The sequence below is a fragment of the Oncorhynchus mykiss genome, chromosome 25 (assembly GCF_057628025.1).
Source record: "Oncorhynchus mykiss isolate SJ-2025 chromosome 25, ASM5762802v1, whole genome shotgun sequence".
Classification (NCBI taxonomy): domain Eukaryota; kingdom Metazoa; phylum Chordata; class Actinopteri; order Salmoniformes; family Salmonidae; genus Oncorhynchus; species Oncorhynchus mykiss.
In genome coordinates this window covers 35,571,808-35,643,896 of record NC_143046.1, presented here as the reverse complement: position 1 = coordinate 35,643,896, position 72,089 = coordinate 35,571,808, and the positions used below count along the sequence as shown (strand labels likewise).

At 41.4% G+C, this 72,089-nt stretch overlaps 2 protein-coding genes and 1 long non-coding RNA gene across 5 annotated transcripts; 1 reads left to right on the top strand and 2 right to left on the bottom strand.

Moving 5' to 3' along the window:
- Nucleotides 1–24,969: 24,969 nt before the first annotated feature.
- LOC149971802 (uncharacterized) lies at nucleotides 24,970–26,202 on the bottom strand. The gene is made up of 2 exons (XR_016491679.1): nucleotides 26,003–26,202; nucleotides 24,970–25,570 (listed from the first exon to the last, which is right to left on the bottom strand). It is a non-coding gene; the product is annotated as an uncharacterized LOC149971802 (long non-coding RNA).
- A 4,949-nt stretch (nucleotides 26,203–31,151) lies between these two features.
- On the top strand, nucleotides 31,152–33,748 carry LOC110505095 (transcription factor LBX2). The gene is made up of 2 exons (XM_021584063.3): nucleotides 31,152–31,967; nucleotides 32,659–33,748. The coding sequence occupies exons 1-2, from the start codon at nucleotides 31,643–31,645 to the stop codon at nucleotides 33,099–33,101; spliced, it is 768 nt and encodes a 255-aa protein (XP_021439738.1). The 5' UTR covers nucleotides 31,152–31,642; the 3' UTR covers nucleotides 33,102–33,748.
- Nucleotides 33,749–40,123: 6,375 nt separating this feature from the next.
- Nucleotides 40,124–45,405, bottom strand: LOC110505094 (polycomb group RING finger protein 1). 3 transcript variants are annotated; one of them, XM_090219746.1, is made up of 9 exons: nucleotides 45,255–45,405; nucleotides 44,212–44,317; nucleotides 43,168–43,320; nucleotides 42,847–42,918; nucleotides 42,624–42,729; nucleotides 41,587–41,632; nucleotides 41,205–41,288; nucleotides 40,868–40,948; nucleotides 40,124–40,318 (listed from the first exon to the last, which is right to left on the bottom strand). In XM_090219746.1, the coding sequence occupies exons 1-9, from the start codon at nucleotides 45,339–45,341 to the stop codon at nucleotides 40,268–40,270; spliced, it is 786 nt and encodes a 261-aa protein (XP_090075872.1). In that variant the 5' UTR covers nucleotides 45,342–45,405; the 3' UTR covers nucleotides 40,124–40,267. The 3 variants fall into 3 exon arrangements, with proteins under 3 accessions (XP_090075872.1, XP_021439736.1, XP_090075873.1); XM_021584061.3 differs by having other exon boundaries at nucleotides 41,205–41,291; nucleotides 45,255–45,401; XM_090219747.1 differs by lacking the exon at nucleotides 45,255–45,405 and adding an exon at nucleotides 44,926–45,072 and having other exon boundaries at nucleotides 41,205–41,291.
- Nucleotides 45,406–72,089: the final 26,684 nt, after the last annotated feature.

Here is a 72,089-nt window from a genome sequence, read left to right as displayed (position 1 = left end):
TAATCATGTCATCCCAGAGAGCAATGCCTTACACGTAGACACACAGTTTGACTGAAGTAGGGCATGACGCCATACCTCAAAATACAGAAATGGATCCCACCCAAAGTAAAACAAAGATCACCTCTCTGCAGTCTCATACACACTGGGGATACACCCCCACATTAACTCAGTTTGGGAATATGTGTTCACAATTACATAGCTACTTTAGTTCGTTCACATAGTGAACAAACAAATGTTTCATATCAGGACTTACATTTTTCTGGACATTTTTGTACACTTTGACAAAGTGCATCTCAGATTATTTACTCCCTCGTACATTTTGACATGCCTTACAGTTAAATGAGTCTTCAGCTTTTGAATAGGAAATACTCGGCTCAGCTCAGCAGCGCCATAACGAGAGAGAGAATTAAGTGGCCTCTGAGTCAAAGCAAATCTATTAGCACAGGAATGATGATGGTGCTGAAAATCCTGACAAAACAATTTGTTAGTTTTACAAATGATAATGATTTTTTGGTCAGTTGGCCCAAGGGCAGGGAAAATATTAGGCCTGGTAAAACGTCTTGTTGTAAGAGTTCATGTGTCTGCAATGCCGTGGTCGGCCAGGGCAGCCGTCCACATTTTTTAGTGCGACGTGAACAATCTCGGGTTACCTTAAAGTCTGAACCCCGGCAAGTCCTAGACCACCCTACGATTAATCTTCCCCTTGTAGCGCCTTATAATTTGCCATTACAAAAGCCATTAAACCTGGGGCCTGATTCTGGGCTCCGGGGACTCCTTGTGAGGAGGGTGCGAGGCTCGGATAGGCCTCCAGTTGGCCCCTTGCACCTCGGACGAGCCCCCAGAAAACGGACAGGTACTTAAAACAGGGTGAAAAGATCACTTTAAAGAAAACAAGGATGATTAATGGGGAAAAATGAGGGCCCTTTAGGTTCCTTTCATCTGGGCCTGATTCAGGTCTTCGGTGGGCCATTAACCCATAGGACAACTGTCCGCTGCATACGGGAGAAATGAAATCCCAGTGCTGGGTTCAGACAAATGTATATGCCTCGGAATGAATGTAGAACGGGAGGGACTTTGGAGAGTTATTTCAACAGAACAATGTCTAGCCGTGATCATTTGGAGCCAAAATTCCACTGATATCTTTAGTAATGCTGTACGTAGTACAAGTTAACAAAGATAAGATTTGAAATCCATCTCGGTGGTAATCATGCAGTGGATGGCTACCGATTAAGTATTTTTCATAAAATTGTTAATGCATGTAAATTACCACAAAATAGTCAAATATATGTTATCAGATGATTAAATACACTTTATTGATCTACAAGGAGGGGAATTGTTTAATTGAAATAGACAGAACATTCAAAGAATATTCCTAGAGATTACATTGATTCAAATCTTGTTTTTTTTTTTATCAACTGGGCGAGATTCCCCAACCATACAATTTGATTTGGAACATCAATCTTCATTGTGTAGTATACGTAGAGTGATGCATCATGGAGAATTCCTGTTGCTGAATGATGTCATTATCATACCTAGGGACCATGACACTGTGTTCCATGCACATCTCCTTTTTAGGTTACATTACATTCATGGGTGAATGTTATGCAAGAACAATTTTACCAGATTGGTTGAATACTTTCATATTCTGACTGGTTAATAACTTGATAGAAATATTTCAGAAAAATCCATATTACTTCAAATGAACACTGAAGTTCCACTTTTATTAGACAATTTATTTTAGGTGGATGTAGGCACGTATTTTCATGGAGCTTGTGTGGAACAGTGTGGTTCAAGTTAGTGACGGAATTTTCACATCCAACGTTTGCATTAAAACTGTTGTGACAAAGAGCCCAGGTATGGGTGTAAATAACCAGCTTTTGGATGGGAAGGACAGAGCACTGGTATGGTTCGTGGCAAGTACAAAGCCCACACCTGGCCAGAAGTGAAATCAAATCTATCCTGAACTCTGCCGCTCTCATTTTGCTCTGGCAGTTTTCCGCAAGCACGGTTCTGGGTCAAAAGGCATGAGAGTGATTTCAGCCCGGGTCACACTCGGAGACAGTTTCACACAATAATGCATTTTAAAGCTGTGGCTTTGCCATGACTAAGCACTATACCAAACATGTTTACATTGTATCTGTGTATTGGAGACTTTCCCTCAATAGTTTTTATTTATATAATATGACTAATAATTGTATTTATGTTCTTTTTTTAGACAGATGTATGGAAAGGTGGATATCAGTGTCAATCTGCCTACATGAAAAATGTATCCCAAGACCTACTGTGATATATTTCAATGGTCACATTAGAATCTTACAGTTTACATAAAGTATTTACTGAGAATTAAACCACATATTAATAATTGAACACATCCTGTAAAGGGCACATCCTGTAATATGTAAGTCAGCGACTGGTAGAGGATCAATAAACCAATTCCTCTTGGTTATGCTCAGTAATCTCCAAAAATAACATTGCTCCTGATTAAATCAAGGCAAATGATCTCCCTAAAATGAGTTACTTTCCCAGGGCTGGCCACGGCAGAGAAGGTGGATCCTGCTGAGATGGAGAAATAATTATTAATTAACCTTTGAACTGGATGGAGAGTAAATTGAGTCACCAGAGTGTGCTTTTTCACTGTCAACCATGCCCAGTGCCAAGTCAAAGCAAATTGACCATTTACACAGACCCACACTTTATTAACCTGCTCTGTGCATTGATGCAGTCATTTGATCATCCAATAAAGCGTGGCCAAGCTAACCTCAAATCTGAATTACATGTGTTATATTAGCTTGTCGGGAATTTTTGAACGCCTGTTTGTCCCGTAGTTTTTAGGGTAATGTGGAGAAAGACAAAAGAGGAAGAAAGAAAGAGTTCACATGAATACATCAATTGTGCTCAACTGATACGGGATGTGACAAGCTCAAAGAAATGGACGAGCACATCATGTCATTGGCCAGTAAAGCATTTTGGGCTTCCCTTTTTAGCCCAAATTGCCAGTGGATCAGGGTGGTGATATTAGTTTAAAGTTTTAATGCTACATGCACAAGTACAGTGAAATGCCTTTCTTGCAAACTCAAAACCATACAATGCAATAACCAATAACAATGTAATACTAGAAGAAGAAAAAAACGAGAAATATGAAGAACACAATAAGTAAGTAAGCATTACTATATACAGGGTCAGTTCCAATACCATATTTACAATGTGCAGGGATACTGGAGTGATGTAGGTAGATATGTATAGGGGTAAGGTGACTAGGAAACAGGATATAAGATAAACAGAGTAGCAGCAGCTTGTATGTGAGTGGGTGAGAAGGTATGTAGAATCAGTATAAATATATATGCATGTTATGTGTGAGTGAGAAGATGATGGTGTGTGTGTGTGTCTAGGGCCCTGTGAGTGTGCATAGAGACACAAATAAAAAGGTCAATGAGGATAAAAGGTTAACCCAGATAGTCTGTGTAGCTATTTTGTTAGCTATTTATCCGTCTTATTGCTTGGGGATAGAAGCTGTCCAAGACCTTGTTGGTGCCCGACTTGATGCTCCGGTAACACTTGCCATGCTGAAGCAGAGAGAATAGTCTATGGCTTGGGTGGTTGGAATCATTAACGATTTTCCGGGCCTTCCTACCACAATGCCTGATATAGAGGTCTTGGATGGCAGGGAGCTCGGCCCCAGTGATGTGCTGAGCTGTCCGCACCAACCTCTGTAGCTCTATGCGCTCAAGGGTGGTTTTATTGCTATACCAGGCAATGATGCAGCGAGTCAAAATGCTCTCAACCGTGCAAAACTTTCAACCTCTTGAGGGGGAAGAGGCGCCGACCCAGAGTCCTAAGCTTGGTGACGAGCTTGGATGGGACAATGGTGTTGAACGCTGGGCTGTAGTCAATGAACAGCATTCTCACATAGGTATTCCTCTTATCTAGGTGGGAGAGGGCAGTGTGGAGAGCAATTGAGATTGGGTCATCTATGGATCTGTCAGGGTGGTATGCAAATTGGCGTGGATCTAGGGTGGCTGGGATGGTGGAGTTAATGTGGGTCATAACCAGCCTCTCAAAGCACTTCATGATTACAGATGTGAGTGCTACAGGGTGGTAGTCATTGTGGCATGAAGCCTTAGAATTCTTGGGGACATGAATGATGGTGGTCATCTTAAAACATGTGGGAATTACAGACTGGGACAAGGAGAGGTTGGAAATGAATATATCTGCCAGCTGTTCAACGCATATATTCCAGGGGGCACTCTGAGAACGCCCCCTGGAATACCGTCAGGCCCAGCAGCCTTGCGGGTGTTGACCTGATTAAAGACCTTTTTCACTTCGGCCTCGGGGAGCGAGATCACCCAATCCTCTGGGTCGGTGACGGCCCTCAAACCCGGCACGATGTTGTTGTTGTCAAAGCGTGCAAAAAATGCATTGAGTTTGTCTAGTATAGAGGCATCGTTGGGCAGATCATGGTTGGGTTTTCCTTAGTAATCCCTAATGGACTGTAGCCCCTGCCACATATGGCGGGCATCGGAACCTGTGTAGTATGTCAACCTCATTCCTATATTGTCCTTTTGCTCATTTGATGACTCTGCGGAGGTCATAGCGGACCTTCTTGTTCTTATTCCTGTCCTCGGCCGTAGCCTCAGGGTTGTCTACTATAGCGCTGTGTGCTGTAGCCCTTTCCTTTAGTTTAGCGCCAACCTTGGTGTTAAGCCAGGGCTTAACCCTCTGTGTGGGGAGAACGTTGCCGATAAATTTTATAATGAAGCCGGTGACAGAGGTGGTTCATTCATCAATGTTATCGGCGGAGTCTCAGAACATATTCCAATCAGTGCTAGAAAAGCAGTCCTGTAGCATAATCTCTGATTCGGGTGACCTTTTCTCAATGAAGCGAGTCACGGGTACTTCCTGTAAACAGGAAGCAAGAGTACGGAGTTATGATCTGATTTGCCTATTGGTGGACGAGGGAGGGCCTTGCTTGTGGGTAGAATAACAGTGTTCCAGGACTTTATCACCCCTGTGGCATTGGAGATGTCCTGATGGAAGTTGGGCATTACATGTCTTAGTGACGCAGAATTAAAATCACCGGAAACCAGAAAAGCAGCCTCTGGATGTAGGTTTTCTTGCTTGTTTATAGCCTTGTACAGTCATTTTAAGTGCCTGGTGGGGAATGTATACAAATGTCACAACAGATGAAAACTCCCTTGGGAGGTAGAAGGTTGAGCATTTGACCATCAGGTATTCCAAGATGGGTGAACAGTGGGTCGACGATTCTACCTTGCTGGAGTTAGCACAACAGTTGGAGTTGATGTAGAGGCAAAATCCCCTCGATATCCCAGACTCCACTGTCCTGTCCATGTCAAGGTTGTGCGCTACTGGTAAGAAGTCAGGTGCAGGAGAGCAGACAGTTGTGATCAGGCGCACTTAATTTGGCAGAAGCACAAAAGACAGACGCAACTGCCTCAAAAACCTCTAGCCAATGGCAAAAGTGAATAAGTGCGAAAACACTCACAATAATGCAAATGTATGACAATAAACATACTACGGGTCAGAACACGATACCCGAGGAAACAACCAGTCTGGCGCGTAACACTAAACACGTAACAAAACAATTCCACACAAAGACATGGGGGGGAACAGAGTAATAAATATATGCAGTGTAATTAAGGAATGTAAACCAGGTGTGCGGGAAACAAGACGAAACAAATGGAACAATGAAGAATGGAGCGGCGATGGCTAGAAGGCCGGCAACGTCGACCACCAAACGCCGCCCGAACAAGGAGGGGAGCCAACTTCGGCGGAATTAGATAGCCATGAGTTAGATAGCCATGGGGGGTCTCTGTGACCAACCGGCTCGATTCGGTCTTCTGTAGCAAAATTGGATATTGTGTTTTTACATTTGATAAAAGTAGAAACTCAAACCTAGAACATGGTATATCATACACTGCAGTTGAGGAACAATGGGAAAGTAATTCTGCTTTGAAAGTTGATAAACTTGTAACCTCACTTTTGATAAAATGGCCTTTGAATGTTTTGGTATACCTACTGGACATCTCTTCTTTGTCTACACCCATTCAGCATCATTCACACCCTCTTCAGATTTAACCCCACCCATCTCTTTAAGGGTTGATATGAGCGTTCTGTCTTAACAACAATAGTCAAGCTAACTGGCTAACGTTAGCTAGCTTGCTAGCTACTTCCAGACACAAATGAGAGAACAGCTCACTCTGACCATTTTACTCGCCCTAGCAGAGCTGGTTAGGCTGTTTTTATGTTAACCAGACTGTTGGTGACTGCAACTGTGCTGCTGGCAACAATTTACACTTTTTTTGCCGATGTTTACTGACACCGGCCATGTTCAACGAGTGTTGGGCGTTCTTAAATTCGTCAGTTATTCTGCGCTCTGGCACATTGACGACAATTGTCGCAGTGACATCATTAACATTCTATTGAAATGGTTACTTGCATAGTGGAGTCTTTTGTTAAGAAATGTAGCTAGCTAGCTAAACAATGAACCATAATCCCAACTCAAGACGTTACTACCCTGCATGAATCTGCAGGTAGCTTACCAACCAGGTTCAATGTTAGCTAGCTATCATTAGGCTATAACTAGCAAAGCACATGGCTCTGAGATACGAATAATATTACTACACAGATCAGACACATAACGTTAGCTAGCTGACCTAACAACAGCAGTCAAGCACCCAAGCTTACTGGCTAAAATTGGGTATCTTACTAGCTACTTCCAGACACAAATGAGAGAACAACTCACTCTGACCTTTTTACTCGCCCTAGCAGAGCTGGATAGGCTGTTATTATGTTATCCAGAACGTTATCCCCACCCCTTGCCTCTGTAATGCCAGCGTATTCTCGTAATTCTGTGATATAACCCGGAAGCCAGCCGCACCAATGTGTCAGAGGAAACACCATACAACTGGCGACCTTAGTCAGCGTGCATGCGCCTGGCCCGCCACAAGGAGTTGCTAGAGTGCGATGGGACAAGAGCATCCCGGCCGGGTCAATTGTGCGTCGCCTCATGGGTCTCCCAGTCCCGTCCCACTGTGACACAGCCTGGGATCGAACCAGGGTCTTTAGTGACACCTCAAGCACTGCAATGCAGTGCCTTAGACTGCTGCACCACTCGGGAGGCCCCAGCGTTTCCTTTTAGGTAGCCCAAAAATTGGGTCGAAATTACTGAAAGAGCACAGGGGAGATGAGTGGAAGGTGAATCTGGAATTTGGGCTAAGTAACTGCTGGTCTTATGTTCAAAAGTTATTGTCGGTTGTAAGAAATAAGTCTAGCATGATGTGATTTATTTTAGATCACAGATAGATTGTGTCAAACACAGATCTTGAAGACTACATACAGCCCTTATAAATACTATATATCTTGTTATATTTCTATGTTCTATACCTTCATATGTCAGAGCTGTAATGACAAAGGGAAAGAAAGGTGTAAAAGATCAAAGTTCCAGCTAGTTGGTCTGAAATCAAAACCAACAACCACAACCCTTGGACATTGATTTTCTTGTCGGTGCTGGCCCGGTGACACCAGACATATTATGGCTGCCGCACAGTAGCTACAAACACGACGACTAGCGGCTCAAAGATCTCTCCCGGTGACACTATTCAGAGCTAAAGTTGTGTGAGGCTCAACATGGTGTGAAAACAAAACAAATGTAATCTCCAGCACCAGAGTGCGTCAATGGCCTCTGCTATAGAGAACAGTGTGCGTAATTAAAGCATTTGGTTTGGTCTGTTAGTACTGGGCTGACCTTTTATACGTTTACAGTTCTCCTGACATTTCTCCTGATGGATAGAAAAAAACAGGACCAAGTTGCTAAAAGAGAAATCAAGACTTCGGCTTTGTTTTCCCAGTTAGAGAATGGCTTTTATTGATCCAAACGGTTTGGGTTTTACAGAGGGTCGATGTTCCATGTTTGTTAACACTAAAATGTGACTGTTTCCATTTCAAAACATGATCCAGCTTTTATTAGTTTTCATGACTGGTGGCATTGCTGTGGGGAATGGACGGAATGGAATATCATGAATTGGACGTTAGGAAACTATCTAGATCGGCTTTTTGCCTTCAAGGACTTTGAATTGTCCTCCTTTACATCAAATGAAGCACATATACATATAATCTTGTTCAAACCTTTTCAAATAAAAAGCTTTTTATGAAAATTGTTAATAAATAACATAAATCTAAGTTATTAATCTCTAATTTTACAGATTGTTTCCCTGTCCGTATCTATATATCGAACAATGCTTTGCATTACGATTACTATGGCTCCAATTCCACCATATTATTGTAAGGCTTTTTCTCTTCCCTCCGATCAGTACTGTGTGAGCAGGAAACCTGTGATCAAAAGATGGGGCGGGGACAGCTGCTTAATAATTCAGAAGAGCGAGATTAAAAAGTGAATTCGGTCGGCACTTTATTAAAAGCCAGGGTAATTGCTTCAGAACTCGATGTCAACGCCTCAATAAGAGAGGCCTAATTCGGTTACAGGCACTTTGCATGTAATTGCTGAAAATGAACAATGCCGTCTCGTAGAGAATCCTATCCACATGGAATCCCCATCCCACACCTGATTCAATAAGGGGCCTTAGAAAATGATGACTGCGATTTGACATAGTCTTTGACACAGTGTTGTCTAGTGAAAAGAGATCATTGTATTACTGAAATGTTAGTTTGTCTACTTCTTAATGTGCAAGTTTTTGTTATGCTTTATCATGCATCATTCTGGTATCTTACTCATTAAAATTATATAAACATTTGCCGTGGTCTGAATAATTACAACACATTGTTACACGGTACATACATATTTGATACTGGTTTGCTATTTCAATTTGTGTAATTACAAACATAGATATTTACATGCATTATATTACACTGTAGTTACACTTAATAGGTTTTAGTGCCACTTTATGTAAAGTGGTACTGGGATGGTCATAATTTCCCTATACATTGAAATTCTTGAAATGTAAGATTGAATGCTCATCAGATATGGTGTAGCATACATACTCATGTGAAACCAATTATTGTGAAACACATTTCTTCTAGTTTTTTTAACACATTTTTCTGGAGGTCCCTGGTGATGTCACTCATGCAGCGTTCCAATCCTTTTCTGATTTAAACGTGAGCTGAAATATGAATCAATGAACCCAGCTGCACGTTTGTGCGACCCATCATGCCATCAGTCGCATATGCATTAGGAACTGGGCTTTTTCCCTCCACAGGCACTACATCACAAAACTGAGGGAGTTGCTACCAGATGGTTAAACAAACACATCGCCCAACTGCCCATAACTCAAATCCACTTAGCACCCCTTGTCAACATATCTTTCACTCGTCTGCTACTTCTCCTATCTTCTGTGCATGGAGGCAGGGAACGAGAAAAAAAAGAATGAAGAATAATAAGAATCTGGAAGAAGTTCTTGCCTGGTGTGTTTAATTTTAATCAGCAAGCCCATCCATCCCCAGTTCTCTCTCTCTCCTCCCCCTCCCCCAGGTGTGTTGAATAATGAGGCCGAGCAGCAAGAACCCAGAGTGACAACGCGTGTGTGGGTCACAGAAACAAAGCTCAAATGGGCCGTCCGACCGGGGCCTTTTTGTTGGAGCCCAGGGAGCTGCCCATGACTCAGGGCAGGGGTTAAGAGTTGGGAGGTCACGGGGTCATCCCATTTTCCTTTCTCTCAGCCTCATCCCCATGCTTAAAGCCTCAACGGCGTACTTGAGAGGGTAATTTATGAACCTGCGTCTTGTTCAGCTTGTGTAAAGGGAATTGCTCTTTCACTTTAAAGGACTTCCAGGCATTTTTAATTGGGTTAAGATGCTTCCTTCAGCTTTCCCATCCTTTAACTATCTGCTTAAGGGAGCAAGCTTATTTAAGACCATTCCAATGAGCTGAGTGAGAGATTGCGGAGGGAACGTTTGATACGGAATCTTTGCCATTCCTCTGCGTCTGTTAGCAGCAGTGCAGTACAGGTGAAAAGTTGAGAGAGAACTATTATCTCAGGCACATAATAGTCAAAGGCATGGATACTTAAAGTGAATGCCAGAATTGCCAACTACTCTATCTATGTTCAAATGTGGACCACTGGTGGCAGTCCAAATTGCATTTGGCTTTTGGAATGTGTAAAAGATGATTTTCAGACAGCAGAACATCAAACCCAGTTTAACCATCACTCCTGTGCATAGGGAGTTGATGGGCACTGGGGAGGATTGAGGGATGACAGGGCAAAAGTAAAACCAGATTTAAAATATCCACTTAAAGGCACAATCTGTAATCTTATCAGCCTGACCATGCAACTTTGTGTGTTTATGAGTGAGCACACCGTTGTGTGGTTATGTGAGTAGGCCAATATCATTGTCTTCAATTCTGAGTATGTGTGAGTACAATAACGTGTGTCTAAGTGTTAGATATGTTGTGTGTTAATATGCTATCATATTCCCCTTCGTGTTTGACTTGACCTTATAAGCTTATAGAGTGGTTAACAACATTGGAGGCACCGCTGGGATTCATTTTCAAGTGAGCACCGACACATCATGCCAGAAAGGCTAGCTGAATGTAGCTATCTTGTCATTGAATGCATTGTCATTGTTTCAACCTGAGTATGACAATGAGTCAACGAAAGAGTTTAACGGACTGAAGTCGTTACTTAGACCATGCATTGTTACTGGTAAAAAATAAACATTTGACACTACCCACTGCCTTATTCCATATATTCTGATTTCATAAAGCTGTCCTCAAACGCATGGGGATGGAGATTGGCCAGAAGAAGTGGATAGAAGCAAAAGGACAAAGGCCGAACCTGTCGGCCTCCGGGGTGATAAAGCAGAGGTTCTCACGGAGTAGCATGTAACTTAAAGAGTGTGTATTTATCTCAAAGCCTGCTTAGATAGTGCTGCCAATGTGCAATGAGGTAATTCCCTTGGCGCGCGGTTGATTGATATATCCTGGCCGCAGCTCTATATGGAGGCCCACTGGACTGGTGGGGATGCGCGGGCTGAAAAATAAAAGTTTCCACAGATAGAGACATCCAAATGTGAGCGGGACCCAGCATGGGCTTCATACCTCGGGCCCATACACCGCATACCTGCGGGCCAAGGCGTGCTGCATGCTCTTAAGTTTCAGACTCCCTACAGTCACTTTTGATGTTTCCAAAACCAGCTTGTGAAGGGTTGATGTGTGCATGTGTCTGTGTATGTGTAGTCAGGGTATGATTATGGATGTCCACTCCATCTTCTGCGATGGTTGTGTAACATATCAGGGGCAAGGGGAAAGCAAGTCCAAACTCTGTGATTGAAAGAGTAAGTGTCTCACAGATGGAGTCAGGGAAGCATGCTGAGATGAGCTCAATGGGGCCCCATCCTTTGTGATGAGTTGGTTCTACTTTCCTTTCATCTTTATCAATGATTAGACACTGTATTAATGTGTTTTTGTATTGGTATGCTTCTCTGAACTGCTCAGCCTCCATTGTAAGCTAATACCTTGTAAGAAATATCTAAATTGGCACAAATTCAATATTGTTTCACTGTACATTAAAACTGGTTAATACGATCTCACATTATTCACATCCATACCGACAGAATCAAGATGAATTTGTCTTTTTTTTCCTACAACATTACTTGAAAGCGAATGCTTACTTACAGGGTAACTATAAAAAAAATGTAAAGCCCATGTGTTGGCCAGACATTGATTATTAACTGTTAAGATTACATTATTCTTCCCAATCGAAACAGTTTGTGCACATATGACGACATTTTGTGACATTTTCGTTCATTCTGGTCTTTCGGCTGTTTTTTTTTCGGGTGTTCGTGCACCCCAAAAAATGTCTTGAGGCAAATCGAAGTTCAGTAGCCGTATTCTAAACCCCTTCGTCAGTGATTGGTCAACATTACTACACCTAGTAGGAGTAGGAACTATGGACGGGATCCTTCAAATAAGTGTTTGTTGTCATTCAACAAGAGACGACTAGTTTTCAAATTGAACTGTAAAAAGACCTCCTCTGTAACAACGGCAAAATGAATTACAGATTTATCTTTGATTCATTCTGACTATTTTGCAGAAGTGTATACTGGCTGTGTTGTTGCTACGGTGTCTCAAGAGGGACAATTGAAGGTATTTTAAGGGAGTATGCGAGCACAGACGTTCACTTCTCTTATGCGGGTTCTGCTACGAGCAAAGCCTTTACAGTTGTGTCCAGTGATGTGCAGTCAGGGTAGGCAGGGGTTAGTTACCCTGTAACAATCTCATTTTTAAAACCTGTTATAAAAAGCAAAATAATGATTCCCTGTGATTCTGGTGGTTTTTGTGATCAAAATCTCTGATTCTCATCAAAGGTGAGTAATTCATTACTTCCTTTCCAACCGTTCAAATCATTGACGCCGCCGCCGTTCCTGATTCCAGTCACTGTCAACAGGTGCTTTGCCTAGCTTGAAGTACAGTTGAAGTCGGAAGTTTACATACACTGAGGTTGGAGTCATTAAAACTTGTTTTTCAACCACTCCACACATTTCTTGTTAACAAACTATAGTTTTGACAAGTCGGTTAGGACATCTACTTTGTGCATGACACAAGTAATTTTTCCAACAATTGTTTACAGACAGATTATTTCACTTTCACATTTCACGATTCCAATGGGTCAGAAGTTTACATACACTAAGTTGACAGTGCCTTTAAACTGCTTAGAAAATTCCAGAAAATTATGTCATGGCTTTAGAAGCTTCTGATAGGCTAATTGACATAATTTGAGTCAATTGGAGGTGTACCTGTGAATGTATTTCAAGGCCTACCTTCAAATTCAGTGCCTCTTTGCTTGACATCATGGGAAAATCAAAAGAAATCATCCAAGACCTCAGAAGAAAAATTGTAGACCTCCACAAGTCTGGTTCATCCTTGGGAGCAATTTCCAAATGCCTGAAGGTATCACGTTCATCTGTACAAATAATAGTACGCAATTATAAACACCATGGGACCACGCATCCGTCATACCGCTCAGGAAGGAGACACGTTCTGTCTCCTAGAGATGAACGTACTTTGGTGGGAAAAGTGCAAATCAATCCCAAAACAACAGCAAAGGACCTTGTGAAGACGCTGGAGGAAATAGATAAAAAAAAGTATCTATATCCACAGTAAAATGAGTCCTAAATCGACACAACCTGAAAGGCCAGGAAGCAAGGAAGAAGCCACTGCTCCAAAACCGCCATAAAAAAGTAAGACTACAGTTTGCAACTGCACATGGGGACAAAGATCGTACTTTTGGAGAAATGACCTCTGGTCTGATGAAACAAAAATAGAACTGTTTGGCCATAATGACCATCGTTATGTTTGGAGGAAAAAAGGGGAGGCTTGCAAGCCGAAGAACACCATCCCAACCGTGAAGAACGGGGTGGCAGCATCATGTTGTGGGGGTGCTTTGCTGCAGGAGGGACTGGTGCACTTCACAAAATAGATGGCATCATGAGGGAGGAAAGTTATGTCGATATATTGAAGCGACATCTCAAGACATCAGTCAGGAAGTTAAAGCTTGGTCGCAAATGGGTCTTCCAAATGGACAATGACCCCAAGCATACTTCCAAAGTTGTGGCAAAATGGCTTAAGGACAACAAAGTCAAGGTATTGGAGTGGCCATCACAAAGCCCTGACCTCAATCCTATAGAAAATTTGTGGGCAGAACTGAAAAAAGTATGTGCGAGCAAGGAGGCTTACATCCTGACTCAGTTACACAGCTCTGTCAGGAGGAATGGGCCAAAAAGCTTGTGGAAGGCTACCCGAAACGTTTGACCCAAGTTAAACATTTTAAAGGCAATGCTAACATATACTGATTGAGTGTATGTAAACTTCTGACCCACTGGGAATGTGGTGAAAGAAATAAAAGCTGAAATAAATCATTCTCTCTACTATTTTTCTGACATTTCACATTCATAAAATAAAGTGGTGATCCTAACTGACCTAAGACATGGAGATCTTTCTAGAATTAAATGTCACGAATTGTGGAAAAACTGAGTTAAATGTATTTGGCTACGGTGTGTGTAAACTTCCGACTTCAACTGTAGCTTCATTTGTTACATTGAGCCGATTTCATATTTTGCACATGCAAAATATTGTGGATATTGCTTCGGGTAAACTGTGCACATTTGGCCACATCTACTTAATTTGGCATTCGCATCCCTTGAACTGAATAAAGCTAGCTAGCTAGCTAAAACAACCTGACAAATGGACACAATTGTGCCAACAACAAAAAAAACTCCAACACCTGAAACACCAAACTAATAGGTGGGGGAGAGTACAAAATAGAATTGCAGGATCGTGACGGATTCGGAAAAGCTTTGTCTAACTTAAGGAGGGTGAAGATGCCTCCCTCCCAGGATTTTGCCGTAGGGACATATACAGTATGAGCGTGTCACAGTCTGACACAACATCAATAAGCTGTCATGTTAAAGCTGAAATAATTTCCAAGTTCCAATATACAAGCTGAAGTATTGAGTAGGCCCTGGGCTTCTGTGATCAATGAGTCATCCTGAGAGACACCTCCACGAATGGGCCCTGATTTCCTGAATCTAGACAAATCTGCAGTTTTTTTACAGTATACTGCAGTTCTGACTTTGTAGTATCCCTTATAAGCAAATCCCCTTTAATTTATGCAATTGTTATGGTGCAGTGCTGATGCAATAGTTTGGCAAATACTAATACATTTCAAACGTGCCTGAATGAAATATTTGGCACTGTCAGGAAGAATGAAGAATAGTGACTAATACCAATTACACCCTGCCTTCATTGGTGTGTCATCAACAGGATAATTTAAGAGCATTTTGGCCGTTTTACATCATCTCTTATGTGTCCAAGGAAGCTTAAATTACAAGTGCTTTCCCAAGTAAGGGGTGAAATTGGTTTGTGCATGCGTGCAAGTGTGCGAGTGTATATATTGGTAACAAGGGAGCAAGTGGACAGGGAGTATGGCCAGGCAGTCCTTTCACTGCTGCCCCGGCTAGTGAGACAGAGCACGAGGGGCGGGAAATTGAGGTGCATTGATCTGTCATATGCCGTTTCTCACCGAGCTCGTAAAATCATTAACCCTGCTGGTATGGACACAGGAAGCAACAACAGAGTATCTTTCAGAGGTTAATTAAAAAATAAAACCACGAGAGGGTAGAGCGGGGACGTCGCACACCAGGGACGAGCACACAGACTTCCAAATGAGCGCCAGCGTTGGCCCATGCAGAGAGTTGCGTGCCTGTGGTTAGCATAGCACTACTCTTACCAAGAGGAGGATGCAACATAGGAGAGATGGAGGTGTCTACCAGATACCTTCATCCTCTGGTCAATTTGGGATGTTAACTAAGCCGTAATACCAAAATGTTAATCCTGTTAATGTCTTCTTCCGCAAATGTGGAAGAAAAGTTAATTGAGTTATTCATACAAAGGTGATTTTCTGCTACTTTTAGGCTTAAAAGTGTATTATTAACTATAGAAGATGAAGATATAGGATTTACAGCACATCTCTCTGTCATTTTATACCCAACCAATGCTTTGGATGTGGTCTATATTACACTATGACATAAACTCAGGAGAGTTTTTTTACGCAGTCAAAACGTCAATGTCAGTCTTTACGATTTAGATTCATGAGCCATCATCTGAATGATACCTAAAAGTCATCAAGCAATAAGAACAATGTAATTTGTTCTGTGATGTAAAGGGGATGAATCAAAGCGAATGGAACCTCCTGTAACCTTATCATTGGAGCTCTTTGCCATACCTCTTTGACACATACATTTTTTATACATCCGTTATTGAAAATGCTGATTACGTCCTCTGAAAGACATTTAAAACCCCAACGTTTCTTAATAAGCAGTAATGTGTGCGACCGAGACATCATTTACGAAGGCACCGATTCGATTGCTTCAACTTACTAGCGTGAGTCATTTTATTAGTTTGCTACTGTTTGTACGGTGTAAACAGGTTACATGTTTGCAGTACTCTGAAAATGTGACATGGCTCTCCTTTATTGTCCTCTATTGAGTAGCTTTATTACTTTCTCTGGTCCTGCGTTACAGGGGAAATTATGCTCCCCTGTCAGCTTTCTGCAGTGCTGCACAGCCCTCAACTAGCAGGCCTCACTGTAATTACCACTAGTCTGCTGACTCAGGCCACCCACACAGATACTCACACGAACGTGCATGCTCTTCCTCACACACAAACACACATCACACACATATGCACACGCAAACCCATACACACACACACACACATATACAGTAGGGTCCAAAATTATTGAAACCCTTGATAAAGATGAGCAAAAATTACTGTATAAAATAAATAATTTAAATAATGAGCTATATGTGACCGACCAGCTCAATTCGGTCTTATATAGCAAAATATGAAAATGTGTTTTTTACATTGGATAAAAGTACAGACTCAGACCTAGAAAATGGTATATCATACATTGCATTTAACTTGTAACCCCACTTTTGAGAATTTTGCCCTTGAATGTTTTGATACACCTACTGGATAGCTCTTCTTCGTCTACACCCATTCAGCATTGTTCACACCCTCGTAAGCCTTACCCCACCCGTTTCTTTAAGGATTCACGTGAGGCCATGTGGTAAACACACGCTATACCAAATAAAATCTAGGTTTATTTGTCACATGCACTGGATACAGAAGGTGTAAACAGTACAGTGAAGTGGTTACAATCTCAAAAACAGAAAGTGTTCAGATAAAAATATTTTGTAAATGTTTTATCATTATTAGATGATGCTTACCCAACACTCTTGTCTAAATTGATGGGTCATGTAAAGGAAATGCAGTAACCACCCTCCAGTCAGATCTAGCTAAGTGGATAGGTCACTATTGTCTGGACATGTACACATATTCATGAAATACAATAGATGGCCGCAATCACCCCCAGACACACCTGGCTAATTTGATGGGTCATGTAATAATCCGGGTGAAGTGGACTCTTATGTAGATATGTAGCTAGCTAGGAGGCTAGCTAGCTAAACAATGAACCGGAATAATCCCAACTCATTCTACTACCAATAGAAACACTTATAACTATCAATGCAAATGTATTTCTGATTCTAATAATATTACTACACAGATCATACACACAAAGTTAGCTAGCGAGCCAGCAAGCTAAAAATGACTTTCTGACTAAATGTTTTAAATTAGACTAAGATTCTAACTTGTAGCTAGACTCTTACCCGTATACATGGATGAACACTTCAAGGCAGACTGGAATCATTTAACTTTGTTTTGTTTATATCTACAACTTGTTTGGCCAGCTTTGTGTCAAGTCACTCCGGTTCACACTGACCGGGGAATGTGCAGGTTTCACTTTTTCCAACTGATCTGTCGATAGCGCCTGTGAAATTCAGGGCATCAATGTTGTTTAAAAAGTAGCAAAACTGTTGTAGTTCTCGATGGCTAATGTTATATCTTTCAAAAACGGCATGGTAAAAAAGACTGGCAACACATACTGAACAGCTCACGTTACAGACAGAAACAAAGTACATGGCAGACCAACCCAAACTCATCTCCTGGCATGTCCAGCCCACCAATTATCTCAGCCAATCATGGCTAGTGGGAAGGTTCCTGGCTTTTTCCGTGGCTAAACCAACTAGGCTCGTAATTAACAATTTTATTCGTATTTATGGATGGAATATAAGTTTGTTATTAAGGCACATGCTCCAGGCACATGTTCACATGCTCCAGGAGGCATTTTTGCCACACCCTGAAAAAAAACAAATTTTGACAAATACAGCTCCTGTGAGTTGTGCGACATATGCCTAGTTTCCTGAAATTAGTCACATATTGTATGTTAAAAAAGAATGGGGGTCGAACATAATTTTATACTAATACAATTGCTCAGAGAAAGATTTTGTTAAGCAAGTAATATTGTTTTTCTCTCTAAAAGGTAAGGGTCAAAGTGATTGACACCCCTGTTTTCAATACCTTTCAATACCTCGCCTTGCGAGGACAACGGCACTGAGTGTAACGGCTGTCGTGGGAAGAAGGTGAGGACCAAAGCGCAGCGTGGTAAGTGTTCATCTTATTTAATGAAAAAACTGAACACTGAATAACAAACAACAAAGAAACAACCGAAACAGTTCTGTCTGGTGCAGACAAACAAAGACTGAAAATAACCACCCACAAAACACAATGGAAAACGGGCTACATAAATATGGTTCTCAATCAGTGACAAGGATTGACAGCTGCCTCTGATTGAGAACCATACCAGGCCAAACACAGAAAACCCACCCAACTCACGCCTTGACCATACTAAAACAAAAGACAAAACAAAGGAACTAATGTCAGAACGTTACAGTAACCCCCCCCCAAAGATGCGGACTCCGGCCGCAAAACCTAAACCTATAGGGGAGGGTCTGGGTGGGTGTCTGTCCTCTGGCGCGGGACGTGGACCCCACTCCATCATAGTCCTTCTCAGCCTCTCTACTCGCCTCCGTGGCCTCTTAAGAGTGGCGACCCTCGCCGCCAACCTCGGATTGGGGACCCTAGCCACAGGTCCCGAATGGACGGGAGACTCCGGCAGCACCGGACGGACAGGAGATTCCGGCAGATTCTGGCATCGCCGGCGTGACTGACGGCTCTGGCAGCTCCTGGCTGACCGGCGGCTCTGGCAGCTCCTGGCTGGCCGGCGGCTCTGGCAGCTCCTGGCTGGCCAGCGGCTCTGGCAGCTCCTGGCTGGCTGGCGGGAAACTCTGGCAGCTCCTGACTGGCTGGCGGGAGACTCTGGCAGCTCCTGACTGGCTGGCGGGAGACTCTGGCAGCTCAGGACAGACGGGAGACTCTGGCAGCTCAGGACAGACGGGAGACTCTGGCAGCTCAGGACAGACGGGAGACTCTGGCAGCTCAGGACAGACGGGAGACTCTGGCAGCTCAGGACAGACGGGAGACTCTGGCAGCTCAGGACAGACGGGAGACTCTAGCAGCGCTGGAGAGGAGGAAGGCTCTGGCAGTGCTGGACAGGCAGGAGCACCTGTAGGAAGGAGACGAGAGACAGCCTGGTGCGGGGGGCTGCCACCGGAGGGCTGGTGAGTGGAGGTGGCACCGGATAGACCGGACCGTGAAGGCGCACTGGAGCTCTTGAGCACCGAGCCAGCCCAACCTTACCTGGTTGAATGCTCCCAGTAGCCAGGCCAGTGTGACGAGGTGGAATAGCCCGCACTGGGCTGTACTGGCGAACCGAGGACACCATGCGTAAGGCTGGTGCCATGTAACCCGGCCCGAGGAGACGCACTGGAGACCAGATGCACAGAGCCTGCTTCATGGCACCTGGCTTGATGCCCACTCTAGCCCGCCGATATGAGGCGCTGCAATGTACCGGGGCTATGCACGCGCACCAGGGACACAAAGACTGAAAATAACCACCCACAAAACACAATGGAAAACAGGCTACCTAAATATGGTTCTCAATCAGGGACAACGATTGACAGCTGCCTCTGATTGAGAACCATACCAGGCCAAACATAGAAATAGAAAATCATAGGCAAACTAACATAGACAACCCACCCAACTCACGCCCTGACCATACTAAAACAAAAGACAAAACAAAGAAACTAAGGTCAGAACGTGACACTGAGACGTTTCTAAATTGTTTTGTGACAAAGGAGATCACATTGGGAAGGATCTTAGATCATTCCTCCATACAGAACCTTTTCAGATCCTTGATATCCTACGTCTGCACTAATGGTGAGCTCTATTTTCATGTGAAATGACCATAGCACCGGTTGTAAGTGCCAATGCCGTTTATGAAACTCCAGGCGGTGCTACGGTCAGATGACATGAAAATAGAGCTCTTTGGCCATGCACACCAGTGGTGGGTTTGGCGTCGAAAAACAGAAGCATATGCAGAAAAGTATTCTATAGCAATAAGAGCAATGTAATTTGTTCTGTTATTTAAAGGGATGAATCAAAGTGAATGAAACTTTCTGGAACCTTATCATTGGGGCTCTTTGCCATACCATTTTTTTTTTATACCTCTGTTACTGAAAATACTGATTACGTCCTCTTAGACATTTAAAACCACAAAGTTGTACCTCGTACCTACTGTGAATATGGTAGTGCATGTTTGATGTTATGGGGATATTTTGCTTCCACTGGTCCTGTGGCCCTTGTTAAGGTTAACAGCATCATGAAATTGACAAAGTACCAGGACATTTTAGCCAAAAACCTGGTTGCCTCTGCCAGGAGGCTGAGACAAAGGCCATAAGTAGATCTTCCAGCAAGACAATAACCCCAAGCACACATTAAAACCTATAAAGAAATAGTTAGTTGACCACAAAATCAACATTTTGCAATGGCCATCTGTCTCCGGACCCCATTGAAAACCTGTGGTTTGAATTGAAGAAGGCAGTCCATAAATTCAGACGAAGGATATCAAGGATCTGGAAAGATTCTGTATGACAGAATGGTCTAAGATCCCTCCCAATGTGTTCTTCAATATCATAAAAGATTTTAGAAAAAGGCTCAGTGTCATTATCCTCGCAAGGATAGGGTGCCGGAGTACTGAAAACAGGGGTGTCAATAATTTTCACCCCATATTTTAAAGATTTTTTTTTCAAACTTGTTCAACTAAATCTCTCTGAGCAATTGTATTAGTATAAAATGTAATATTTTAGCAATTATTTTAGCATGCAATTTATTTATTATTTATTTTTTGCTCATCTTTATCAAGGGTGCCAATAATTCCGCACCCCATTGTATATACACAAATACAACCACACACACAAATCTCTGGTTAAACACTTTGGATAATCTGTCCTCCAATAATTACACAGGAACGGAATAATCCTACTAATTAGTTGTTTTAAGAAATGTAACTCCTGTAATATCCAAAGAATATATAAATCTCATACTGTATTGGTCGGTTAGATACCAGGTCAAATATAAGAGCCAAATGACTACTTTAGTATAAGGTTTCACTCTGATGATCCCCCTAGGCTGAGTGCCTTGAGGAAATTGCCTTGTGCAAAGAGGAAAAACAAATCATTTGAATACATACTCCGCTGCCCTAATGCTCATCTCAGAGTTGTCACTTAGGGCAGGGATAGATGGGGCGCATTGTGGCTCTGACAGGGCTGGCTTTGTAGGTGATGAATGGGACCGTCAGACGCGTTGACAGCTCTGTGTTCAATACATGTGGATACAATACTGGCTGCATCCCTTGACAAGCTGATGGGCTTTTGTCCTGATAATCTACATTGCGTGTATTCTCTCAGCCTCCTTATGGTGAGTGTGGTCACTGACGGGTATATCACAGCCCTTGAGCACAGAGTGTCAAGATTTGGAAGTAAAAACGGGCTGTGCTGTGACAGTTTGTGATTTCTGTCCAGAACTCTAAATACTGTCTGACTTAGAAAAATAGGCACGCTGCTTCAGGACAATACTGCCACAATGTATTCCCCTACCTTTACTTTTACAAGACAAACCGATTGTATATGAATTGTTTGCAATTAAAAGTTGTTCTGCCTGCAGACTTGGATGCTGCTTTGGTTTCATTGGCACCCTGCATAACAAGTAAAAATCGAGTGGAAACAACTAGGCTTGGCTGCAGACCCAATCAAGGATAAGGACCCTTTTACACTGTCATGTTTGTAAAAAATGTGTTTCCTTATTTCAACTCAGGAGAATGAAACATTTAGGAAAAGACATATGCACAACGTATGTTGACTAGTGATGAGTTGGCTGGACGCTCACTAGTAATACTAGTTATGAGTGAGGATGAAAGATAATTTAGTGTGACACAAGCTGGAAGAAACAAGGAGAATCGTATACATGTTTGGCAGAGTAAGGATTCTAAATAAAGATTCCAGAGTTGCAAACTAAATAAACATCCATCTTTACAACATTCAGGTAAAGTAATAATGTCAGTCTTGTGGTAAAAGTGTAGACACTACACTTGTAGGTAGTCTACCTAGTGTACATTGGGGAGAAATCCATGGCTAGTAATATTAATAAATATTCATATATTGTATAAACGCTACAAAAAACGTAAATACACAATAATCACGCTCAAAAGAATCCAATTTCCAAATACCACAATCCAGTCTAGCGGTTCATCGTTAGCCATAGCTTTTACTGTGATCCCAAATATTTGAACAAGTATCCTCCTCATTGTTGATTGCTTAACTGCATGTGAATTTACAACTCGCATGTGCACTGTCGTCTTTTTATATTTATTTTTTCTCTCCTCCAAAATAACTTACAGTGTCCAGGAAATTTGAACAAAACAGCGCAAGGAGAAAATACCACTGGGTTAGGGAGGGCTGTCAGCAAAACTAATTAGAAACCTAGACTTTCCAGAACATATTTCTATGTTTGTTACCTGGAACAGGGCAACGCTTGGACTGAAGGCTATTTTGGGCCCAAGGACCGGTCTCTCGCCCGTGGGAAGACATGCACAGCGTCCTCTGAGGAATCGTTTCTTATGATTTGGACTGAGTGTGAGCTTATTTCTAATATTTATGATCCCCGGCAACAGAGTAAGTTATGAGGAGCTTGGGCCAAGACCTTCCTCAGTATTTTCACTCCCTTATTATTTATGTTGCCCAACATCTTTTTTCCCATCTCTTTCTTTCCTGGTCTTCCTTTCCATTTTAGATGGAGCAGGAGTAGAAGAAAAGACAAACGGGGAGTTTGTTCATGTTCAAAAATCAGAAGCAAACATTGATGTGAAAGCCAGTTAGTCTTGGCTGTGATATACAGTGTAAGTAGGTTTATGCGGTGGCATTGTTAACATAACCTCATACACATGCCTTTTATTTTGAAAACTGGAATTATCAATCGGGCATTTTTACAGAATCCAAAACTATTCTACCTTGTGCTTCTGTTCTGGGGTTAAACCAGTGTTGTTATTAATAGGTCATTTCCAGTAATGAATTTGCACACATGGAGAAAACACCCCCATTGACTTCCCAGTGGCTCATAGCGCATTATCTCTTAGCTTTAAATGGTGTTTAAAGGCTCTAGCAGGTTGTTTTTCACTTATGTTGATGCATCACTCTAGGTGGCATATTAGCCCTCTGGTGTCCTGTGTTACATTATGCCTGGCCAGGTAGGCTGCAGAGTAACCCTTTGTTTTGGATGAAGACACTTAGTAGGGCTCAGTCTCACAAGGTAAAATGAAAGATGTTTCACTGTCCACGGAAGATGACTTCGCGCCATTGAATGTGTTTTTTTGTCATTCTTTCGGAGAGCTAGCCTTAAGCATCTCTCTCCACGGAAGATGACTTACTTCCCGGCTAGCCTAAACCGAAAACCAGGAGGTATTACAGTTTTGCCTCACTGAAATTGCATCGGATGGGATACTTTGAGCAGCTGGACTAATGTCTTACATCGACCTTTGACCTCTTTCAGCATTGTCATCTTTAATGACTGATCTCATATGATCCATATGTTTATCAAGATGAGTTTATTGACATAATTTAAAAGTCACAGTCTTGCTATAACAGGTTATAAATGGCACTGTATGCGTATGTGATTGTAATGCTGGAGGAAGAGTATACTCTGCTTAATATTTCGACCACATCAGTGTGCGTGCACGTTCACATATGTACAAGTCTATGAGTTAAGTCTTGGGAAAGTTCAAGTCTCAACGCTGGATATGTACTTATCCTAAATATTGTTTGACCTTCCCAGCGCCTGGCCATTACTCTCCTGCGAGTCATTCTCGCAGATGGATTTTTCGTTGCATTAATCCCCCAGATCAGGTGGGTTTTGTCAAAGTGTTAAACTTAAATACTTTGGGTCATTTATCTTTACGGCCAAACCCGGGGTCTGTCAGCGGCCAGACGAGCTATTTCCTCATTTGGTTTGGGAGCAAAGTGGCGCAGGAGAAAGCCGGGAGACGGCAGGGGCTGCTCACGGCTTAATGAAATCCTGATGTGAGGAGGGGGGAGAGCTGCTTCAGGTCGTGGCGCCACACCATCTCAAGAAACTCTACCTCTCTGGAGAGGTGGCTTCAGTTATTCATTTTTTTCTCTCTCCCTTTTCGAGAACTACGACACTCTGCTCATAAAACATTGCACCGATGCGCCCTCATTACCTCAAAACGTGCATTGGGACCTGCTAGGTGTCCAAGTGGCCGTGGATAGAATTGCAAGTGATTCATTTGTTGACGACTCCCATGGTACTGTGTAGCCTACTCACGAAAGCATTCATCTTCATTCACAAAGATATGAACTGCGCCACTGATTATGAGTCCTAGTTCAGTCCAAATTCATTCTCATCGAACAAAAATAACAGATGTCACTGAAATGTACACACATTGTTGTTTGGTTTTGTCTAGGTAGTGTGTGTTACTATAGTCATGGAACTACGGAAGATTTTCATGTGAGCTTTCATTCAAATGTTCGTATTGAGTGACTTTCTGGATTATTGTTTTAAGAGTGACTTTCTGGCTGTTTATTTGTATTCATAGTTCCATGGGTCATAAATCTCTAAGTAGTAATACTACACAGCATAAATCATTATCACAACTGGCTTCAACGTTTCCCTGTCCTTCTAGTTTTCGTTGCACATTTTTTAGATATATATATATATATATATATATATATATAGTATGTGATGTTATTCTTGAGGCTGTGTATGTTCAATATTCCTTTGTCATGAATATTTGAGTCAGCCTAACCTTATCCTTTAACAACTTTGGGTTTTGGGCTCATAACCCAAACTTTAATCCTAACCATAAACCTTGAAATTCTTGAAAATGTAGAGTTTTGCCAAAACAGTAAAACCTCAATATGTGGCTTTTTATTTTTTTTTTACCAAACATCATTATGTGACCCTTTGTCCATGAGCTCTGGTAGTCTTTATTTTAGCATGGGGTCAATTGACCAATCTGAACTCTTTGAGTTATGAGTCTGCTCCTGTGCTGAGGTTGTGAGCATTGCTCAGTGTATTCATAAAGCTTTCTAGTGTGAAATAGGCACATAACACACTACACAGTGGCACATCTGCTTCATCTTTAATATGTTTCCATTTTACATTTAAGTCCCTCTTATCCAGAGCAACTGACAATCAGGGCAGTCAACATGGGGTTAATAACATCCAATTTGTGAATGACATTGATGCACAGCTTTAATCGCCAGTGAATATAATAACTAATGATGAACTCCAAAGATCCCTCTGTCATAAGAGTTTTTTCATTGAACCTAGTTCAGTATATCAATGTTTTTATTTATTGGCCAATTGGAAATGATCATTACGGACAACATGCAGAATTAGTTGTGTACATTATCCATACAGCATTTACACCGTTGATATTGCTTTCCAAGAGCAATATTGTACATGAGAAAGCAAAACCTTGAAAATGGAATCAGACTATGGTTGTTCACCCCTCATTTTACCAATAATAAAGGGGCTTTGGCTCAACCGCCCCATATTTTCTCATCAGTCGGCATCCGTTTGTGTGTGTGTGTGTGGGGGGGGGGGGGGGGGGGGGGGGGACAGTGTGGTTCCTCCCTTTGATCTGTCCCACTTCTCTTTGTCTGTATGGGTCTACTGATGCCATGTTCGCAGGCAAACATCCATCGTGTGTGTGTGGCTGTATGTCTGTAATTGAAAAACAAAGTCATCTGTAATTGTGAGGACCATATGTTACAGTGTATAGTGAATAATGAAATGGGGTCAATGTCCATACTCCACTTTAGATTTCAGTGATTCCACGTGTAGTTAATCGATACATTAAAAAAAAGATATACTATTCGCAGGTGTCCGAACACCAGGAAGGAAAGAACAACCATAGTATAAGCTATGGATGTATTAAACATAAAAAAATAAAATAAACAGATGTAATGTATATACAATATAATTGTATAATAATAATAATAATAATAATAATAATAATAATAATAGACTAGGCCTATCCTCAACTACTTACAAAATAATGGTTAATTCATTTAAAAGTGTTAGGGGTTAGTACATTTAACTCACTCTTCTCTATCAGTCGTGTTTGACATTACAGTTCGTTTAAAAGGTGCTTACATTGTTTCTGATAATTACAGGCTAATGAAGCCTATTATTGCCCACGATGCAGAAACATGTGCTAGTGCGCTGTAATCCTCGTTTAGCCCTTCTGACCGGGCGCTTGGCCGCCTCCGTCCCTCTTTATGATCTTAAAATGGACCCCAATGGAGCATTAGATGTCGAACAACACCGCTCCCGGGGGGGTTTCAAGCTCTGACCTGCAAGAGAAAATGAACTGTGCAGAGGTGACAGGGTGCGAAGCCGTTTGGCCCTGCGCGTTTGGGGCTCCGCGGTACCCTGTTGGGAATCTAAACATTTGTCAACCCAGTGGCGGACGGGAGAAAAAAAAACAACAGGTACTAAACACGGTGGAATATTACACTGTCTAATGCAATGCGGGATGTAAAAGCCTTAGCACTTTAAGGCCGACGTGTAGGCTAGGCTACGATTGCTGTTATGTTAGTGATGCTTGCGAGAGGGGCTTGAAACCGGCGTTACTGGTATTCTCTCCATCCTTATATGCGTCAACCCACTCACTCAAACACGCTTACAGAGAGAATAGACGAAGAATGTCTTATCTCCAAGATTGCGCATGCACATAACCTGTCATGTACGCGCGCGCGCACAAGCCCCTTTCTCACTCCCAGTTTTCACAAACACACACCGCAGGGGATTATTTAAGTGCTCACTCACTTTCTCTCCTATTCAGAGGTGATGAAGTATGATTATGATGTGTTGTGTACTAGGCTTACCCTTGATTATTGTTAGAACGCACGAGCAACTCAAGGCTTAGGCTACATTTGCCCAGACGATTGACTGCATTGTTTTCTTGAAAAGGCAGTGGTGCTTGAAATGATCGCTTCGTTCAATAAAGCTTGTGTAACGCATTTCTGGCAGTGGAGAGAAAATAGGGGAAGTCAATAATGATGTTAGATTACATTGCAAAAAAAATAAAAATAAATGTATACTACCATTTTGAGGGAAATCGGCTACAGTTATGCAATTTGCTCTCTTCTCAGGTTTGTCAAGGAATGTCGTAATCGTGATTCCAGTAGTGACCGAACGTTGTGAATGACTGAACTATTAGTAGTAGGCCTACCATTATTTTTCATGTTGATAATAGTACATTCATATTATTTATTTACAGTTTACAATATTGGTAATTTATTGTTATGCCTATAAAATAATGATTGAATGGGGAGATGAAATCCCACAATATCCTGACCATTACAGGCAGTTAACCCACTGTTCCTAGGCCGTCATTGAAAATAAGAATTTGTTCTTAACCGACTTGCCTAGTTAAATAAAGATTTCGTCTTTATTATTGCTTCATTGTTTTCCGATGCCAACTCAGCAAGCCATCTCTCTTTCCCTGTAAGCATGTATCACTCATACGTGTAACCTTCTATATTGCGCCCACGTTAAGTGTGTGTTCCTGTATCATGTTATATTTACGTTGTTAGTACAGCTGTTTTGTTTTGCAACAGGATTCAGTAAAGAACATGGAAAGAGTGACGAATAAATATAATACGCCTAGCTACCTGAATGACATCCAAATTTGTCACTCAACAGTTGTATTGCATTGGGCGACCCAAGTTTCACTATATTGTAAAGCCAAATGATATTGGTGATGAGATATAAATCTCAAATAGTTTTTTTGAAAGCATGGACAGAGACCAGAGAGAAAAATGTAAATGGACAAATCAATGCACCTGCATAATTTATGCTTATTTTACGATTTGATGGAACAAGGCCCGTGTTTCTCCAGTTTAAGTTTATTGAAGTACCAGGTCAGGGTACTTTATTTTCTCGAACATCTGCAAAGCATCACCAAAAAACCCTACAGTGGAGCCTAAAGAATCAGAAAATCAACATTCAAAACCAACTGTTTATGTCCGCAGTTATTCCAAAGACCAGTTGGCGATGATATTTTGATAGTCTGAATACGGCTTTCCAATAGCCAGCCCCAACAAATCTTCACTGTAGGCCCTACAAGGAAAATTGAGTGGCCATGAGCAGCAATATGTGACGTATAGGGGACCGGCTCCGGGGAAGGGGAGTGACGAGATCGAGCTATGCCTAATATAAAACGCAACTCCCCTAAGATTTGATGATTTATGATGTCAGGTGTTCTGTTTCTAATTAACGGTTAAATTAAGTCAAAGAAAACCTTTCGAATTAGCACTGCTCCGGTTAAGACCGTAAAGACCATCGGAAACAAGTTTGGAAAAAAGATATCGGTGGACTTCTCTTTAGAACTATTAATGCTTGCTGCATTTGAGGGAAATATAACACCCCATTCTTTCCGTCCTTCCATGGCTCGTTGGCCCTCCGCTGTGTTCTTGCTGGGCATAGAGTGCAACTATCTCTTTTTGAAAGAAGCATGATATTAACACAGCAACGTTACATTATGTATTTTTCCTGCATAGGCGTACACCCTGAATTGTCTGTTAGTACAAAATTAGCTATTTTAAAATCGAGATGACATAGCCTAATAGTTGACACATCGTTAAGCATGGTTGGGTTGGTTCGTCTCCATTTCCAAGTTATCCTGTAAATGTAAGCATATCTAAGGTTATACTGCAATTGTAAAAAAAAAAAAAAAAATGTAAAAGATTTTCCACTTCGACATAAAATATCATAGCATGTGAAGACGAACTCGTTGTTTGGGAGATATTGCTGCAACCAAATAGAAACGTTTAAAAATGTTAAAAATGGTTGATCAGTGACAAGGTATTGCTTTATAGTTATCAGGCTGTAATTGTTTTGTTATTAAAGCAATTCGATGAGTGACCTAAGCCTAGGTCTATGTAGGCTTACTGAGAATGATTTGAGCTCGGCTATATCCTTCAAATAAGGAGATGAAGCAACACATTGTTAGTGTGATAGGCCTACTGATTATGTGTTTTTGAACGAGGAAAATTAACGAAGGCCTAAATTAACGCAGGTGGGGGGGGGGGGGGGGGGGGGGGGGGGGGGGGGGGGGGTCTGTACCTAGATATTTGCAGCTAAAACCACTCTGCAATTGTATAATGTTGGTTGGATTCAATTGAGCCCTTCAAATGAAGTATCCCTAACACATCCCTAACAATATTGCTGAATGACACGCAAGACGGCGGGTTTCCACCTAAGCTAATAGAATCTCGTGCAGTTGTATAACTCTAATGTTATTTGGCCTGGTTTCGTCCCCACACGAATGTCACCATATGGTGATAGCACGAACAGTACGATGTTTCTGCAAAGGCTCGATTCACTGTTAATGGTTCATGTAAGAAATGAATTTACAATTTCAATCGATGATTTATAAAACTACTAAATAACAGCAACATTGGCCATTATCAATATACTTCGGATTTGAAATAGATAATAATTGATTTTGTTGACACGCGCCGTGAGGGATGTGGGAATAAGTTCAGAATTGCCACCTCTGGTTTGTAAATCTGTCTATCACGCTGCAGAGAGCACGGTGTTAATGTGCTGAATAAAATACCATAATAATAAAAATAATTCTCCAACAGTTTGTAAACATGCCAGTGGAATTTATTTTTATTAGAAAAAAATAAATTGGGAAAAGCATTGTATATTCATATGGGGATATTGTCCTTTCATGCAAAATGTGTCCCTTTTTGGAATTAACAGGCTAAAATGCTACATTTTTGGATAGTCTGTGTGCGCCATAAATAATGAAAGTTTATTTGAAAATATAATACACATTTTCTCAATATATTATATTTTAATAAACGAAAATACAAATAACATTTCACTATAGGCCTACGCATAAAGACACAATTCCTGTTAAACACATTACTTATTTGTAATTGCAATAGGCTATTATTGAAACCATTAGCATACAACATCATACTTCAGATGAATAGTATAGGCTATAGGCTGCATAAAACAATTTTCGAAGATTATCGTTAAACCTATTTGAAAAATAGGTAACGAACTATTAACGCATGCATATTCTAGGTCTGCCATACTTGTTAGTGTAAAATTCTGAAGTCATTCTGCTCAATGGATAAACAACACACAACCTACCTGCTCCTCGTTGCTGTCGAACTTACCCCTTTTCATTCTATGATCTACCCTCTTACATGGTATAGTCCTTGCATCATCAGAATTTCTATTCACATCATTAACGAAGGAGAGAGAATGAGAGCGTGACAACTCTTCTGTGTCGCGTCTCTTTACCTGCGAGCTCAACAGATCAAAGTATTGTCACGCGTCATATTTATCAGCATGCTATTCTATTACATTTTATGGCGCATTATAATGTAATTCGACACTGTCCTAAAATTCACTATTTATCTCCTAATCATCCCCAGGTTGTCTCATTAGACTCCTTCCTATACGGCTAGAATAGATAATAGTATAACTACTTACAAATAATAATCACCGATAACTGATGGGCAAAAAAAGGTTAAAGGTTAAGGTTTTTCTTGAAGCCGTTCCTCTCCCAAAAGATCCAAAACGTATAAAGCCTTTAACCTCTCGACAGGAAGGATAACACGTCTATGCTTTGTGCTTGAAACTTAATGAGCATGCTAACATGGAATGTTAATTATACTGCAGCCTTACTTTTGTACAATTCTAGAAAACAGTTTGTTAATAAGACAATGCACTCAAAACATAATAATAACACATTTGTAGCCTAATAATAATGCACATGTGTCACATCACAAAATGGCATATTACTGTATTTGGGTGTATTTGGGTTAGGTCTACTTACTATAATATATTATATTGCTTGATTTTCTGCGGGGGGGGGGGTCTAAATTAGGCTAATTATGCAGTGAGCAGAGTTTAATGTACCCTGGTCAAACTTGTGGTTACTTGCACTTACATTATACACCTAACCCGTTTGTCTCCGAATCATAAGTGCTTTCAAATCTCGTATCATTTTTTATGATTAAGCTACAAATGGTTGCAATACTTCAGCCTTTTTTAAATGGTCAATTAGACGTGCTGTATACTATAAAAATATACCATTATTCACAAGAATGCTTGTGGCATTGTTTAATGAGCATCAACTCCCTTCCCAGAGAAATACACTGGGAACATGTTGCCTGTGGGAAGGGGAAGGGGAGGGGAGGGGGGGGGGGGGGGGGGGGGGGGGGCAGATGCATAAACATTTCAAGCCATCACCCTCTCCTCAAACATCTTCAACGCTGGGGCGACACTCCTCCTATTCCCGCGTCCAATTAGTTATTTTGGTCTGGCCCTTTAAGACGCAGCAGCGGGTCAGCAAGTAGTGTAGTGTTTCTCTAATTGAACTTCGCCCAATCAACAATAACTAGTTAGCAGTTGCTTGCTTTTTCTTGTTCCTTGAGACAGCTTATTCCTCACAGGAATCGCCCCCAGCCACTACCCGTTATACTTTCTAAAGATCTTCATGGAACTTCGCAGAGGAACTGTCTCTCTCTGGAAGGGAATACAATTCGGTTGCCTGTGAAACTGCAGCCTACGCCCGAAGCATGGTTATTTTGGAGAAAACATTTCAGACAAGTGAAGTTGCAAGATTCGACTGAAAGTGATCAAAAAAAAAAAAAAAGTGGGTTGTGAAGAAGACGCGAATCGAAGGAAACACTCGTGGACGTTTAAACTAGCATTTGAATGAAATAACCAGCCTTTGTCAGCAGTAATTCCATTGGACTGCCGATGACCTCCAGTAAAGACATGAAGGCAGGCTCCGTGTTGCAGTCCAGCAGCGAGGAGAGGAGACGGGGTCCTTTGGACCAGCTTCCACCCCCGGCCAACTCCAACAAGCCACTGACGCCGTTCAGTATCGAGGATATTCTAAACAAACCCTCGGTGAAGAAATCAGTTGCTAATCTCTGTCCACCGAGAGTTATTGAAAAAGTGTCCGGCTCAAACGCAGCAAGGAACGGTATTACCACTCCTTCTTCGCCGTTATGCGCTCTGGAGGAACTAGCCAGCAAAACATTTAAAGGTCTGGAAGTCAGCGTTATACAAGCAGCTGAAGGTAAGGATTTCAATAGACATGACGTTTTAATATTTACATGTACAGATTAAGTTAGTGATTTTATTATCCAAATATGCATAATCTCCAATAGCTATTGTTGATATCCTATTGGTTGTGTGAACTGTTGTCAAACTTGTGTTTTTTAAAGGCATTGCAATAGGCTATGTCTCAAGCCATTGCTAAGACTACATTCCCCAAACAATCATGCCTGTGCGATGTAATCTATCCTTGGCTATTATTTCACCATTTTAGTTTATTTGTTAGATACTAAACACCAGTATAAGGAAACCTGCGATGTATTTGGGTGGCAAAGCAGGCCTCTAAACCGACATTTGCTATTGTGCTTCCTGGTGTATCATTAAGTTGCAACATTTTATAGGCTGTTTGATTTAGTATAATTATTTTTTATTTAGATCCTGATATTGACAGCCATGTTAATCCTAATGATGCATGGGCAATGTAAAACATACATGTCATTAATTTCATATGGCTCTATGGAATGCTGCCCACAAGTTATTACCAAACCATACCCATCACCACAATTGGCCATTCACAAAAATAGTTTGCATCTGTAACCCTTTAAAAAAAAGCCTCAATAACAAAGCTGCTAATCATGGCACACTTGAGGGCGTTTGTAGACATGTTGTTCTGATATTGTTTTGGAGAGTGACTGTATTTTGGTTCCCTAAAGGTCGTGAGCATGTGAACGCCTTTGGACAGAGGCAGACCTCAAAAAAGAGGAGAAAGTCCCGGACAGCTTTCACCAACCATCAGATATATGAACTCGAGAAGCGCTTTTTGTACCAGAAATACCTGTCCCCGGCCGACCGAGACCAGATAGCTCAGCAACTGGGGCTAACCAACGCTCAGGTCATCACCTGGTTTCAGAACAGACGGGCCAAGCTCAAGAGAGACTTGGAAGAGATGAAAGCGGACGTGGAGTCGCTCAAGAAAATACCACCACAAACCCTGCAAAAGCTAGTCACCATGGAAGAAGACATTGACGACCAGCAAGGAAGCATCTCCCCGTCGTCACAAGGACACCGAGCATTTCCACAGTCCCCCTCTTCATCCAGAGATCAAACCACGGACGAATTCTCAGAGGAGGACGAAGAGATTGAGGTGGACGATTGACAGTAGGCCCATGTTTTAAGAAAGGGCATTTTTAACTTTTGCACGGATATTGACGGCGGGAGAAGTGAAACTAAAAAAAGGAAAGTTTACTTTCTCCTCTTCTCCATTTTAATTTATTAATAGGACTGTAAAGTCTTCGGTTTCAATTTCACCAAATTATTTGAGGAATAGCCTACATCTTTATTTTAATTGGATATGAAAAATACTTAGTGTTTTGGTACAGGATCATGACTGCAAAATGTGTATGTACATTTAACGCTGGGGGTGGGGCGGGGAATTATTTAACTTTTCATCCACATTCAGCTGCTAAAGGACATATCAACCAAAAACTCGAATGTGCCCAAGGTTAGGCCCACGTCTTCTACAAAATGCACAGAACTGGAAAAAAAACTAAATGGGCTAGATTATTGGTGTCTAGGATATGTATCGATCTTGATGTAGGCTATATTTCATTAAAAAAATAAATGCCAATAGCAGTCATGTAAAAACCCATTATCATTATCCAGTTGCAGACATATCGCCAAATTTTTTACATGCATAAATTAGGCTGTATATAAATTCAATAACTAAACATCATATGCCTAATTTTATTGTACCATTCTATTTAACCAGCATTATGTAAATAAAGGGTATGGTATTTCGTGTTATCTGTGTCTCGATGTGGATCGGTTTAACCTACAATTTGTGAGATAATACAATAAGCAACAGTATCATGAACATTTATCTAGAACGCAATATTGTTTTACTTCTGGTAACAAGTATTGGTTAGGCCTATTACACCGGATTTGGATCTATGAATATCCTTCTGTTGACAGAAGGCCTACTCTACTGGTCGTTGGGCGTGAAGTGGCTCAATTAGCGGCAGTTAAACAAGTTCTTCATTTTTACTCCCTTAGCAGTTGTCACAAGATGGTAAGGACCAGGGGCTGCGTAAAAAAAGGTTGCGAGCACTCCACTGCCATATGGTTTCTGAATCGTCTAACACAAACTAGTCAACATGATTGATTAGGTTAACCCGTCTCACCGTACATAAAGTTTTCACTGAGCCGGCAGCAATAATGGGACGCATCTGCGCCTCTGAATAGCAATTTAGAAAAACGTCCATGAATAGCAATTGATTAGCATGGGGGTCCTAATGAATACATCTCAATAGGAGGCAGTGGAAATAGGAGGGTTGTTGTCTTTCTCCCCTGCATCCTTGTTGTTCCAACTGCAGTCTGCTTGAATAACTTTCGGTCCATATGTAACACTTGTAACCAGATGAAGGGGGCTTCTTCAGACAGGGAGAAGACGGAACGCCAGTGCGCACAATTGGTGTAATCGCTTGGAATCATTGGGGTTGAAAAGTCAACTCGATTTTTATAGGTGCATTGTGGAGCGGCTCTGCCAGAACTGGACAGATAGGCCAATAGTTTTTTTCTCGGCTAAAGAAGTGTGACCCACAACGATGTAAGGCATCTGATCCACTGCTTGCCTCAAATGTTTCCTCTTATTTTGAAGGGAAAAGTATTTTGCGGTCTACATAAACAATGTTGGATAAGCTTTAATACAAATTCATAAGTTTACATACGTGTGTATGTGGCCAATAAAACCAAGTATTCGTTTAGAAAAGTATGAATATAGAGCATGTTATCACAACATTACATTTGTCTACCCACGTTAAATCAACGACTTTCATTTGACGTTTTTCATACACAAAAATAGTACCACGAGCGGGCCGCTGGGAATTCTGCAATGTAATATTCTCTCAAACGAAATGGTATAAGGTTATGCAGTGTTTTTTGAGACAAAGTCTGTTACAATGCTCAGGTGTGATATTTCATTAATCCTTTTATTTAAAATCAAACCTGTGTCTGTATCAAGCTTTTCAATAATACTAATATTAAATAACCATAGCAATACTTATTACTAGTATGATGAACAGGCTATTTTGTGCTCAACTGGTCAAGGGCACTTTACATTGTGCCTCTAATACCTATGTATTAACATAGTTGTTACATTGGTAGGTACAGTAATTACAGTAGAGGTACACTGTTAAAGTACTTAAGCTTACAACGGTTTTACCTGGTTGTGGCATGCACAATTTAAAGGATTTGCAAATAAACACTAATGGAGAGTAACAAATGAGTGATCTAAAATTGTAATTAAACGGAGGTGGTTTAGCCACATTTCAGTTTTTTTAGGCTTTAAAATCCAATGCATGTAAGGGAGATTACCATCCCACGGCCCATGATGACTTTGGCACCAACACCAATGCGCTTGATGGTTAAAATTTATTCACAGATGCACAATTTATGTAGTAGGCTATGCATTTGTTGATATTGGTTGAGGTGGTGCTTTATGTTATTTACGTGGAGATTGCTAACACTATACTTTTAACTTTAAGAATTCGACACAAGTGGTAACTGTGATACCAATTGGTGTATGCTTTGGTGAGTCCAAAAAACAAACATTGTATCATTAGCATTTCCCCCCCATAATTTAAGTAAATAACTGGTCATTTCTTTAGCATACTGTACTACTGGATATGTATTTCTTAACATGCAGTCTTAGTTATTACATGAAAAGACACCCTTTGTTATAATGCAGATACCCATCAGTTGGTTTAAAGCCCAAATATACTGTGCTACAAAAGATGACATGGAATATGGTGTCAACACAGGGCATGACTGAATAACATTGAGACTCTCAATGGCACATATCTCCCTGTATGATTGTTGAGTCAGACGGCAAAAGGTAAATCACTCAAAATGATTCTGTAGTCAAGCAACACCATAGCTCCACTAATAATGTCCCTCAAAGATTGCCTGTCAACCTAAAATTAATGAATGAATCAAGTCTGCCACCTAGTGTTGCTTAGTGGGATGATATCACTTGCAATAGCACACAACAGCTTGTCCTAAAAACTGGAAAGGAGTTACCTCTGGTTTGTTCAGCCAGTCCTATGGGGGAAATTGAATGGGGTTTTGGGATAAATGCCAAAAATAAGGCCTGAGGTTAACACAGGCTTAGGAGATCTTATGTTTTGTTCCATGAGATATCAGTCAGTTAAACATGACCTTTATGAATTATGAAGCCTTTTGTCTTTTAGCTTGGTTTTGAGTACATAAATGTTTGAAAATTCAAATTTACTTTAGATGAAGATTCTCAGAGGAAAACAAGATCTAAGCTTGTGTTTACTACAGACCACATTTTCACTGTTCACCCCCCCCCACCCCCCCCCCCCCCCCCCCTCCCCCCAAAAACAATGTCCCCATAGGCTTTGACCAACGAGCCAGGCCGGTCAAAGGCCGGTTAGTGCCTACAAAAAGACACCATTACTATTGCTCTCTATGAAGGAAGAACATCAGGCATAAAAGTCTCACTGACAATCATTAAAACAAAAAGCTATCTAATAGGAGATTTGGTTATGGCTTTGAGTACAGTGCATTACTGATTTAACTCAGATGGGCTGAGTTAGCACCGATACCCAATGCTGGCATGGCTATTACAGATTTTGTTCATTAACTGTTCCTATCCAAACAAAACTTATCAGCAAAAACCGCGAAGGGCCTAAAAAAAAATTGCATCAAGAGGTATGTACAGCTAGGCCATCAAAGTATCACACTGCATGAAGTACGGTATAGGTGCATCCAAGAACACGATTTACAAGAATTTAGAGTTCTTTAGTGTTAGTTTTGCAATACACCCATTTGATCATTCCAGACTTGGCCCACTGAACTCAATTAAACTTACAGTTGAATCGGAAGTTTACACAAACTTAGGTTGGAGTCATTAAGAGTTGTTATTCAACCACTTCACAAATTTCTTGTTAAACTATAGTTTAGGCAAGTCGGTTAGGACATCTACTTTATGCATGACAAGTAAATTTTGCAACAATTGTTTAGAGATTATTTCACTTAATCACAATTCCAGTGGGTCAGAAGTTTACATACACTAAGTTCACTGTGCCTTTAAACAGCTTGGAAAACTCCAGAAAATTATGTCATTGCTTTAGAAGCTTATGATAGGCTAATTGACATAATTCGAGTAAATTGGAGGTGTACCTGTGGATGTATTTCAAGGCCTACCTTCAAACTCAATGCCTCTTTGCTTGACATTATGGGGAAATCAAAAGAAATCAGCCAAGTCCTCAGAAAAACAATCGTAGACCTCCAAGTCTGGTTCATCCTTGGGAGCAATTTCCAAAGGCCTGAAGGTACCACGTTCATCTGTACAAACAATAGTACGCAAATCAATCCCAGAACAACAGCAAAGGACCTTGTGAAGATGCTGGAGAATAAAGGTTAAAAAAAGTATCTAATCCACAGTAAAACAAGTCCTATATCGTCATAACCTGAAAGGCCACTCAGCAAGGAAGATGCCACTGCTCCAAAACCGCCATAAAAAAAGCCAGACTACGGTTTGCAAATGCACATGGGGACAAAGATCGTACTATTTGGAGAAATGTCCTCTGGTCTGCTGAAACAAAAATAGAACTGTTTGGCCATAATGACCATCGTTATGTTTGAAGGAAAAAGGGGGAGACATGCAATGCGAAAAATCACCATCCCAACCGTGAAGCACGGGGGTGGCAGCATCATGTTGTGGGGGTGCTTTGCAGCAGGGGGGACTGGTGCACTTCACAATATAGATGGCTTCATGAGGGAGGAAAATTATGTGGATATATTGAAGCAACATCTCAAGACATCAGTCAGGAAGTTAAAGATTCTTCGCAAATGGGTCTTCCAAATGGACAATGACCCCAAGCATACTTCCAAAGTTGTGGCAAAATGGCTTAAGGAGAACAAAGTCAAGGTATTGGAGTGGCCATCACAAAGCCCTGACCTCAATCCTATATAAAATGTGTGGGCAGAACTGAAAAAGCATGTGTGAGCAAGGAGGCCTACAAACCTGACTCAGTTACACCAGCTCTGTCAGACGGAATGGGCCAAAATTCACCCAACTTATTGTGGTAAGCTTGTGGAAGGCTACCCGAAACGTTTGACCCAGGTAAAATAATTTAAAGGCAATGCTACCAAATACTAATTGAGTGTGCTGACCCACTGGGAATGTGACGAAATAAATAAAGGCTGAAATAAATCCTTCTCTACTATTATTTCACATTCTTAAAATAAAGTGGTGATCCTAATTGACCTAAGACAGGGAATTTTTACTCTGATTAAAAATGTCAGGAATTGTGAAACTGAGTTTAAATGTATTTGGCTAAGGTGTATGTTAACTTCAACAGTATTTGTTATCAACTTATACAGTGCATTCGGGAAGTATTCAAAACCCTTGACTTTTTCCACATTTTGTTACGTTAACGGCATATTCGAATTGCTGAAAATCTCCCCCACACAACAATACCACATAATGACAAAGCAAAAACAGGTTTTTAGAAATATTTCAAAATTTAAATAAATTCCCTGAATACTAATTTAAATACATTAGTATTCAGACTCTTTACTCAGCAATTTGAAGCACCTTTGGCAGCCTCAAGTTTTCCTGGGTATGACACTACAAGCTTGGCACACCTGTATTTGCAGAGTTTCTCCCATTCTTCTCTGCAGATCCTCTCAAGCTCTGTCAGGTTAGATGGGGAGCGTCGCTGCACAGCTATTTCCAGGTCTGTAAGTCTGGCTCTGACTGGGCTACTCAAGGACATTCAGAAACATTGTCTTGGCTGTGTGCTTAGGGTTGTTGTCCTGTTGGAAGGTGAACCTTCGCCCCAGTCTGAGGTCCTGAGTAAGTTTTCATCAAGGATCCCTCTGTACTTTGCTCCGTTCATCTTTACCTCCATCCTGACTAGTCACCCAGTCCCTGCCGCTGAAAAATATCCTCACAGCATGATGCTGCCACAACTATACTTCATCATAGGGATGGTGCCAGGTTTCCTCCAGACGTGACGCTTCAACTTCAGGCCAGAGTTGGTTTCATCAGACCAGAGAATCTTGTTTGTCATGGTCTGAGAGTCTTTTAGGTACCTTTTTGGCAAGCTCCAAATGGGCTATCTTGTGCCTTTTACTGAGGAGTGGCTTCTGTCTTGCCACTCTACCATAAAGGCCTTATTGGTGGAGTGCTAGAGATAGGAGAACCTTCTAGAGGGGCAACTATCTCCACAGAGGAACTCTGTCAGAGTGACCATCAGGTTCTTGGTCGCCTCCCTGACCAAGGCCCTTCTCAGCCGATTGCTCAGCTCTAGGAAGAGTCTTGGTGGTTCCAAACTTCCAATGAAGAATGATGGAGGCCACTGTGTTCTTGGGGACGTTGAATGCTGCAGACATGTTTTGGTACCCTTCCCCAGATCTGTGCCTCGACGCAATCCTGTCTCGGAGCTCCTCAGACAATTCCTTCGACCTCATGGCTTGGTTTTTGCACTGACAAGCACTGTCAACTGTGGGGCCTTATATAGAGAGGTGTGTGCCTTTCCAAATCATGTCCAATCAATTGAATTTACCACAGGTGGAGTCCAAGTTGTAGAAACATATCAAGGATGATCAATGGAAACAGGATGCACCGGAACTCAATTGAGTCTCAAAGAAACGTGTCTGAATAGTTATGTAAATAAGGTTATTTTGAATACATTTGCAAAAATGTCTAAACTTGTTTTTGCTTTGTCATTATGGGGTTGTGTGTAGATTGATGGGGGGGAAAAAAATATTGAATACATTTTAGAACAAGGCTGTAATGTAACAAAATGTGGAAAAAGTCAAGGGGTCTGAATACTTTCCAAATGCACTGTAGATTACAATTTTTGTACAGTTAATCTTCTGGCCTATAAAGCACGGTGTACATACTTCTGCTCCTCAAATTATATTCACTACTAAAGCATCAATGCTATTACGCTATGTTTTATCTTACATAACTACCAAGATTAGTAGCTTTTCAAAATTAATTGAGATATTACTGCTTGGTTCATTGGTTGCATCCATTCTTTCATTCCATTTTGATGTTGGCTTGATGTTTTCCCATAATTGAATAAGGCTTCTGTTGTAAGTGCAGTGCAAATATCCAGAAATTATCATAAAGAACTCTGCACATTTGTCCACTATTTTCCACTATTTATTTTTAAGAAAATACAAAGAGGAAAATACACATATGTACACAAACACTATTAAAATATACTATATATTAAACAAAATATATACAGCTGCTGAGGTCATTAGAAAGGGGGGGAAAAAATCCTATCTTGTCCTTTTGTCCTTGATCGTGTAGTGAAGGACCAACGGCTGAGCCTGGAATAAAAATACCCAATTAATTACGACTAAATTGATCCCACATAAACATTAAATCAAACAAACACAATTCTGAAGAAACTCCCAAATCAATTATAACCCGATGACAAGATTTGAGGGAAGTAAAAAAAAAAAAAAATTGCATTGCGATTAAGCATATTTGGATTTACTACAGAAAGTGGTGAGAAATGAATCAAGTGTCAGCATGATAATTTAAATATGCACTCTTGTATGTTTGTCATTATTACGTGAGATTATTTGTTCTCTTATCCCGCAAACACAAACTACTTGATTGAATAGGGCCTACAGTTTGCTAAGTAACAAAATAACTTATTGTGCTAGAGAACGTTTGAGTAAAATTGCCATAGATATTGCATAATTTGAAGTCAATACAGAAAATTGATATGGAATATTATTTCATTAAATTTGAGACAATCCTGTTCCTCCCACAGTAGGTTTTTTCTAAACGACTGTCCAAATGGGAAAAGCTGGTTCAAGTGTAAAGGAATTCAGTATGAAAATTGTTGGCTAAACTTGAGAGCACTGTACCTTGCCAAACCAGTGAGAGAGCCACAGCCGTTTCATGGTCATGTGATCTGGAAGGAACTCATTATTGAAAAACATCTGGACCTGTGGAGCAATGGAGACCACACATAGAGGACAAAACATGACTGGTCCTGGGTGAACTGTATATTCAAAGCACTCAGATAATCTAATGTTGCAACTTTGTTCAGTTCTCTAACAGGCTAAAATATATATCTTTTTTTGGAATCATAGGATGTGGTTCCTGTGTTTGAGTGTTTACAAAAAGTGCACACTGCACATGGGGCTGAAATGGCCCACTTAAATGTGCTTAAAATGTAGTCTTGCTAGAGGGTAGACTGACCTGGTGCTTCTCCACATTCAGTCGATGACACAGCACTTTACGCAGGTGTCTCACCTCGGCTCGGACCGAGCAGCGCACAAACTTCTGCTGCAGAGACGAGGCAGAGAAACATTTCCACAACATTACTACAACTCTGATTCTGCACTTCAACACACATATGAATCCAAATTATTACGTAAATAAAGAGAAATACCAAAACATTTGAGGGCAATTCTAGTAAGGACTGACAGACACACTCAAATTAAACATAATTGCATCCGCAATTGACACTTAACAGAAGTATTGTTTATGGAGACCTCTGTTTTTCATCTCAATCCAAACAGAACACTACACATTAAACCAACAGAGACCTCTGGTGGTAGGGTGCAGGTCCATTACCCACCTGAAGAGTCAGTTTGGTCTTATCTTTTTTTCCAGACAGAGATAAACTGCAGGGATGAGAGAATACATGATTAAGCATGACACACACACAAGGATTTTAAGGGGCATTTTGTAATAGAAACCCATCTGTATGCAACCAATGTGTAGGCTAAGGATTTTCTTTTAGGAGTGCCCACTGCCGATATGGAAGTGACAATGATTATTGAGCTATGCAAGGAGGAAGAATAATAGTCTACAAAGTGAACATTGGATCCTTGCGCAATGTCTCCCTCCTCTGCTGCTCAACATTTTTTTTAAATTAAACCTGTGCTACAGATGGCTATATTGGTCCGCTAATACAAGACTAGTAAAGGCCCAGAGAACTACTTTTATGAGAGAAAAAAACAAACAAAAAACTCATTTCTCAGGGGGTGCACCCAAAATCCCATGGCTATGCTTGTCAATATGCTCTGTTTAAGTGTCACTTCATTTTCCCACTTGTTTGTGCCTCCATCCTTGCTACAGTAGCCAACCAGCTAGCGTGATTTGCACTAGTTTAACATTTAGCTGGCTACTTGACCAGACATTAGATTAGAGGAAGCAAGATTACTTTATCTAAATACTCCTCCTTGGTGGACTGTACATTTCTGTAAATTATTTTTATTTTATTAGGGAGATAAATCTAACAAAATGTCATAAAATATATGAATACTTCTCCCCCTGTCATGGACAGAGGAGAAGGGCAGAGTAAAGAGATGCAATTGAAAGACAACCTGAACCAATTTTCATGCAGAGCCAATGTGATTTTTAGAGGATATTTATTTTTCATTAGGATATATTCTTGGTTAACAATGTTTTTAAATTGTTGGCTTTTATGTATTTTTAAAATGGACAAAATATGTCAATTGCCAGCTAGAGGAAACACTGATTGGGGATATAGAACCAAGACTGAACTTTGACACTTAAGTCTAACAGTGATAATCCACCACTTGAAATATAATTTGTTTACAGTCCAGTGGTCTGCGAATAGTTTTGTCAAGGCATGACACGAAAGCTTACCTTTGCCTCTCTAGACAAAGCGAGACCTGCTCGTCGTATCTGTAAAAGTGGGCCTTGGAATGGTCAAAGGTGGTGAAAGGTAATCCTGTAGCATCTGGTATGGAGTCTAGGGGTGACACACACGGATACCATTTCAAACGAATAACATATCATGAGATTGGGGGAAAAGCTGCACATTCACAAAACGTGAAATTAGGTAATTTTTTCCCTTGTAAAGGCTTACCTTCTCCAGAGGGTTGGACAACTCTCTCAAGCCCACGCGACTGATAGAATTCTTTAATTCGCTTGTCCTCACCTGTTTACAAAGAACAGAAAATAAAGGACGTTCACATACAAAAAAATCAACCCATGCTAAATGGCTAACAATGCAATGCTGCTTCCTCCTGAAGTTTAACTAACGCTGTTCCAATTAGGAGTTGAGAGCTCTTTTCTCTCCGAAGTACACAGGATAAATAGCGACTGTTCTTTATTCGACTTGTGTAACAACAAAACCAATACTAAAGTACTATGTAACAAAAATGAGAACCAGTATTAGCCTACTTACTTTCTTGAAGTCCTGGAACCAGTTTGTAGACAATGTCTTGCATCACTCTATCCAATTTCAGGTTCAATAAAGGCTGTGTTTCGTGGATCTTTATGTTGCACATTGGACAATACTTGCTGGTTTGGAGGTATTTCACAATACAACTTTTACAGACTGAAATAGAAGCAGAAGAGACATTAGCCATTAATGTTATTTAATAATAACATTAAAATGTACTATACAACTATGCATTCACAGGCAATAAGTAGGCTAGGACCAATGATATATACATACATTATATATATATATATATATATATATATATATATATATATATATATATATATATATATATATATATATATATATATATATATATATATATATACACACACTAGATCACTGACATTGGGCGCTGTTATGAAGCCACTGCACCTCCATCTTGGCACTCCCTCACCATTGTAAAAAATATTTTGGATTCTATAGAAATGCATTTGTTAATGTTTACATTCATTTTTGCCACATTTATTCTATTACAGACACCTTAATCCATACTTACGTGAGCCATCCTTAAAGTATATATTTTTGTAAAGTTCTAATGTTACTGTCCCCACTACAACAACAAATACTTCACGGGATAGTTCGGGATTTTTGTATGTCTCAGGGTCCAGTATGAACGATGTTAGAAGTAGTTGCGGTAAAGGCTGGAAGTCTATGGGTATCTTTAGCGCAATGGCTGAGGCTAGGATGCATTGGCTTGCGAAAATACCTCCAACTTCCTTCATACTGGACACAGAGACATCAAAATGGTATCCACAAGTTCATTGGACTCTGGGGAAGTAAATAACATCCACAAGTATCCCTTTAAATAAATGTAATATTGTCCTTGAAACAATTAATGTAAATACTGTAGAATTCCATTCATTCCTATGCAGGACAACTTCTTCTGGAGAGTGACAATAAGGCATCAGCAATCCAGGGTTTATACACATGTCTATAACAGTTTGCCCATTTCTCAGAGGGCAAGAAGCCAAAACATTGAAAACACAGGCTGGGCCCACTTACATGTATGCAGACACTCTGTAATAGTTGTGGCATCGATGAAGTACCCAGCACAGAGATAGCACACTATGTGCTCGTTCAGGTCTTTGATCTTCAACTTGACTTCCTCCTTCAACAATAATAACATTGCTATTGAAATCTCGAGTAGAAAGTATACCTTCATTTTCTTGAATTATTTTCTGAGCAGCAACAATGTATTACATTAATGTCAAAAACGAGCTAGAATGTTTACATTCTAGAGAAGACAGGCTGATGAGTTCATTCGAATAACAATATGATGATTGCTCTTTTCCACTAGGTTGATATTTCTCACTTTGTGGGATTTGTTTGTTTTGTTTCGCACTGTTAGTTCTTACTGAACTGTTGGAGCGAGAAACATAAGCATTTCGCTTGACCTGCGATAACAGCTGCAAAATGTGTGTAGTATGTAACCAATACACACACACACACACACACACACACAGGCAGGTTGGCGTGTCAGGTGGCTGCAACATTGTAGCAGAGTATCTATTATGCTAACGTAAGCTAACACAATGTCAATAATAACAGTGTAGAATCTATACATCTTTATTTGTAAGCTATCGCTAGCAACACAGTACGCTACACATGGAATTACAAATAAAGGACACAGGTAAGACAAATATTAGTCATTTTACAAGGTTCGATAAGTCCTTCACCAGAAGCTAGCTAGCCTAGTAAACATAATTAGCTAGCTACCTATAAACTCATTTCCATTTATCCAAAACGCAAATGCGTCTTTTAACTAATAATGTAGACCGTTACAGGTGTAAAAACCGGGGAGTTAACGGTACACATTTGCACGAAGGACCTTGCAGTAGCTGCCCAGAAAACACGGGTAGACTCTTCCACACACGCCTGCGCACACGTAGGCAGCTCTCTCTCCATCACTTTGGTGACAGGAGGAAGCGCTCGCATTGCTGCTTTTCCTCGTCGTAGTTATGTAGCTAGATTCAGCTCTAATTAACTTAAACAATTCTTACTGGTCTTGTCGCTTCTATAGAGTCCGAAACTAAATTGGTACCTACCTCATTTCGTAAAGGGTCGAGCTTATATACGGACTGGAGTTGATTTCTTAGCCGCATAGCTATCGCCATTGGCCCTTGCTCCGCCATCTTTAAAAATGCTGCTTATTTCCGGGTGGAAGAGCATCAAAGATGGTGGATTAATGAAGATGTCCCACTCAGGCCGTTTACCACTGGGCGGTTTCCATTATGCTGAGCTGTAGAGCACCGGTCTATGGCCCGTGACGAGAATGGGCAAAAGCGGTGAGGGAGGAGCGCCCTTCTAAAATCGAACAGTAATCTGCTCCGCTCGGACATATTGTCAACCAGGCAGCATGGTGGATAGTCCAGAAACAACATACATATCTTTTAATTGGAAATGCAAATAAAACGACATTTTTCTTGGGAAAACACAGAATCCTACTCATTACACAAGTGCTTAATTAAGTCCAGGGACAGACTGGGACAAAGATCCAGCCCGGGGCATTAACATAGACAGTACACTATAGTGCAGTGTTCCTCAACTTTTACTCTACCTATGACTGGCTAAACATGATTTTTAACAGCTCTTTTTAACCAAATACAACATGTAAAAACTCTGTTTCCTCCCTGTTGTGCTGTTTATCTCTGCTGTCGCTCTGTCTCTGCTTCTCCTTGTTCTCCTTTGTTGTCACTGTCACTCTGTCTGTGAGCGAAACCTCTAACTCCAATGCCCAGTCAGACTAACTCATGGATTCCATTTGCATGTCTCTTCGTGTAGTTTGGAGACAGTTTAATTCTGTTTAGCACAATTACTGGAAGTCTCCCGGGAACAGTAGCCAGCTCATCTCAAAGCAGAAAAATAGACATTCTAACTAACCCAAGGGTGTCAAACTCCTTCCATGGACAAGGCGCTAGTGTCTGCTGGTTTTGTTTTGTCTTTTCAATTAAGACCTAGACAACCTTGTGAGGGGGGTTCCTTACTAATCAGTGACTTCAATTCATCAATCAAGTATCGACGGGTTGGTTGTTTAGCAACAAAAACCGACATGTGTGCCACAGGAGATTGGTGGCACTTTAATTGGGGTGGATGGCCTCGTGGTAATGGCTGGAGCGGAATTTGTGGAATGGGATCAAATACATCCAACACATGTTTTCCATGTGTTTGATGCCATTACATTTGCACCGTTCCAGACATTATTATGAGCTGTCCGCCCCTCAGCAGCCTCCACTGGTGTGCGCAACTATGGGGCAAAACAGACAGGGTTGGCTTCGATTGTTGATAACATGTAAACTATATTTAGTCTCCAATAGTTATTCAAAAGCATAAATACATTTGCACAATGAGCACTTATGGTCTCTCAAATACATCATTACAGTTGTTGGTTAACTAGCTAACTAATTTTAGCCATATTAGCATAGACGTGAGATCAGTCAAACACCTCAAAACAAGACATGGTATCAATAACAAGATAAAACTAGCTGAAACGAGCTACCAACGATTCCCCACATGGCAGCCTCTTGTCATTGTTGCTAGCTATCTGGCCATCAAGAACATAGAGCTGGAAAGAGGCCTCATTATTGTATCCGTGCCATTATGGCATCTGTTACAGCATGGGAAGCGCCATTGAGGCTATCTCCATTTTAAACTATTCAATTTTCTTCTTCACGATTGGCTGATCCCTCCTGATGACCAAGTTGGACATGGTTCCAACAGGGTCACCAGGAAGGATCAGCCAATAAGTTTGTAATACAGCCTTATGGCCACTAGAGGCCTCTATCGTTCTCTGTGATCCTGAATCATAACAGCACACGGACGTCACGCCCCCATTGAACCATGCTCATCGTTTTTGTAAAGTTGTCAGCTAACCAGTCTATAAGGGAGGAGCGAAAACCTGCAGTCACTCGGCCCTCCATGGAATGAGTTTGTCTGACTTTAGGTAAGTAGAGAAACAACCAAAATCTTGAAATCTCTCAGTATCCCTTTAAATAACTTTTTTAGGCCTCCAGGGTGGCGCAGTGGTCTAAGGCACTGCATCACAGTGCTAGCTGTGCCACCAGAGACTCTGGGTTCAAGCCCAGGCTCTGTTGCAGCCGGCCGCGACCGGGAGGTCCATGGGGCAATGCACAATTGGCCTAGCGTCCGGGTTAGGGAGGGTTTGGCCGGTATGGATATCCTTGTTTCATCGCGCACTAGCGACTCCTGTGGCGGGCTGGGCGCAGTGCATGCTGACCAGGTCGCTAGGGGTGTTGGATGAGCACTGTGTTAAGAAGCAGTGCGGCTTGGTTGGGTTGTGTTTCGGAGGACGCATGACTCTCGACCTTCGTCTCTCCCGAGCCCGTACGGGAGTTGTAGCGATGAGAAAAGATAGTAACTACTAAAAACAATTGGATACTACAAAATTGGGGTGAAAAAAGGGGGTAAAATTCATTTAAAAAAAATAAAAAAATAAAAAACTTCTTTGGGATTGGTGTCCTTTCCACGGGACGGTTGAGCTCATGCGATTAGCATGAGGTTGCAGTATCAAGAACATTTCCCAGGACATATCAGATATTGGCAGAAAGCTTAAATTCTTGTTAATCTAACTGCACTATCTAATTTACAGTAGCTATTACAGTGAAATAATACCATGATATTGTTTGAGAGTGCACAATTTTGAACATGAAAAGTTATTACTAAACAAATTAGGCACATTTGGGCAGTCTTGATACAAAATGTTGAACGGAAATGCAATGGTTCATCGGATCAGTCTAAAACGTTGCACATACACTGCTGCCATCTATTGGCCAAAATCTAAATTGCACCTGGGCTGGAATAATACATTAATGCCTTTCCCTTGCATTTCAAAGATGATGGTACAAAAAAATACAAAGGAATTAGTTTTTTTTTTCTTTGTATTATCTTTTACCAGATCTATTGTGTTATATTCTCCTACATTCCTTTCACATTTCCACAAACTTCAAAGTGTTTCCTTTCAAATGGTACCAAGAATATGCATATCCTTGCTTCAGGGCCTGAGCTCGGATCCCGAGCCTTGCATTGATGGGCATGGGTATGATAAAGATATGTTTGGTGCAGTGGGATTGAGATTTTTTAATAGGGTGGAAGCATGCGCTTTGGCTGATCCATGGGTGGTTTCAGGTTGGGTGGTGCTGTTGAGTCGGTGAAGGTAACCTGAAGTGGACTTGTGATGTGCCTTTGTGTTTCTTCAGATCAGAAGAAGCAGGCGCTCCGTGCGACCAAACTTGGGGAAAACCTGTATCTTCCTTTGGCTTAGGTACAGGGCAGGTGTCACGTTTATGGGCATGCTAATTCTGATGAAGCATGCTAAATTACACCTTGTTTGCTTAGCAAGCTAGCTACATGCCAAATGGATAACTACCCTTACGTATATATGAAAATACATGATCAATTGATGTTTACTGATCATAAAAAACATGCAGTTACTTGCTGTATAACTCTGATGATAGAGATACATGTGGAATAATCAGAAATGTGAAGTTCTGACTATGCTTTTCAAGAGGTGATGATATTGAAAATGGCACGCAGTTGTCAATGGTTTTAGCGGCGCCAAGTCGAACGCTCTGCACCATGTTGTTTTTTATTGATAGGGAGAAATCCAAACCAGTCTAATTGGAATGACTTGTATAGAGGTACCCCAAAATATGTGTTGAAGTGGTAAAAACAATTGTATCTTATTGTGCTACACATTTATAGATCAAAGGATAAGTAGTGTATTGGTTAGAAATGTGTGCATGCTTTTCTCCTATTCCACAATAGTGTTATGGGGGGGTTAAGTCTTATCATACAGTTAGTCAACACGCTCTACCAGGATACTCTTCCACATTCCATCCTTAAGCACATCAGGTGCAGCCAATTAAGGTGATAGTTAGTGAGTGTCCCAGCTGGAAAAGCTGTCAGGCCCAATGGAGAAACTCCCTGTGAATTGAGTACCACAGTCATAAAGTCATAAAACACGGAAATGGTTCCAATCTTTTTCCACCATTCATTTTTCCATCTGGGATTTTAAAATGACTTCATTATAAGGTCTGTGTTTCGTGTAGTCTTACCGTGGCGTGACGTTTTGATAACTGCGCAAATCTCACTCAGACAAGGTAACTTTTATCAATAATTAGCATTGCGAATTTTAGAGAGTAAATTGAGGCAATTACATTGATAAAACTCACCTTGACCGAGAGAGAATTACGCCTCTATCAAAATGTCACGCCAAAGTAAACCTACACCAAACACTCACTTTATTACATTTTTTTTGTTGAAAAATTCACAATGTGAAAAAGGCATGTTGGAAAATCCATTGGAACAATTTCCGTGTTTTTATGGGTATTATAATGTGTCCGCTATGGCAGACTATAGCCTTGAATGGTAGGCTCTGTGCTACCCGTCTCTTGTCAGTAGATGGCACTGGACGCATACAATTCAATATTCTTAGACGACGCCAACATTTTAAGTAAAAATTGTCTACATAAATAGTTTTTCACATCACCACTATGGTTATAGAGCATAGGCTACTCATCCACAAGGGTTGGCTACACTGTGTGCTATATTCAGAAGAGACTGTTTCTTCTACTTGTTGCATAATTATGAATTGCCAAATTATGGACCTATGACTATTGTGTCCTTTAGTATTTAACCCATTTTCCATTAGGTGAATGTTTAGACATCACAACCCCATATTGTCTTTCATGTCGTGTGTGCCATATTTACCAGTGTGTTTACCAGTGGGTCGTGAATTATGTTGTATGATTGCTCTGAGCATAAGTTTGCTGTGAGACGTTTCAGAGGAGCAGCATCTATAAAGTATATCTTTATTAATGTTTTACTTTTGAGTCACTCCTGATGGAAAGTGCTCTGGGTACTCTTCAAAGTTTATTTAGAATTCGTAGGGGAATCCCCCCCAGTGCATTTCTATCTGTGGACCACCCAAATGTTGACTTAAACAAAAGCACATCCTTGTCTCACCCTTTTGTAATTTCTCAATGTCGCACACTAGCACACATTCACCAATGGAAATATGCATTCAGTGTCTCTTGCACCCCATTGGCATTATGGTTAGAGTAAGCCTGTCTACTCAAATGTAACTTATTTTTGGTGCAAGATCAAAAACTGTAGGCCTATTTCAATCTATGTTGGGTATAAGTACATGATTTACACCAACATTTTAAGTTACAGCTCCTCACATAAACGAGGAGATGCCGGTTTAAACTGGGTTCTGTACCCTGAAAATGGGAGGGATTTTGAAGGCAGATGCTTAAAGAGAGACAAGTATCCACCAGATCCAGATTTGATCCAGTCATTTTAAATTGGGACAAGCGATACTTCATTCTTGGCAGCCCTATGTGGTTGAAGAGCCGTCGTGATCAGCCTTGCTTCACTGAGCCTTTGTAGTCGGCCTTGTGTCCCCACTGTCTGCCGTTTCCTCTTGCTGTGTAATGTCTTATCTATGAGGCCTGCTAGGTCAGTGCTTATCTGATTGACAGAGCTTTGACTCCATGCCATATCCAAATAACCTGAGGGCCCGGAGACACAGGAGATCGCAGTATGGCAAAACACGTCAGCGAGGAGAGAGAGCGAGAGACGTCAAAAAGAGAGAAAAAAGCCTTTCATTTATTATCATTACCTCACATAGGAAATGGACAATGGGACCCTTTTTTTCTTGGACAGTCTGTAAATCCGCTTCACTTCTCTGCACTTTTATTTGAAATGATGGGTTTATCTAATTCCAACACCTGCCAGGCAAGTAGGAGATGTCCAAAGATGAAACACCATATACTGTACACATATACTGTATACTTAGTCTGTACCTATATTTAGTTTTCATCCTAGTGAGGGCCGAGAATCCACTCTCACATAGGTACGTTGTTGCAAAGGGCATCAGTGTCTTAACAGCGCGATTTGTCAAGGCAGGATACTCTGAGCGCAGCCCAATCCAGAAATCTGGCAGTGACTTCTGATTAAATAACATTTTCACAGAACCACTTGTTGCAATTTCGATGAGGCTCTCTTGTTCAGATATTGGTTAAGTGGACTGGAGGCAGGGCATGAAAGGGATCACGAATCCAGTTGTTTGTGTCATCGGGAAAGTACCTGCATAATTGTTCAACCAACTCACTCAGGTGCTTCACTATATTACATTTGACATTGTCCGTAAACTTGAGTTCATTTGCACACAAAAAAACATACAATGATGGAAAGACCTGTGTGTTGTCCTTGTTTATGCAAATAGAGAAGAACCTATTAATCATAGCCTCAATTTTGTCCCGCACATTAAATATAGTAACGGAGAGTCCCTGTAATCCTAGATTCAGATCATTCAGGCGAGAATAAATCACCCGGATAGGCCAGTTGTGTGATAAACTCGTCATCATGCAAGCGGTTAGACAAGTGAAAATTATGATCAGTAAAGAAAACTTTAAGCTCGTCTCTCAATTTAAAAATAAATTGTCAATACTTTGCCCCTTAAAAACCAGCGCACTTCTGTATGTTGTAAAAGCGCTACATGGTCGGTGCCCATATAATTTCATAGTGCAGAAAACACACAAGTGTTCAGGGGCCTTGCTTTGAGAAAGTTAACCATTTTCACAGCAGTGTCCAAAATGTATTTCAAGCTGTCAGGCATTCCCTTGACAGCAAGAGCCTCTTGGTGGATGCTGCAGTGTACCCAAGTGGTGTCGGGAGCAAATGCTTGCACACGCGTTAGCAGGTAGCATAGTATTTAGAGTGTTGGACTAGTAAACGAAAGGTTGCAAGATCAAATCCCCAAGCTGACAAGGTAAAACATCTGCCATTCTACCCCTGAACAAGACAGTTAACCCACTGTTCCTAGGCCGTCATTGAACATAAGAATGTGTTCTTAACTGACTTGCCTAGATAAATAAAGGTAAAATAAAAAAATAAACCCCCATAAATGTAACGGACATATACCAGGAGCTGTGCCAGGCCCGCCATGTCTGTTGACTCATCCAGCTGTAATGCATAGAATTCACTGGCTTGTATGCGAAGCAGTAATTGTTTCAAAACATCTCCTGCCAGGTCACTGATGTGTCATAAAACAGTGTTGTTTGATGAAGACATTGTCTGTATAGTTTTTTGGGCCTTTTCCCCCAGCATTGTCCCAGCCATATCCGCAGCAGCATGAATCATTTTGTCCTCCACAATAGTATGGGGCATGCCTGTCCTAGCCACTCGGTAGCTCACCATATAAGACTCTTCTAGCCTCGTCTTATTAATGGTATCTGTTGCTTTTATGCATGTTTTACTACTCAAAAGTCATCTTAATTCTCGCTCAAAAAACTCCCGTGGCTTATTATTCAATTTGGCATGTTTTGTTTCTAAATGTATGCGCAAGAGTGTTTTGTTTCTAAATGTCTGCGCATCGTGTTGGAAAAAAGTACTTTTGCTTATATAACACACTGGCTGAGGAAAGGCACTACTCCCAATATAAGTGAACCCCAAATCAATGTAGTTCTCATCATATTTGCGGCTCTTTGACGGTCCAACGTCCCTGTCTGTTGTTCGTTGCTTTCCCGGGTAAGGGGGCAGCAGCTCTTCGGCTGCATCAGATTCACAACTGTCAGCGTACATGCTAGCTAGGCTAACAACAAATGTAGAATTACTGATGCTAGCATTGGATGTTCTTGTGGAAGCAGAACAACTTGTGTCGTCGACAGGTGCAGGTGTAGTACTGCTGGTAGTAGCAGTACTACCAGTAGAGCTGGAAATGTGTCTCTATGGACGCGGGCCTTACTAAATTGACTGTTTGAAAATGTGAAGAATTGTTTTATATAAAAATTGTATTTAAAAAAAGTTGATTCACATTTCTATTTGGCGTACCCCCGACTGCATTGGTTGTACCCCTGGTGGTAGTTTGGGAAGTTTGGGAATACATGGTAGAGCATTGGACCAGAAAGAGAAAACATGTTGAAATAGCACTAGAACATAGCCTGCTGCACGTCTTTGAGTGTGGTCTCATCTCCCGATTTGATATTTGATTTCAATTTGAATCTGTGGAATGTCAACGTCTTCAACAAAACAGCAAAGAAGCCTCCAACATTGCACACTGAATCAATTGACTGGCATTCACAGAACTGATAAATACCCAGTTCTGAATGGCCTGCGCCAAATACAACCAAACATTCTGCAGGGGAATCTACGCTCTGCCATGCCAAACCGAGGCCTCATCCCGTCCCAGTCAGGGCACACAGATTTTTAGCCCTGGCCCTCTTGGAGCAATCAGAGCATGCAGGGATGGGCAGTGGCTTTTGTCTCTGCTGCTCCCTGCAGTTGGCCGCCAAGTGGCAAGTTAATGGCGAAAGCCCCCGGGCAGTGCTCCAAGGGCTGTTTTTGAAGTGCAGAATGGGAATGTGGTGCAATGCCCTTTAGGCCTCCCCAGCAGGAAACCCCCAGCACATTGCCTACTACATTCTCTTAAAACATACATAGGCCTACTTGCATCATGCTCTCTTGGTGGGTACAGCCTATTAGCTCATTCATCAACCAAGCTGGACTGAGTGGTCATATTTGATTATAATCCAAGCCCTGTCTCTGTAAAGTGTAAGGTAGGTGTGTGTGTGTGTGTGTGTGTGTGTGTGTGTGTGTGTGTGTGTGTGTGTGTGTGTGTGTGTGTGTGTGTGTAAGAGCGTGAATGAGTGTAAGTAACTTTCTGCCACTGAGTCCTTAGGAACCAGTGAACTTGTAATGAGAAATCAAAACCTCCAACAATCCTATCGGCTGTGTGTTGGTGTGTGTTGGTTTTCTCTGTAGGACCTAGCGCAGCAACACTTTGCCATTGTTGTCTGATTTCTCTGGCTCGTGTGTAATTTGTCAAACCCCAGAACTCTCACGGTCTCATTTTCCCTCTTCCTCATCTTTACCTTCTGCTGGGCCTCTCTTACCTCCCTTACATGGAGGGAGTAGGTTGTCTCTCACATAATCAGGTCTTGATAAGTTGATTTATTACATGTACCCAGAGTTCATTGAACAGAATAATTACTAGGCAGGGCAAACATATTTTCACAATTTTATGAATCAAAATCAGTTCATCATAGAATGTTTTTGAGCTCATTCAGTAGTTTTTACCTGATTAAGTGGAATCCTGTTATAAATGGTACATTTGAATTGTTAATTGAATTCATATTACTAAAACATGAGTTGAAAATGATACTGCTGCTTGTCATGGATTTTAGTTTTTTTTTTTGCCCAGTGTCTAAACACCCGTTTTTAATTGTCCAAATTCATAATCAATATGCTGAAATAAGTTGTGATATTTTGAAGACCCAAACATAATAATTACACTCTACATATGACTACATCTGTCAAACATGTGTTCAGAATACTTATATTTTTCTTTTTTAGTACCTTCAACTGCACACGCACCAGTATTTACCAAGTGGCCACTAAACTGGAATTGATTAGCTTGTTCTACTGTAATCAATGGCACGGCAAATTAATCACTTGACATTATATTGAAATAAATGGAACTGGGAAAATAACCATGCCAACAAATTCTGTTTAAACTCTAAGAGACAAACCTTAAAGAACTTGGGTGTACCACATACATGTATATCTGTCAATAGGTGTGAACTTGTAGTAGCCATTTATCTACACTACCATTCAAAAGTTTGGGGTCACTTAGAAAGAAATGTCCTTGTTTTTTAAAGAAAATAACTTTCTGTCCATTAAAATAACATCAAATTGATCAGAAATACAGTGTAGACCTTGTTACTGTTGTAAATGACTATTGTAGCTGGAAACAGCTGATTTTCAATGGAATATCTACAGAGGCCCATTATCAATGTTACGTTGGCATGAAGGATCGGGAGACTGACGCAGGAATGCGTATTAAGGTTTTTTATTAAGCCCAAATTACGGCGTGCCGTGTAAAGGCACGGGGACGAAGACTAAACAAACACATAACAAAACACAGGGTAGAAACCCAAAAGAAAAGAGCGAGGAGTACCTCGAATAAATAACACACAATGATTAACCCATGGGACGAGACCCATAATCATCTGCACAATGGCACAAAAGCCAAAACACACAGCACAGGTACTCACACACACCAATGGACATTGTAACAATAATCAACAGCCCACTGGAAACCAAAGGGCACACTTATACAAGTACTAATCAGTGGGAACAGGGGACAGGTGTGCGTAATGAAAGTTCCGGAGGGATCCGTGACAATCAGCAACCATCAATCCTGTGTTCCAATGGCACGTTGTGTTAGCTAATCCAAGTTTGTCATTTTAAAAGGCTAATTGATCATTAGAAAACCCTATTGTGGTTATGTTAGCACAGCTGAAAACTGTTGTTCTGATTAAAGAAGCAATACAACTGGCCTTCTTTAGACTAGTTGAGTATCTGGAGCACCAGCATTTGTGGGTTTGATTACAGGCTCAAAATGACAAAGAACTTTCTTCCAAAACTCATCAGTCTATTCTTGTTCAGAGAAATGAAGGCTATTCCATGCGAGAAACTGCCACGAAACTGAAGATCTTGTGTACTACTCCCTTCACAGAAGAGCGCCAGCTGTGGGAGTGGGAGGCCCCAGTGCACAACTGAGCAAGAGGACAAGCACATTAGAGTGTCTAGTTTGAGAAACGGACGCCTTACAAGTCCTCAACTGGCAGCTCCTTTAAATAGTACCTGCAAAACACCAGTCTTAACGTCAGCAGTGTAGAGGCGACCCCGGGATGCTGGCCTTCTAGGCAGAGTTCCTCTGTCCAGTGTCCGTGTTCTTTTGCCAATCTTAATTTTTTCCTTTTATTGGCCAGTCTGAGATATGGCTTTTTCTTTGCAACTCTGCCTAGAAGGCCAGCATCCCGGAGTCGCCTCTATACTGTTGACGTTGAGACTGGTGTTTTGCGAATACTTTCTAATGAAGCTGCCAGTTGAGTACTTGTGAGGCGTCTATTTCTCAAACTAGACACTCTAATGTACTTGTCCTCTTGCTAACACAACGTGCCATTGGACCACAGGAGTGATGGTTGCTGATAATGGGCCTCTGTACGACTATGTAGATATTCCATTAAAAATCAGCCATTTCCAGCTACAATAGTCATTTACAACATTAACAATGTCTACACTGTATTTCTGATCAATTTGATGTTGTTTTAATGGACAGAAAATGTGCTTTTCTTTCAAAAACAAGGACATTTCTAAGTGACCCCAAACGTTTGAACGGGAGTATATATCTCTGTAAGACTATTTATGTCAGACAGCCAACACAACATCGATTTCTAAATAGCGACGAGTTGGCTCACATTTGAGTGATACTTTGACCCTGAAATCGGTGTATAATATTGAGGCCAAAGTCATTTGTAGGAAGAACCCCCACATTTTGTCTTGCCACCGTGGTCTGAAAATGAGAGCTGAATTCTAATGCTGCATTCATGCCATTTCGCAACTAGGGAACTCAGACATTTCTGTTTTTAATTTTTTTATTTTACCCCTTTTTCTCCCCAATTTCATGGTATCCAATTGTTTTTAGTAGCTACTATCTTGTCTCATCGCTACAACTCCCGTACGGGCTCGGGAGAGACGAAGGTTGAAAGTCATGCACCCTCCGATACACAACCCAACCAAGCCGCACTGCTTCTTAACACAGCGTCATCCAACCCGGAAGCCAGCCGCACCAATGTGTCGGAGGAACAGGAGTCACTTGTGCGCGATGAGACAAGGATTTCCCTACCGGCCAAACCCTCCCTAACCCGGACGATGCTAGGTCAATTGTGCGTCGCCCCATGGACCTCCCGGTCACGGCCGGTTAAGACAGAGCCTGGGCGCAAACCCAGAGTCTCTGGTGGCACAGCTAGCACTGCAGTACAGCGCCCTTAACCACTGCGTCACCCGGGAGGCCCACTCAGACATTTCTGACTTGGAAGCTCGTTGTAGAGAAATACCCAAGTTTCCCACTTGCCTGCACGAGCCTGCACTCAGACATTTCTGACTTGGAAGCTCGTTGTAGAGAAATACCCGAGTTTCCCACTTGGAAAGTAGCAGAATCAACCAATAAGAAGCTCTTCTGAAATAACTTGCGCCATTCCGAGTCACTTGCAAGGTTCCGAGTTTCCCACTTGTCATGAATGATGCGTAAGTCCCACTACAGACAGGTGCATATGCTAAAAACACTGGTACTAAACCCAAAATATTGATTTGTTTTATGTAATAGGTTTTTATGCCACTTTAAACTCACCAATCCGAGGTAAAAAATGATGTGTATTTCCTGTAATTCTTATGTGGTAAAAATTGTAATTCTGTGTAATGTAGTAACTGTCCACCAAAAGTTCTGTCCACCAAAAGGAAAAGAGTGTAATTATAATACTTAAATACAGATGCTAGTAAATTAAGCACACTTACAGATTTTTACAACAATTACATCTATTTTCTTACTATTTTTACCATGGAGAGAGTTAAAACATGCTCCGAAACACAATTAAACTGGGCACTCTAGACTAGAGCTTCCATAGTGACTTGCAGCAAGCTGAACATTCGACGCCCCTAGAATTATATCCCTGAGCTGCAAATTTCTCAATCCCATTCCTTCAAGAGATTGGTTATCTGGGATCATTGTGCTTGTAGTCATTTAAAACAACTGTTATGCTACAATAACCATGTCATGGTGAAAGTTTGGTATCTACATTAAATATCACTTCAATGACATTGTGTCCAGCGTGCACTAGACAAGGCCACTACTACATATGCCTCCACAGAAAACTCCCAACATTTCCTTGCCGACTCACCTCTCTTTGAAACACAAAACCCCAAAAGGAACAGGCACCACACTTCTCATCTACTGTGTCTGCACTCCACACGGAGAGCTGCCCTTCTCAAATGATCCCACACCCCATCTTATCTTCACGGACATTTAAAAGGATGGGGGCCGAGGGAAAACATGCTCGGCACAGAACCTGAGGGCACAGCAGCCAAATCCCAGGCAGCATGCAGGTTGAGCAAACTGAACGCCGCCGGCACTGGGCTGTCCTCACAGAACACGGTGGCTCACCTAGCCCAATAACGTCCCGCCAACGTATCCAGGTAATCGGCACATCAAAGCCGAGATGCCCCAAAAGGTTTTGAGCTTGGCTAAGAGATGAAGGCAACTCTTTGATGCTGCACGAGCCAGTAGCCGTAGCCTAGCACATTATTTTCCTTTTGGCCTCCCGTAAAGAACTTTGATGGGGTTTTTAAAAAAGGGCCCTTATTGCCTGCACTGTGTCAATAATGGAATTGTTTTGGAGACATATATTCTTTCTGTCTCATCTTCTCCCTTGTCCCTGCATGCAGGCGGTCTTTCATCTTGGTTCAGTATCTCCTTCCGTAGCATGCAACTGGCAACTGAGAGCCATTGCCGGCCCTGGCTTATGGAACTCCTTAAGGAGAAAAAACTTTTCCACCAGTTTCATTGTTTACTCACATTCACTCTAGGATCGATATTGACAATGCAATTAAGCAACCTTAGTTTCATGAACTCAGCAAAAAGAAACATCCCTTTTGTCAGGACCCTGTCTTTCAAAGATAATTTATAAAAATCCAAATAACTTCACAGATCTTCCTTGTAAAGGGTTTAAACACTGTTTACCATGCTTGTTCAATGAACCATAAACAATTAATGAACATGCACCCATGGAACGGTCGTTAAGACACTAACAGCTTACAGACGGTAGGCAATTAAGGTCACGGTTATGAAAAGTTAGGACACTAAAGAGGCCTTTCAACTGACTCTGAAAAACACCAAAAGAAAGATGCCCAGGGTCCCTGCTCATCTGCGTGAATGTGCCTTAGGCATGCTTCAAGGAGGCATGAGGACTGCAGATGTGGCCAGGGCAATAAATTGCAATGACCGTACTGTGAGATGCCTAAGACAGCACTACAGGGAGACAAGACGGACAGCTGATCGTCCTCGCAGTGGCAGACACCGTGTAACAACACCTGCACAGGATCGGTACATCCGAATATCACACCTGCGGGACAGGTACAGGATGGCAACAACTGCCCGAATTACACCAGGAATGCACAATCCCTCCACCAGTGCTCAGACTGTCCGCAATAGGCTGAGAGAGGCTGGACTGAGGGCTTGTAGGCCTGTTGCAAGGCAGGTCCTCACCAGACATCACCGGCAACAACGTCGCCTATGGGCACAAACCCACCGTCGCTGGACCAGACAGGACTGACAAAAAGTGCTCTTCACTGACGAGTCGCGGTTTTGTCTCAACAGGGGTGATGTTCGGATTCGCGTTTATCATCGAAGGAATGAGCATTACACTTGAGGCCTGTACTCCGGAGAGGGATCGATTTGGAGGTGGAGGGTCAAATCAAATCAAATGTTATTGGTCACATACACATGGTTAGCAGATGTTAATGTGAGTGTAGCGAAATGCTTGTGCTTCTAGTTCCGACCGTGCAGTAATATCTAACAAGTCTAACAACGACCTTATACACACAAGTGTAAAGGAATTAATAAAAATATGTACATATAAATATATGGATGAGCGATGGCCGTGCGGCATAGACAAGATGCAGTAGATGGTATGGAGTACAGTTTATACATATGAGATGAGTAATGTAGGGTATGTAAACATTATATAAAGTGCCATTGTTTAAAGTGACTAGTGATACATTTATTACATCCAATTTTTAATTATTAAATTGGCTAGAGATTTGAGTCAATATGTTGGCAGCAAATCAAATCAAAGTTTATTTGTCACTTGCACCGAATACAACCTCTCAGTGAAATGCTTACTTACAGGCTCTAACCAATAGTGCAAAAAAAGGTATTAGGTGAACAATAGGTAAGTAAAAAAATTAAAACAGTAAAAAGAAAAATAAGTTGCGAGGCTATATACAGCAAGTAGCGAGGCTATAACAGTAGCGATGCTATAACAGTAGCGAGGCTATATACAGTAGCGAGGCTATAACAGTAGCGAGGCTACATACAGGCACCAGTTAGTTGGGCTGATTGAGGAAGTACGTACATGTAGATATGGTTAAAGTGACTATGCATATATGATGAACAGAGAGTTGCAGTAGCGTAAAAGAGGGGTTGGTGTGTGGTAGCTGGCGGGACGCAATGCAGACAGCCCGGTTAGCCAATGTGCGGGGGCACTGGTTGGTCAGGCCAATTGAGGTAGTATGTACATGAATGTATAGTTAAAGTGACTATGCATATATGATAAACAAAGAGTAGCAACAGCGTAAAAGAGGGGTTGGGGGGGGCACACAATGCAAATAGTCCGGGTAGCCATTTGATTACCTGTTCAGGAGTCTTATGGCTTGGGGGTAAAAACTGTTGAGAATACTTTTTGTCCTAGACTTGGCACTCCGGTACCGCTTGCCATGCGGTACTAGAGAGAACAGTCTATGACTGGGGTCTTTGACAATTTTTAGGGCCTTCCTCTGACACCTCCTGGTGTAGAGGTCCTGGATGACAGGCAGCCTGCAGTCATCTAGGCAGGTTGCCTTTGTGTTCTTGGGCACAGGGACTATGGTGGTCTGCTTGAAACAGTTTGGTATTACAGACTCAATCAGGGACATGTTGAAAATGTCAGTGAAGACACCTGCCAGTTGGTCAGCACAAAATGGAGAACAAGCTACAGGATGAAAAATACCAGAGTTTTGGTGCAGATACAGCTGACAATTATTATTATTATTATTATTATCTTTTACAAATCAACACTTGGAGTCAAAGTATCATATACATGTTTTTCCTCTGTCACTGCTGCTCATGTGCACCACACCACAGATAAGGTCTCTTTGCCACCCGCCAATGCAAAATTAAGAAATCGTTAGTCATTTATCATTTTTCTGGCACAAAAAGCCGCCTCTTTTAATAATTACAGGGAATCAAAGGCTAAGTGGTGGGAGATCAAAGACAGGCATTCTTGGGTAATCCAGAGGTGTTGCAAATCTTGGGTAATCTGGCCGCCTTGTCCCCACTGTTTGACATGTATTTACTGTATGAAAGGGAATGGTGCCATCAATTATGGACCCTCAGTACTATTGTTTACTTGTACCCAGGCCTGAGTGTGGGGCCTGCTTTGGTGAAATATAGATCCCCCTGTTTGCTCTTCGCAGGCAGAGGTGTGTGCCTCTGCGTGCTCTGCTCGCCCTTGGCTTTAGGGGGGGGGGGGGGAGTTTACAGGGGGATGGGGGGCTTCCTGTGGTATCGGAAGCAGGGAGATTAGGGTTAGAGATTCAGCTAGTGAATCAGACTGTTTGTTCTGTGTTGAAATGTGGAAACGAACGGCTTTGCAAACCTAAAACCCACACACCTTGCAGTTTGGGTGTCTGGTGTTATTATAGTGGGATCTCTGACAGCTAAACATACATTTTATATAACAATTGACAATGTGTATATTTTTTAGACAATATTCACAAGTCTACCATTAATCTATCTATACGATTTCAATAGAGACAATCAGATAGAAGGCATGGGAATGAGGCATGATAAAAAAAAAAGTTTTAACACATTCAATGAGACAATTCCCTATTGTTCAAAGCCTATTAGATCCAAAGAAGAAAGCAGGAATTTGTACTTTGCGGGCTGGATCTTTGTTCTCTGTGTACATGTGCAGCGTGGCTTGGCACAGAGCTAGAATGGTGGAACACTGGAAAGGACAACCTGTGCACAACTATGGCCAAATTTACGAGCTAATGGAGAACTTGAGTCAAGAGCCTTTAATTTCCTGATAGGTGGGTGGATCAAAGTTATGATCTGATTAAAGGGACCGGGACAAAAGGAGGCTGTTCCACGGTAAATAGTTGGACAGGGGAATCTTTCAGAAGCTTGCCTTGTTATCTGGTTAGTTTTCTGGGGGGGGGGGGGGGGGGGGGGGGACAGGAGCTTTAGTGCCAAGTATTATGATGGGGCAAGAAATATGATAAAAATGCTTTGTATTGCAGATGCTAGAGCCTTGTGCTTCATGGCATTTTCAGACATTCTCTCCAAAGTCAGCCCATTCAGTATGAAATGTTATTTGAAACTGCAGTTTGTTCTTTACTACTACTGCTATGAAGAGGCAAGATAAAGATGATTATTCCAAGGTTGCACCATTGGCCCGCTGTGACCACCGGGTGTCATATACGGCCGGTGGTTAGTCAAAACATCACATGCCTTCTACCCATTTGAACAAATGTATGTTGGGGTATTAAATATATGAGAGCCTTCAGACAGGTTTAAACAAGTTTCCCCAGCCAATCGGGTGCACCCGTTCTTCCCCAGCAGGTGTGCGTGGACAAAAGAGTTTGCTTCTTCTGCAGCCTTCGCTGTAAAATATAACGCGTTGTGGGTGCATCGCCCTCACCCATACCTCCCAGACTCTCATCCTCAGATTTTGTCTAATGATCACCTCCCTTGAGCCTGTCCAAGTTCCCCCCCAAAACATACACACTCTTCCCACATTTGTGCAGCTCCTGGCCCGAGAAGAAGCATCGGAGCAGCCTAGGGGCTCTCTGCTCTCTCTGCCCCAACCACAGAGATGATGAGGTAATCCTAATTTCCCCTCAAATTGCACCTCTGATCAGTGCAGTATTTCCTGCCACAATTAGACTGACCCCAAGTCCTCATTAGAAAAGACTGAGGAGAATACCAAACAGCGACCATTTAGTTCATAGAGAAGAGAGTTTAGTCCAGAGTGGCTTTCTTAAAAGTTATCTCCCATCAAGTCTTGGGCCTCTCCTTTTGACGTCACCTGTTCTGGTCTGATTGCAGGAAGACTGAGGTCCAGCTCCATGTGGTGGAGATTTGAAGATGCGTGTGGTTGATCTGGAGGGTGTATGACCTTCCATTGCTGGGTCACTGCTTGTATTCTTTTCCTTTTGTCTGAGATTCCTGGGAAACCCTCTCTCTAACATAGCATTATCAAAAAAGTCTTACTGTAAACTACAGACATGGTAAAATCCTACATTTGCAAGGTACCTAGGCTTGAATGGCATCAAAGATGACACCAGAGATTGACTTGTGCTAGCAACATTTGTCCAATCAATGAAAAAGACTGAAAAATGTGATTGCGATATAGCATAAGGAGACTGCTTACAGGCAATCATGTTCTTAAATTAACTGTATGATAACTAATAAAAACTGTAAAATGATCCCAATATTTGAATGGGGATCAACTGCAGAAGCCTTGTTCTTTGCATTGAACCTTCCACAGGCTGTGGACCAGATTGACGAAGACTGGGCTTTGATCAAACACAGACTGGCGAAATGTTCACATAGTTTCTGGACCAGTAAAAGTCAATTTTAATACTTTTATCAGTTAATGGCTGTAATGACAGGATGTCTCTCTAACAGTTGAATATTTCTGCAGTTTATTGAGTCCAACCCTCAGCATCTGTAAGTAGGGAACAAATCATCACTAAGACATTGAGCTTTGTGATTTCTGTCTAAATGAAAAGTGCTACACAAATAAAATATATTATTAAGGGTTACAAATGTTAAATTACCACCACATAGTATACATGGAAGTAAACTTGAAACATTACATTTTATCTAGACTTCTGTTCCTTTCATTCACAAAAAATGTGCTGTAAATAGTCCAAATATCTCAGTGTGATAAGCTGCGGTCCGTTGTCTGATATGTGCCTTTGCGAATGCATTGATTTTCACATTTAGCGGATGAGCAACTCAATCAGTCATAGCTATGTGTGAAGAGCACAGCGCCAGTGGAGATAGGGGTCTCTATATCAAAAGACTTTGGGGAGAAAGATTTGTGGTGATGTGAGGAACTGGTGGTGTTTAACCAATTAGAGCCAAAGATATAGAAGAGGGCTTTGAGGAGATAACAGTGTCTGAGGCAGTGCATGTTGAAACAGCCCTGTGAGCTCCATATCTCATACTGTTGCTGGGGGGGTAATATGACTTATGACCCCTAGAGTTAGATAAGGCCTTCACATATCACCCAGCCTATGAGGAAACCTCAATAGTAATAAGTCAAACGAGTGTATCTGTAATGTTTACTCGGAGCAATTTTAATGAGTTTGGTTTTCTTTTAGCATGCATTTTCTCTGCACAGCGGTAATGTTATTTTTGCACAATGCTGTGCAGTGTTCAATTTAATTCCATCCCCCTGACGATTCAGCTGAAAGACACTTGTGGCAATGTTTACTGGATGAAAAAGCAGCTGTGCCGCTCCCCATACAGATGTGAACAACAGACTGACATTTTAGAAAATGTTTTCAAATTACAAGAGCTGAACAGAAACACATGAACACACGCACACGCAAGCACTCTTTCATGCATGCGCACACGCACACACTCCGAGGACACCATGCACCTGCTCCTATACTTTGCCTAGGGTAAAGGACAGACACAGTGCAGGTATCAGCTACAATGGTATGCTGATTATGCAGAGACACTCCTCCGTGTGGGACCCCGCGTAGGATACTAAGCGCATTCATCACCCACACACAGAGCCCTCACACTGTAAGTTGAACTCTGTCATATTTCATTTGCGCAGCGCTCTAGGCCAAACAGCTCCCACTTGAGTCAGTTTGATATACGAGTGACCATGTGTTCCAGACACATGTAGGCTTATACACAGAGCTAATTGGAGATATAATGGTTGGAGTTTTAAATTAGTGGGTATTTTTCTAGTGCTGCACCTGATAAGGAGACAGGGAAGAAGAAACACCTTTTTAAGATAAGTGTAACGTCAGGGTTTTTAATGTTGTCTGGTGGTGGTGGTGATGATGACAGTAACATTTTAGTTATGAATAGTCTCATGTTCTCTTGAAAATCTTGAAGAAATCGGTGTTGTCTTTTTAATGCTTTATGAACAAGTTGAGACATGTACATAACTTGATTCTAGATAATCCCATAGACTTTCAGTTGAACGCAGTGGAAGATACCCCTGTCATTCTCTTAGGAGGAGAACGTCTTGTGCTGTAGATGTTAGTATTGTCATAATGGTCGCAACACATGGAATGGCTCTGGGCTTTCTCAACAGCAATTTTGAAGTGATATGGAATTGGTTCACTCTTCACCAGCAGGTGGCAATGCAAAGTAATAGCTTGCAGTAGATGCTTGCAGCATATCTATCAGAATGTATTTGCCTGCCAAATCTAAAAATGAGATTTCCATGAATCCCTCTCCAATACCAACGTTTAGGATTTGGGACGGCTCATATCATCGTAGATCTGTGAACTGAAACACAGAACGTGGATCTAGAAATGTGTCCGTGTACTTGTATTATCAGTTCGGTAATTACTTGTATCTTTACATGCTCAGCATGTCACCTATAACATAAACCTATAACAAAAAGACACATGACATCACAAAACAACAACCGCAACAACATGCATGACTAGATATTATATAGTGCCGTCGCGATGAAAACGAGGATCATTTAGGGTCCTCAGTTAGCATTCATTTAGAAAGCTGCTGACTCCAGATACATGAACAGCCAGATCCATACATGTTGTTTTTGTTTTCATAGCAACTTTGAGATTATTGTTTGTAATGAAAAGCGCCATATAAAATACATGTATTGTTACTAGATTAAAACCGTGCGTGAAGACTGCGTAACAGCACTCTTTGTGTCTGTTTCACCTAGCCCAAGCAGGAATGTCCATGATAGAATTTGTGAACAACTTTGCATTCCTTACTTTGTGGATTGATTACAACTGATAAGACACATGGAATACGGTTGACATTCCGAGAGGAGTATTTATGACTGTTTGTGCTGATAGAAATTGTAGTAGCCTATTCGCAGAAAGGCTGATTGGTGAGTAGACCACCTCAAACCGTTTGTGGATGTGAAATATATTCATGTCTTTGGTAATGTCTTCGGCATGTTACTCGCTGGCTGCTGAGCAGTTTTAAACTTAGTGTTCGCCATTTGTTATATTTGCAAATCTCTTTTGCCAGATCTCTCTCTCTCTCTCTCACACACACACACACACACACACACTAAAGTGTGTGAAGGAAAGCAAACCGTGTGACATTCCCACCACCACTCCTCATTTCGCTCCCACTCAGAGGCCCTGCACATGTATATTCACAACCTATCAGCTCGTCCGTCTCTGCAATGCATTAGTGGTAAGGGCAACCGAGGGAGCAGTCCTCTGGCCAACCCTTTGTCATTAGGATGACTCCTTTGCCTGAATTTCCCCCAAAAGGACAAGTCTGAGCCTCGTTGTCAGGGGCTGGCGGTGGGGAGAATAAGAACTCAAGCGCTTCGAAGGTCCCACAGAAACAAGGCGGAGAAAAGCAGAGAGAAAGGAAACGTCCACTTCGTTTGGGGGTGCTTCTCAAGCTTAATAGGCATTGACACAGGCTCCTACTACATGGTGAAGAGGCAGTCAGAGCCAAGGCGGAGAAGGTTGGGAGTCGGAGAGATCTGGCAGGCCTTGAAAGATCATAGGAGCATTCAGTTGGCTAAAGAGTGAGAAGGCCTTGCCACAGAGTAGACAGTCATGTGAAGTCAGGACGTGTGAATTCACCATTGGAACTTGCACTTCCTGGCAAAAAAAGGCTGTGTCGCAAACAAGGGAGCTGGTAATCGCATGGAGAGATGACACCCTCGAATGGTTGAGAGAGAGAATTGAAAATAGTCAAATTATTCTATTTATGTAATTGTATCAGGGGGAACAGTGACAGGTCTGGCTCTGTAATATTTTCATTGAAAAACATTGAACTGGCACCCATGCAAAAGCTATGACGCACTTTTGTTCTAATGGGGATCTGATTCAATCAAACCTTCCAGAGCAATGTTTATGTTGCTTGTATGATTTCACACATACTGCTACACACAGCTATTTGATTTGTGTCTGCATTGTCTCTGCCTGCTACTTGCATCCATTGATGCTCAATCCTGTTATGCTCATTCCTTCCTATTATTGACCTATTCATATGACAGGCGATGATTGATGGGAAGCTGTATCTGGAACCATAGGTGTGGTATTCATACCCCTTGACTTACTCCACATTGTTGTTACAGCCTGAATTCAAAATGGAGTAAATCTATTTTTTTCTTACCCATATACAGTTTACATACAGTGCCTTGCGAAAGTATTCGGCCCCCTTGAACTTTGCGACCTTTTGCCACATTTCAGGCTTCAAACAAAGTTATAAAACTGTATTTTTTTGTGAAGAATCAACAACAAGTGGGACACAATCATGAAGTGGAACGACATTTATTGGATATTTAAAACTTTTTTAACAAATCAAAAACTGAAAAATTGGGCGTGCAAAATTATTCAGCCCCCTTAAGTTAATACTTTGTAGCGCCACCTTTTGCTGCAATTACAGCTGTAAGTCGCTTGGGGTATGTCTCTATCAGTTTTGCACATCGAGAGACTGAATTTTTTTCCCATTCCTCCTTGCAAAACAGCTCGAGCTCGGTGAGGTTGGATGGAGAGCATTTGTGAACAGCAGTTTTCACTTCTTTCCACAGATTCTCGATTGGATTCAGGTCTGGACTTTGACGTGGCCATTCTAACACCTGGATATGTTTATTTTTGAACCATTCCATTGTAGATTTTGCTTTATGTTTTGGATCATTGTCTTGTTGGAAGACAAACCTCCGTCCCAGTCTCAGGTCTTTTGCAGACTCCATCAGGTTTTCTTCCAGAATGGTCCTGTATTTGGCTCCATCCATCTTCCCATCAATTTTAACCATCTTCCCTGTCCCTGCTGAAGAAAAGCAGGCCCAAACCATGATGCTTCCACCACCATGTTTGACAGTGGGGATGGTGTGTTCAGGGTGATGAGCTGTGTTGCTTTTACGCCAAACATAACGTTTTGCATTGTTGCCAAAAAGTTCTGACCAGAGCACCTTCTTCCACATGTTTGGTGTGTCTCCCAGGTGGCTTGTGGCAAACTTTAAACAACACTTTTTATGGATATCTTTAAGAAATGGCTTTCTTCTTGCCACTCTTCCATAAAGGCCAGATTTGTGCAATATACGACTGATTGTTGTCCTATGGACAGAGTCTCCCACCTCAGCTGTAGATCTCTGCAGTTCATCCAGAGTGATCATGGGCCTCTTGGCTGCATCTCTGATCAGTCTTCTCCTTGTATGAGCTGAAAGTTTAGAGGGACGGCCAGGTCTTGGTAGATTTGCAGTGGTCTGATACTCCTTCCATTTCAATATTATCGCTTGCACAGTGCTCCTTGGGATGTTTTAAGCTTGGGAAATCTTTTTGTATCCAAATCCGGCTTTAAACTTCTTCACAACAGTATCTCGGACCTGCCTGGTGTGTTCCTTGTTCTTCATGATGTTCTCTACACTTTTAACGGACCTCTGAGACTATTACAGTGCATGTGCATTTATACGGAGACTTGATTACACACAGGTGGATTGCATTTATCATCATTAGTCATTTAGGTCAACATTGGATCATTCAGAGATCCTCACTGAACTTCTGGAGAGAGTTTGCTGCACTGAAAGTAAAAGGGGCTGAATAATTTTGCACGCCCAATTTTTCAGTTTTTGATTTGTTAAAAAAGTTTGAAATATCCAATAAATGTCGTTCCACTTCATGATTGTGTCCCACTTGTTGTTGATTCTTCACAAAAAAAATACAGTTTTATATCTTTATGTTTGAAGCCTGAAATGTGGCAAAAGGTCGCAAAGTTCAAGGGGGCCGAATACTTTCGCAAGGCACTGTACACTTAGGTTGGAGTCATTAAAACTTGATTTTCAAGCACTCCACACATTTCTTGTTAACAAACTATAGTTTTGGCAAGTCGGTTAGGACATCTACTTTGTGCATGACACAAGTAATTTTTCCAACAATTATTTACAGAAAGATTATTTCACCTATAATTCACTGTATCACAATTCCAGTGGGTCAGAAGTTTACATACACTAAGCTGACTGTGCCTTTAAACAGCTTGGAAAATTACAGAAAATTATGTCATTGCTTTAGAAGCTTTCTTATAGGGCAATTGACATCATGTGAGTCAATTGGAGGTGTACCTGTGGATGTATTTCAAGGCCTACCTTCAAAATCAGTGCCTCTTTGCTTGACATCATGGGAAAAGTTATCATGGGACATAAAATAAATATAAAAGAAATAAGGACATAAAAGAAATAAGCCAAGACCTCAGAAAAAAAAGGTGGACCTCCACAAGTCTGGTTCATCCTTGGGAGCAATTTCCAAAGGCCTGAAGGTACCACGTTCATCTGTACAAATAATAGTACGGAAGTATAAACACCATGGGACCACGTAGTCATCATTCTGCTCAGGAAGGAGACACGTTCTGTGAATGTACTTTGGTGGGAAAAGTGCAAATCAATCCCAGAACAACAGCAAAGGCCCTTGTGAAGATCCTTGAGGAATCAGGTACAAAAGTATCAATATCCACAGTAAAACGAGTCCGATATCGACATACCCTGAAGGGCCGCTTAGCAAGGAAGAAGCCACTGCTTCAAAACCGCCATAAAAAAAGCCAGACTACGGTTTGCAAATGCACATGGGGACAAATATCATACTTTTTGGAGAAATGTCGTCTGGTCTGATGAAACAAAATTAGAACTGTTTGGCCATAATGACCATCGTTATGTTTGGAGGAAAAAGGGGGAGGCTTGCAAGCCGAAGAACACCATCCCAACCGTGAAGCACGGGGGTGGCAGCATCATGTTGTGGGGGTGCTTTGCTGCAGGAGGGACTGGTGCACTTCACAAAATAGATGGCATCATGAGGTAGGAAAATTGCGTGGATATAGTGAAGCAACATCTCAAGACATCAGTCAGGAAGTTAAAGCTTGGTCGCAAATGGGTCTTCCAAATGTACAATGACCCCAAGCATACTTCCAAAGTTGTGGCAAAATGGCTTAAGGACAACAAAGTCAAGGTATTGGAGTGGCCATCCCAAAACCCTGACCTCAATCCTATAGAAAATGTGTGGGCAGAACTGAAAAAGAGTGTGCGAGCAAGGAGGCCTACAAACCTGACTCAGTTTCAGCAGCTCTGTGAGGAGGAATGGGCCAAAATTCACCCAACTTATTGTGGAAAGCTTGTGGATGGCTACCCAAAACGTTTGACCCAGGTTATAACATTTTAATGGCAATGCTACCTAATACTAATTGAGTGTATGTAAACTTCTGACCCACTGGGAATGTGATGAAAGAAATAAAGCTGAAATAAACCACTCTCTCTACTATTATTCTGACATTTCACATTCTTAAAATTAAGTGGTGATCCTAACTGACAGAAGACAGATTATGTTTACTCTGATTAAATGTCAGGAATTGTAAAAAAAAAAAAAAAACTGAGTTTAAATGTCTTTGGCTAAGGTGTGTGTAAATATCCGACTTCAACTGTACACACAATACCCCATAATGACAAAGTGAAAATGTTTTTAGACATTTCTGGGTATGTCTGTATCAACTTTGCACAGCTGGATTTGGGATATTCTCACATTCTTCCTTGCAGATTGTCTCAAGCTCTGTTAAGTTTATCGGGAGCAGCAGTGAACAGCAATCTTCAAGTCTTTCCACAGATTTTCAGTGGGATTAATGTCTGAACTCAGTGAGAATCATGTCTGATTCATGTCTGAACTCAGGAACTTTCACATTATTGTTCTGAAGCGATTCCAGCATTGCTTTGGTTGTATGCTTGGGGTCATTGTCCCTTTGGAACATAAATCTTTGCCCCCGTTTAAGGTCGTTTGCATTCTGAAGCAGGTTCTCATCAAGGATTTGCCTGTATTTGCCTCCATTGTTCGCTCTATCCTTACCAGTCTCCCAGTCCCTGCCGCTGAAAAGCATCCCCATAGCATGATGCTGCCAACACCATGCTTCACGGTAGGGAGGTTGTTAGACGGGTGAGCTGTGCCTGGTTTTGTCCAGACTTAGCGCTTTGCATTCAGGCCAAATAGTAAAGTTTTTGTCTTATAAGACCACAATCATTTGCCTTATATGTTGTCTTTCATGTGCCTTTTTGAAAACTCCAGTCGTGCTGTCATGTGCCTTTTCTCAGGAGTGGCTTCTGTTTGGCCACTCCCATAAAACCCAGATTGGTGAAGTGTTGTAGAGACTGTTGTCCTTCTGGCAGGTTCTCCCATCTCAGCCAAATAACTCTATAAGTCTGTCAGAGCAGTGGTGGAAAAAGTACCCAAGTGTCATACTTGAGTAAAAGTAAAGATACAGTACCTTAATAGAAAATGACTCAAGTAAAAGTGAAAGTCGCCCAGTAAAATACTACTTGAGTAAAAGTAAAAGTATTTGGTTTCAAATATACAGAAGTATCAAAAGTATCATAATTTAAAATTGCTTATGTTAAGCAAATAAGACGGCATCATTTTCATGTTTTTTTATTAGTTACGTATAGCCTAGCGTACACTCCAACACCAGACATAATTAACAAAACAAAGCATTTGTTTTTAGTGATTCCCCCATATCAGAGGCAGTAGGGATGACCAGGGATGTTCTCGTGATAAATGCAGGAATTGGACCATTTTTCTGTCCTGCTAAGCATTCAAAATGCAATAAGTACTTTCGGGTGTCATGGAAAATGAATGTAAAAAGTACATTATCTTCTTTTGGAATGTAGTAAAGTAAATGTACAAGTTGTCAAAAATATGAATAGTAAAGTGCAGATACCCCCAATAAACTACTTAAATAATAACTATTACTTAATTGATACTTTAAAGTATTTTTACTTAAGTACTTTAAACCACTGCATCAGTGGTCATTGGGTTCTTGGTCATTTCCCTGACCCAGGTCCTTCTTGCCCGGTTGCTCAGTTTGGTCGAACTGCTAGCTCTAGGCAGAGTGGGTAGTTCCATATTTTTTCAATTTCCCAATGATGAAGACCAATGTGCTCTTGGAAAATTTCATCAATCTAGAAATTATTTTATACCCTTCCCCAGATCTATGGCCAGTTCCTTGGACTTCATGGTAAAGTATCTGCTCT

Coding starts and splice junctions, on each gene's coding strand:
- LOC110505095 (XM_021584063.3), top strand. CDS start 31,643: ATGACCTCCAGTAAAGACATGAAGGCAGGCTCCGTGTTGCAGTCCAGC. Junction 31,968..32,658: donor CGTTATACAAGCAGCTGAAG/GTAAGGATTTCA, acceptor GGTTCCCTAAAG/GTCGTGAGCATGTGAACGCC.
- LOC110505094 (XM_021584061.3), bottom strand. CDS start 45,341: ATGGCGGAGCAAGGGCCAATGGCGATAGCTATGCGGCTAAGAAATCAA. Junction 42,919..43,167: donor GGTTCCAGGACTTCAAGAAA/GTAAGTAGGCTA, acceptor CTTTGTAAACAG/GTGAGGACAAGCGAATTAAA. Junction 40,949..41,204: donor TGAATGTGGAGAAGCACCAG/GTCAGTCTACCC, acceptor ATTGCTCCACAG/GTCCAGATGTTTTTCAATAA.